The 60,948-nt window shown below is 41.1% G+C and overlaps 1 protein-coding gene and 1 non-coding gene across 2 annotated transcripts; one reads left to right on the forward strand and one right to left on the reverse strand.

Annotated features, from left to right (window-relative positions):
• Window positions 1-24,293: 24,293 nt before the first annotated feature.
• On the forward strand, window positions 24,294-50,885 carry Tmem144 (transmembrane protein 144). The gene is made up of 11 exons (XM_035451217.1): window positions 24,294-24,402; window positions 26,485-26,607; window positions 28,952-29,051; window positions 30,641-30,721; window positions 36,668-36,746; window positions 38,835-38,911; window positions 41,057-41,175; window positions 43,325-43,444; window positions 44,514-44,611; window positions 47,843-47,896; window positions 50,802-50,885. Exons 1-11 carry the CDS (start codon window positions 24,294-24,296, stop codon window positions 50,883-50,885), a joined length of 1,044 nt encoding a protein of 347 aa, XP_035307108.1.
• Window positions 27,839-27,944, reverse strand: LOC113833140. Its single transcript, XR_003480693.1, has one exon. It is a non-coding gene; the product is annotated as a U6 spliceosomal RNA (small nuclear RNA).
• Window positions 50,886-60,948: the final 10,063 nt, after the last annotated feature.

A 60,948-nucleotide genomic window follows, 5' to 3' on the forward strand; every position in this document is an offset into this window, starting at 1 on the left:
AATGGTACTGACCTGGAAGCTTCCTCGCAGTTGGCTAGCTTTCCCAGTAAGGAAAGATGCTATTCGGGCTGCTGAGGGAGAAAAATCACCAGCAATCTGACACAGGTGTGAACCCTGGGAGCTACAAGAATGACTGACCTGGCAAGATAACCCTACTGGAGTAATAGTGTCATAGATGTTACTGGAGTGACCAGATGTTTTCTCATTGGACTAAGGCCTGCTCCATTGGAGGGAATGAAGATCTCTACTGCAAAGCTTGACAAGAACCTATTGCTGGGGGCTGGGGGATGGGTGGGGTTAGATGCAAAGAGAGAGCTTACTACTATTATTTTCTAAATGGACATGGTATCAGACTACCTTATAAATACTTAGTTGTATGCCCTTAGGTTAGTGCAGCTCTTAACCTTATCAGAGAGTTGTTTTGTTTGTTTATTTGTTTCTTTGTTTGCAGTAGACATCAGTTAACACAAAGACAACTGGTCAAAGTACAAAGAACAAGTGACTATAGAGTGTTCAACCCTAAATGAAACATCTATATCATACCCTGCCCCCAACCCAAGGCCTAGAAGCATTGTAAAAGGAGGCAGAGATATTTTAAGAGGCAGAGGTAGGGATGGACTGCCATGACATAATGTCTTCTGGACATGACAGGGCAATTGCACTCATGAACTTACAAGAGCTGTGTCTATCTGCACTAATCTGTACATCATCAAGCCTCACAGATGAGAGAGGCATTTAGAAGGACCTACCCCTAACTGTAGATACACTGGCAGTCTTAGGTTGTCCATGCTCCAGTGTATAGCTCTATACCCATGCACATTCAGGCAGCACTAATTGGACTCAGTGTGTTTAAGGAGAAGAGGAGGAACAGGAGGAGGAGGAAGAAGACATGAAGTTGGAAGGGAGATGTGGAGAGGTGTTCCAGGAGGAGTTAGAGGTGGACTTGATCTAAATACTTTGTATACGTGTGTAAAATTCCTGAGGAGTGACTCTTTAAACCTGTTTGTAGTATGTATGTCTGGGTGTGTGTGGAAAACAGACTCTCCTTAAATCTCCTGTGGTGTATGTCTCAAGCATAAATATCAAAGAGAAACAAGATACCAAGGTGTCTTAAGAATAAGTACACTGTACTTAAGGTAGAGGTGAATGTGGAAATAGCTATGTTTGATGACATGACACTAGATAAGAGGTTCATAGGTGAGAACTGATGCTGATACCTGAGCGTCCAGAGGCAAGCTGGATGTCATCAGCAAACATTCAGAGTCCCACATCACCACTGAAAAGATTAACTTCATCCTAACATGCTGTATCCTGGAAGCTTGGGTCCTGGAACTCTAACTACAGACAAGTGAATGAAGAAAACCAGATGCACAGACACATGTCATAGGAGGCTGGACTCAGGTCTGCTACCTCTGATGAAGGGCACCTACTACGACAGCAACCAGGAATGTCAGCACCTTTATTAGGTAATGCAATGAGGAGACGTTGACTTGTCTCTGTTGGAGGTCTTTGTAGTCTAGCAGTCCAGGTTGTAAATATCAAGAAGAAGAAGCCATGATTGCTAGTCTGTGCATCAGTAAACACTCACACTCCAACACTGAGGAAAGCTTTGCCATTCCTCTTGATCCTGGCTCATACTGGAAAATGGGTGTTACCACCAAGCCTGAACACCTAGGTTCAATCCTTAGGACCCACATGGTAAATGCAAAGAGCAGACTCCTGAAAGTTGTCCACTGACTTCCACATATACACCAGTTGTCTTAGTTAGGCTTCATATTGCTGAGAAAAGACACCATGACCACAGCAACTCTTACAAAGGGAAACATTTAATTGGGGCTGACTTACAGTTCAGAGGTTTAGTCCGCTATCATCATGGTGGGAAGCATGGTAGCATGCAGGCAGACATAGTGCTGGAGAAGGAACTGAGAGTCCTACATCTGGATCCTCAGACAGCAGGAAGAGACTGAGACACACCTCCTCCAACAAGGCCACACCCACTAATAGTGCCACTCCCTACAGGCCTATGGGGGTCATTTTTAGTCAAACTACCACACCAATGCAAGTCTACATACAATATATGTAAATTAAAAACTAATTAAGGGCAGATATGAGCACAGGTTGATGAAAGCAGAACCAGGAGTGTAACAACAGATAGAGATGGGACAGTGAAGTTGGTAGCATTGATGTTTTGAAGTTGAAACTGACATCAGAAGATATCTGATTAGACACGGAAAGGAAAAAGAGGCAAAACTGAGAATAATCCTCACATTTGAGGGTGTGGGGAAGAAGTGAGAAATTGAGGAAGATCTTACATTTCCAACTAGAATGATTCAGTCCACAGTGCCACTTAGGGAGACAAGACTCTAAGAAGGCCATGATGGGAGGGAAAATGTGTGTTCATCGGAACTCTTGATTGGAAATGGGAGAAAACAACTGACTTAGGCAGAAAATGACTTACTGCTGCTCAGAATCCAAGAAAGAATTCAACCAACAACCAAAAATTTAAAAAAAAAAAAAATGCTGTAGTGCACTGTGGTAGGTACCGTGTGTCTGCTCAAATTGTTCTACACCCTCTGTGGTAATGGTACCTCCCTACTTTGCCTGTTTGGGCACAGCTGTGTATGACATTCAAAGCCAGAGAAGTAACGTATGATTTGGGTCTGGCCAGAAAAGCCCATGCTTTTGGCCAGAGTAGTTGGTTTAGAAGTGGCCATGTGATGGAAGCACACTTAACAGGGGCTGTTGTTGAATTTCTCCATTAAGGTTCACAGACTTCTCTCTAGAGCCTTTGTCCTTGGGGAAGAGGAAAGATGGAAGAAGCTTGCTGTCATCTTCCTAATTACCCAGACAAAGCCTAATCCCATGAAGGCTGATTGAAACTAATTCAAAAGTTGAGACAAGAAGAAAAGGGAGATGCTGAAGAGCTGGCTCAGTAGTTAAGAGTACTACTGACTGCTCTTCCAGAGAATCCAGGTTCTGTTCTCAGAAATCACATGGAGACTTAAAATTGTCTGTTCCAGAGGACACAGTGTCTTCTTCTGTTGGCTTCCATGGGCACCAGGCATGCACATAGTACACATACATATATATATACAGGCAAAATACTCATACACATATGGTAAAATAAATATATAAAAAATGAAAAGAAAGGGGAGATGGATTGAAAGAGGAGCTAGTTCTGAAGAGGGATAAAGTAAAGGCAGGGCTGAAGAAGGGAGCCATTTGTGATCATGTTAGGTACCCTGATTTCCTTCCTGGTCACATAGGAAAGTAATTCACTTCCCCCACAGAACAGCCATCAATGAGTCCCCAAAATTTCTGAGCTAATGTTTGCTGAAAGGTAGCCCAAGGACAAACCAGACACAGAGACTGGGCTGCCACTGGCTGGTCCTCTGTTTCATTTGTAATTCTTGACTCTGGCTTCAGTCCCTTAGGGCTTTCCCTCCCACGGTTGGAAATGAGGCTGCACATAGCTCCTTGGTTTCACTACCCATCTTTTTTTCAAAAAGGAATTGTCTTTATTCTGTTTGGTCTAACAAAGGACTGCAATTGACCCACTTTGCACAACATAATACATCAATCACTTAGTTTTAAATGTTGGTTCAGCTTGGGCCAAGTAGATATCCTCAAACCAGTCACATGGGGCCAGTGACATGGGCTCCTGCAAGTGACAATTACTCAGTAGTTACACATTAAGAATAGGAAGCAGAGTAGTGCTAAGAAATATCCTGTTTCTAGAAGATGGGTGAACTCAGCAAGACATGTCATCGAAAGAAAGATGATATTTGTGTTGTTGTTGTTTTTTTCGAGACAGGGTTTCTCTGTGGCTTTGGAGGCTGTCCTGGAACTAGCTCTTGTAGACCAGGCTGGTCTCGAACTCACAGAGATCCTCCTGCCTCTGCCTCCCGAGTGCTGGGACTAAAGGCGTGTGCCACCACCACTCGGCGAAAGATGATATTTTTAAAGATCCTGAATTTGAAATCCTGTGAAGGGTCAAGAGAAATTAAGTGAATGTGGCCCATTGAAATTGTTGCTCAAGTCCATAAAAGACAATGTATGCATTTGATTTTGATGAAACAGGTTGTCTTGACAACTTAGTTACAGTTACTATGGCTGTGATAAAACAACATGACCAAAAGCAACCTGGGGAGGAAAAGTTTAATTTAATTTACACTTCAATAACACTGTTCATCGTCAAAGGAGTTCAAGACAGGAACTGAAGCAGGCAGGAACCTGGTGGCAGGAGCTGATGCAGAGGCCATGATGGAGTGTTGCTTACTGGTTTGCTCCTTGTAGCTTGCTCAACCCACTTTCTCACAAAACCCAGGGCCACCAGCAATAGGCTGGGCCCTTCCCCTATCAAATACTGATTAAGAAAATGTCATACAGACTACATACAGCTACAGCCCAATCCTATGAAGATGTTTTCTTAATTGAGGTTCCTTCTCAGATGACATTACCTTATGTCAAGTTGACATAAAACTATCCAGAATAACCATGAACTTCAAATTCCCTCTATAATGGTACTCAAACATTACCTAGCTCTATTGTTTTGTACATGCCTCTAAATAGTTGTGTGCTATGGCAGAACAGACTGTGAATTAAGAAAAATGGTTGAACTTGCAAATGAAGATCTAGTTTCCTCCAAGGGATTCTCACTGGGGAAACAAACTAGTCAAGGGTAGGCTGCATGCCTACCCATAGAAGGCCAACAGAAAATTGAGTTTCATTGTCTCATAACGTGCCAAAGCTCTTCTTTTTTAAATTTTATCTAATTTTTTATTCTTTATTGTTATTTATTATATTTTCTTCTTCTCTTTTTATTCTAGAAGTCCTTTGCATATATATTATGACTTCCAGTTTAGTGTTTTTATGAAATTTCTTTGTGAGAATGAGTGGATCTGTTTCTTGTACCTTCTCTTGGGCTCTTTTCTTTCTGTTTTGTCCAATTCTGTTGCCTTAGTTTTTGCTTTATCTTTTATTTGTTCTATATTAATTATTATTATATTATTATTATTATTATTATTATTATTATTATTATTATTATCCCTTAGAAGTCTGTTTGTTTTCTAATGAGAGACAGAAAGGGGATGGATCTATATGGCTGGGGAGGGAGGGAGGTAGGAGCTGAGATGAATAGAGGGATGGGAAACCATAATCTGAATATATTATATGAGAAAAATTCTATAATCAATAGAAGGAAAATGGTTGAGAACATGTGTAGTGGTGCATGCCTTTAATCCCAGCACTTGGAGGCAGAAGCAGATGGATTTCTGTGAGTTTGAGGCCAGTCAGGGCTACTAGTGAGACCCTGTCTCAAAAAAAAAAAAAAAAGAGGAAAGGGAGGAAGAGAGGGAGGGAGGGGGGAGAGAGGGAAGGAGGGAGGGAGAGAGATTTCTGAGAGAGGATCTTAGAAGCAAACATTCCTGATCATTGTTCTCTGCATTGCATAAGAGACAAGTCATGAGCAGTTTGGAAATTCTATCAGATTGTATATAGGATGAGTGTGGGCAAATTTCAGAAAGCTATTAGAACTATGGGCTGGATTAGGGAAAAGCAATCTGGACACCCTATGATTAAGAGGTGAGGAATAAATGGCAAAAATACCCAGAGAGATGCTTTAAGGGGCTTTCAGACCATTGGAGGAAAATTCGAAGAATGTGCTATTCTTTGGCCAAGTGACTGAAAAGCTGCAGAGAGAGGGAGAAATCAATGGTAGCACACACTGCTGAAGGGTTGCAGAGAATTTATCATTAGCTCTGGAAACACAGCTGCCTCGGGTGGTTTGACAGGTTCCATGGAGTGACGGGTGCAAAAGGCAAGTCCTAAGACTTGGTAATTGAGCCTTGAATGCCAACAGATCAGAAAAAGCTTTCAATCCAAGTGTACAATTTTTCTTCTTGCCAACAGGTGTAGAGAAAGAACTCTAGACAAAGGGAATGCATTTTATTTTCACATTGGATTTGGCATCTGGGTGAATTTTTTAGTTTTCACTAACGAGCACAGCCAGTTATATATTTCAAGTATCTAGTCACTCTCTCTCTCTCTCTCTCTCTCTCTCTCTCTCTCTCTCTCTCTCTCTCTCTCCTATTTTACAGCCATTTGGCAAGTCTAAAACTGTTTCTTACTGGTGTCACCAGTTTACAAAGTAAAATAGCACCTAGATGAGAACCTAAAGAGAGAAATCAATGTGTTCAGCATGAAACAGGACATTTACTGGGGAAATAAAAGGGCTGTGGGGACAGAGCCAAAATGAGAAGACTTAGAATTTGGAAATTTAAATCCACAAGGCACAGCTGACCAGCAGTGGTGAGCAGGAGAACTTTTGAATGTGCACTTAACGACACAGGCACAGCTTCCAATCCTCACTGTGTGCTTTGTGTCAAGTTAAGGGACCAAATGAAGCACATAATCTCACAAAACACTTTCGAAAATGTGTTAAGAATCAATAGTACAGTCACCAGAATCAGAAAGGCTTTATCTTGAGAACTAAGACTAACACTATATGGACTGAATATGTTATACTTAAAATATGTGTGTGTGTGTGTGTGTGTGTGTATGCATATGCACACACATACACACATGCATGCAAAAACATTGAACAAAGGTCATGAATTTCAAAAAGGGAGTATTGAAAGGATTTGGGGAAAAAAAGGGAAGAAAGGAATGCTATAATTATACTATAATCTCAAAAACTTTATAAAGATAAAGCAAAAAATAATAATAAGGAAATAAGACACGTTAATCGTTAAGGTATTTAATATAATTAAGGCCTTATAAATGTTTATTATTGTGAAACTCTGGATCAAGTGATATCGTTATATATTTGTATATTTTTTAAAAAGAAATATGAGTATAATTAGAGTAAATTACTGCTTGAGCAGAAGCCCCTTGTCCATACAATCATTAACAGTATGGAACTAGCAAAGTGGTTCTAAGAACTGGACAAGACAACGCAGAGAAAAGCCTTGTCATCTTACCCGCTTGGGGAAGATAATCATTTTTGATCCCTGGTTAGTACAGGCAATGACGTCTTTGTTCCTAGGCTTTCACATTGATCCCTTTCCTCTTCCTCAGATGCCCTGTTGCATCATGTCAATGATGCTCCCTCTGACATCAGGACTAAGCATTCTTCTTCCCCCATCAGAGACAACTCTTACCTGTAAAGCCACTGACCCTGGGGGACACAGCTGATGCTATACGGGGGCAGATCAACAAGTGAAGTCACTGGGAGACTCTGAAGTTGCTTCTGCAATGTTATGTTCCATTTTAGATTGGAGTTTTCAAATTTTGAACATGAGCGGTTGGCAGTCTCTGCTCTCGAGATTGGTTTTTAACTAAACAGGCTATTCTCATCTGAGAAAATCATTGCATTCTTTGTTCACATTTAAGGCAGGTTTTATTCCTGACAAAAGAGCTGCGGGCTGAGGTTAAGTGTCGTTTGATCTTCATATAAAGCAGAAACAAGCTAGACCTCTGAGAAGTTTTAACTCTTTTCTGTTTTCTCGTGTTTTTCCCCAGGTTGGTTGTTTTTTTGTTGTTGATGATGGTGTCTTATTTTTTTCCTAGTAGGGCACTTGGTTTTGTTTGTAAGTTTTGAGTAGGGCTTGCCAGAGAGAAGACACAAAAGGTGGGGGCAATCTTTCTAAGAGTGTGAGCAAACTGCCTCAGGGAAACACTGTCCTGCTTCTAACAGAATCCCAAAGGCCTGCTCCTAGCAGGAGTTGCATCCATGAACATGTGGGAAGAGCACCCTCTTGTGGAAGATCCCTGTTACAGCAGCAGTCGATCTCCAGACAACTGCAAGGCCTGCAGTTGATACCCAGATCAAATTAGAACGTGCGCGCAAGTGTTCCAAGTCTTGTGGGTGGGTGCGTGGGTGGGTGGGTGGACATGTGCTCAGGGAATCACATAGTTGATGACAGAGTCATTCTAGGTCACCCTGTACTTTGTTTACTGAGGACCTCTTCCTGAGCTTGCCACTTCGGCTTGCCTGGGGATGCCTCCCAGGTACAGGCAACCACCACAGCAGACTCCTACATGAATTCTAAGGATCTGAACTCCGGTCCTCGCACTCGCACCTGAGTGTTTATTTAGCGAGCCATCACCACAGCCTGGTGTTTTTAATTGCTTCTTTTGAGCCCATGTAATTGTCCATATTGATCTTTTCCACATGCAGAAAAAGTAATCTAACTGCAAACCAAAGAATGATCTAGACATTTTCATGCCATCATATAACAAGCCCCTGAAGCCAGAAAATAACTTTATAATACATACCATATATATACTTTATTATAGTATACACACATACACACACACACACTTTTCTTTCACTTTACAAAAGCTCAGGCTATGCTTCTTAGAACAGTGGTCCAAAGGATGATGGTTTAATTTTCTCTCCTTTAAGATGTAACTAAGATTAATGACAATAAGCACTGAGTCACCTGCAAGACACAGAGTCGTTTAAAACACATGCCAAGCCCCATCAACTCCTTAGTGCTCCTGACTCTTGATCTACAACCGTGTTTCCTACTTCTCTGAGAAGCAGGAAAGGCCTGGAGAATGTGCATGAGCTCTCCCACTGTGTCTTCCTACCCACCCATCACTACACTGTGCATTGCTACCAGTGCATCTGCGGTCCCTGACAGCGCCATTTCCTTGACTTTTGCACTGGGTTACTTCCAAGTGTGTCGGTATAGGAACACTGTTCCCATCGGTCTCTTCCTTTTTTCTCATGGGTGTCAGCCTCCATAGTGTCCTCGGTGATGCTGTCCTCTAGGTGTCCATGCCATCCTGTGGTCTCTCCTCCCTAGCTCTGAATCTGAGATAGTGTGATGAACAAGGAAGCACTGAAGAGTGACAGTGTGTGCTGACTTCAGAGGCTAGGTCACAAAGGACAATGGACATGCTCAATCACCAGAACCTGTCAAGCTGTGCAAAGCCAGCACCATGTCAGCATACTCCAGCAGCCCATGTGAGGAGGGACTGGAGTCTCCAGCCAGCAATTAAAGCAGCCCATAGTAATGTGAGTAACCCACCATCTCCAATCCTAACCACATGCAGGGCACTGAGAGCCCAGCCTTCTGCCCGCACCCCAAGGTCTGCCTGCAATGCCCCCCCCCCCGCCAAGACCGTGGGAAAAAAACAAAGCTTTTATTTTTTTAAAGTGTACACTTGGGATGTCTGTAAAAGATGACACTCACATGTCCTGTGATTGGAATGCTCTAGGCACTCTGTTTTTCTCAGAATAGACAAAGTTTTCTCAGTGGTCCAGCGGGCCTCTCATACTGCCCAGCTCAGCCCTTCAGCCTTTCTAACTTTGCTCTCTACCACTCTTTCTCCTCCTGAATACCTCGGTTTTAGTGGTAGCCACACCCTGCCATTCCTAGGATGGCCTCTGGAACTCTTTACAGGCCACTCCTCTCCTATCTCTCCTTCCCCTTATGACTGGCTGTTTAACATACCATAGATGTCATTCCTTATCTGGTGCCTCTTATTTGGTTGTAAACTAAATTGGTACAGAGTTGTTGTTTTGTTTTTTAAGTCTATCCCCAATGTCCTGAACCATGCCTGGTTTACAGTAGGTACTTCATAGAAATTTCTCAAATGAATCCGTGGTTAGTTAGAAAACAAGAAGCCCCAGCTATGCACAGTGGCACAGCCTATGATTTTACTAGTTACTTACTAGTTAGAAAGCCAAGGCAAAAGGATTATGAGTCTGGGACCAGCAGGAGAAGGAGAAGAAGAAGAAGAAGAAGAAGAAGAAGAAGAAGAAGAAGAAGAAGAAGAAGAAGAAGAAGAAGAAGAAGAAGGGTTAGGAATGGGAATGAGCTCAATATGTTTGACTAGCATGCCCAAAGCTCTGCATTCTATCCCTAAAGCAGTACACACTCATCACACAGCTTCGAGTAACCCCAGCTCTGGAGGCTCCACTCATCAGGCCTCAGTGGGCACCTGTACTGATATACAATTGACCCTCCACAACCCCCCCCACACACACACATATAACTTAAATTCTAAAAAAGAAAAAAGTTTAGAAATGCATATAAATAAGTAGTATTAATGCTTTCTTAAAATAAAAGTAAGTGATTAAAAGTATACTTGGTTTAATTAATGTCATGAGGGCTATAGCTTTAATTCCTGGTGAATACTGTCTTGAAACATTAGTAAAGCTAATAGTTTTATTCCTTATTGAGATTACCTTTATTGTAAAACATTTGTGTGGAAAATCTGCCTCAGGGAGGGCAGAAACATTTATTTCAAACCAGCACCATCAATTTTCAATATCATATTCTTCCTGATTCCATATTTTTCTTGAAAATGTTAATTGTTTTGATTTTTCAATAAACTCTTCTTGAAAAGAATATATTGAAGATGATAGAATTAGTTGATTTTTGATTAGTGGCTTTAAATGACCCATTCTTGACATATCAATAAGGTGACAACGTCATATTAGCAAACCATCGATTCAAACTGAGGAACAATAGACCTCAGTGGGGGTGGTAGGGAGCATCTCATTCCCCCCAGGCCCTGGGTAGGTGGGTGGATACCTGAGCCACATGTGGAGACCTGGCACATCTCACTGTTGAATTTTCCTGTTTATGTTAATGACATAGAAAATTCAAGGGACAATCAGAAAATCCATACATGCTCAATACTCTGACCCATCAAGGAAGGTGAATGTATCTCTGCACACTCCCTTTACTTGGGTGCATTTGGACATGTGGCCTAAGACAGGTTTCTCAGTCCTTCCAAATACAAAGATGTCACCCGTCTCATGGCCTCCAGAACAACAAGAATCCAAATGCAGCTCAAATACAATGTGGGGAAATACTGTACATTTTTCAAGAAGACATGTTGCACTTGAGTGCAAAATCCAACACATGTGTGCCATCAGCAATCGTGACAAATGGAGAAGTGACACTCTGATCCCAGTGTAAAGGTTAAAAAAAAAAAAAAAGTGAAGCCTAACAGAGATCTACTGACTTCCCAGATAGCCAAGGAAAGCAAGTAGACACTGTTATGAGGTGATTTATGCTTGCCACTCTGAAGAACTGCAGACAACTTTGGTTTCAAAGACAGTAAGCTGTACTTCTAGAGCCCTGACAGCTACTTCAGCCTACAAATCATTCACTCAGATGGGCATTGGTGGTGCATGCCTTTAATCCCAGCAGAGGCAGGTGGATCTCTCTGAGTTCAAGGCCAGACTGGTCTGCAGAGGGAGTTCCAGGACAGACAGAAAAGCCCTGTCTCAAAAAACAAAAAGAAAGGAAGGAAAGAAGGAGAAAGAGAAGAGAGAGAGAGAGAGAGAGAGAGAGAGAGAGAGAGAGAGAGAGAGAGAGATAGGAGAGAGAGAGAAAGTTCCAGAGAACCCAGTGATTTGGTAAGAAGAGGAATGTGGACCATGGTCTCAGTTGCTTTAACAGTCAGGGGCTTTCTCTATCTTTTAAGTCTTTTAGGAAAACTTTGGCAGGATACTGTTGAAGCTGGCAGTGGGAAGGGAAGGGAAAAAAGAAAACAAGCTAAGTATTTAACTTATTTTAAAGCAGGAAAAAACAGGATTACATAATGCAATGAGATCAGCAGATTTGGCTCTCCCTCCACGCTATTCTTAATTTCTCATTATATATGGAAATCCTCTAAGCAGAAAGCAGAATCACTCAGTTTGAAATCATTTAGAAAATAGAGGACTAAGTAAATAGTTAAAATTAAAAAAAAAAAACTCCCACACTCCCATACTGTAAGAGGTCCTGACGCCTGATGGCACACAAGCATTCAGAGATTCAAGATGGAAAACCAAGCAGATAACACAGAGTTCCCATTCAGCCCTGTTCTCTCCTCTTAGCTGCCTTAGCATTGTGCCTTAGTGTATTAAATTTGTTGAAGTTATGCAGCATTGATACATTATTCTGAAAAATAAATAAAAGCATAAACTGGACCTTACAGTTAATCTTTACATTATGTGTTGTACAAGATGTAGTTAATTTAACTTGCCCAGACTAGTGAACTTGGGAAGGAAATGGATTGTGTTGCTCTTGGATGGAATGTCATATAACTTTTCAACTGGGTTCAGTTTAGCTGTGTCCCTCCTAGATTCTTACCTGTGCCTGTCTAATAGAAGAGTATAATGATAACTCTTTCCGCCAGCTACCTGAGTTCTGCTGACACATTAGGGCCCCCAAATAACACACAGAGTCTTATATTAATTACAATGCTGCTGGCCAATGACTAAGATTTCTTATATGCTAGCTCTGTCTTAAGTATCAACCATAACCATTAACCTATATATTTTATAAAAACCTATCTTACCAAGGATGCCAATGGCATGTGTCCTCTCTTGCCAGGATCACTACATTTACATTTCCCAGAATCCTTCTCGACTCCTAGTCCAGAAGGACTTCCCCTATTGGAAGAGTAGTGAAGACCTAATTAATCTTCCTCATTACGATTTACTCACGTTTGCCTCACATACTTGGACACTGTTGAAAGGCACATAGGCAGGCTCCTCATGTTTTATTATAAAACTGACTTCTTCATCATTATACTATACTCCACTTTATCTCTGGCAATCTCCCTGTCTGCTCTACTTGGAAGATAAAATGGATACTCCAGCTTCCCCTGGATCTTTGTCTATCTTTCTAAACCTATATGCTTATTAATAACATTAAGGTGAGGTTCTCATCAACAACGTATACTTGGGTCCTGAATTTTAGTCTTTATCCCTCTTTATCTTTTCATTGATCCCTCTTTTTCCTGTCTTCTCTAGTTTTAATTCCACATCTGTAAGATTCTATTTCTCACTTTTCTTCCTATATCAATATACATCTTTCAGAAAACTTCTTAGGGATTGCTCTAATTTGTTTTTGTTTAATCTTACAGTAGACATTTTCAACTAACCGTAGTCTACTATTAAATAGTACCGTGACTACATAATCTAATGGAACCAGCAGAATATTACCTGCTGTAGCACAGTGCCCTGTGTGGTGACAGTGTGGTGACACACACCTGCAATCCCAGCACTTAGGAGACTGCCACATGGTGATCAAGATTTTGACACCAACCTGAGCTCTATGGTGAGAACTTAGGGCTGGGATGCAGCTCAATGGTAGAGCATTTGCCTGACACAAGTAAGGCCATGGGTTCAATCCAGAATTATAAAAATAAAATAAAAACAAACAGCATATTTTGCTTCCCAGGCAAATCAGAGGCTGTCTTGTAGACAGTTTCCAATACTCCCTCCTGTCCCTTAGAGTCTGTCATTCATAAACAATCATTTTTTGAAAACGAAAGATTTAGTTTCACTTTTATACCCTTCTGGAAGTTTTTCCTTCATGGAAATCTGAGTTTCTGATCTATATCATATTTCTTCTCACTGAAGAATTTTAATATTTCTTCCAACACTGGTCTACTGAAAGTTTTAAGTGTTTTGTTTGTCTTAGGAAAGTCTTCATTTCTTTTTTTTCTTTCTTTCTTTTTTTTTTTTTTTTTGAGACAGGGTTTCTCTGTGGCTTTTGGAGGCTGTCCTGGAACTAGCTCTTGTAGACCAGGCTGGTCTCGAACTCACAGAGATCCTCCTGCCTCTGCCTCTGCCTCCCGAGTGCTGGGATTAAAGGCGTACGCCACCAGCCCCCAGCTGGAAAGTCTTCATTTCTTAACTGAAAAAAAAAAATTCTCCAATCTTCACCATAAAAACCCAGTGAGATATATAAAGTAAAACTCACTGACCTACGGTTGCTCCCCCAGCACCACTCCACTCAACTCACCAGAGTTGCAGCTATAGCCACTGTATTCTTGCTCCAATTTTCTGGTGACTCATCCAGCACCCCAGCCTGACACTGGCTCCGGGACTCTTGCTCCTCTGGAAAGGTGTAACCACTGAGCTCCTCAGTTGTCAGGCAAGCAGTTCAGCTGTGATCTCAATTCTCTTCTCTAAAGAAGAGCGTTGGTTTTCAGTTTGCTGCGTATTTTTATTGTCATAATTGAAGAGAAGACTTCCCAGCCCTTCGAGTGGTACAGCAAACACAAAAACTACCAATCATAGTATTTTATGCAGTTTGTAACTTTGACCACATAAAAAGATGAAGAAAAATAGGTGCTTAAGATTAAATGACTTTTCTAATTTTATTTGCAAGGAAATGATGAATTGGAGATCATAATGTAAAATGATATAATCCAGACTCAGAAAGACAAATACCCTGTGTTTTCTCTGATGTGCAGAATATAGATTTAAACAGGAATGTACTTGTACATGAACTTAAAAGGGTGAGCATGTGGGAGGAGGATGACATTTAAGATGATGGAAGAAAAGAGAACAAGAGGAGGTGGGGGGGGACAAAGAACGTATCAAGTGTCTTCTCATATGCAGGGTCTACATTTAAGTGTGTGTGCCTATAAGAGACAGACAGACAGACAGACAGACAGACAGACAGACAGAGCAGGGAGAGAGTGAGAGTGAGTGAGTGAGTGAGTGAGTGAGTGAGTGAGTGAGTGAGAGGGGACAGAGAGAGACACAGAGCAAGAAAAAGAAAGCAAGACTATTATTCCTTACTGGTAAGGAAGTTTGTGTAAATGGAAATTCTACGATGTCTCACCAATGTGCCACATATTAACAAGGAATTTGTGGGTCACCCTTTTGGGTTTTCCAGTTTCTTAATAAAATAATTTACTAATTTGACTCAGAAGAACACTCTTAAAGAAAGAGTTTAAATTAAAAAGTCTAGCACAAGCAAGCTGAAAAGTTGACAGCTACCCAGAGGAGGGAGATAGAAAAGAGGAAACCTAGCTATTTGAAGGCAGCTATATTGTGGATGATGAAGGGTGGCTTCTGAGAAACAGAGGAAAAAGCCCAAAGCGCAAGGAAAACTTTATGTATTCTCAGTCCAAAATCCTAAAGCAAGAGACAGAAAAAAGAAAAAGGAAAAGTTATACTTTTCTGGGAGACCAGACTCAAAAAGGCAGACAGATAACTGAACTTCATGGAGACCCCCTCTATAAAAACCACACCAGAGCCCGTTGGTGCTGGCGCACATCTTTAATTCCAGCACTCAGGAGGCAGAGGCAGGTGGATCTCTGAGTTCGAGGCCAGCCTGGTCTACAAAGTAAGTTTCAGGACAGCCAGGACAATTACACAGAGAAACCCTATCTCGGAAAACAAACAACAACAAAAAACCCACCAGGTGTGAGAAAGGCATATTATCTCAATAAGGCACTAATTATTCTTCCCATCTCTTTGACATCCCTTAAAATAAATCAGCCTTTCTCAGGTGTTGTCTCTGAGCCTGGTGATTGACCAGCCCAACTGGATTAACCTCATGTTTTGGATATCTTGGAATGCTAAATCTCCAACCAGGCCATTGAATTATATTCCCTTGGAGACTCTGCAGAGCACCAACAAAGACTTCCCCATAGTCAGAATTTCTTTGGACTACCAGCTCCTGGATAATGACACAGAAACTTTTTATTGAACATGAAAGCTTGGCCTTAGCTTAAGCTTGTTCCTGACTAGCTCTTAAAACTTAAGTTAACCAGTTTATATTAATCTACATTCTGCCACGTGGCTCGTTACTTCTCCTCAGGATTGTACATCTGACTTCCTCCAAGTCTCATTGGTGAGTCTCTCTAGCAAGATCCCCCCACCCCAGTTCCTCTCTCTCCCTCGAAGTCCTGCCTATCCTCTCCTGCCTATCTATTGGCCTTTCCACTCTTTATTAAACTAATCAGAATGAGCTTTAGGTAGGCAAGGAAGGACATCTTCACACAGTGTGATCAAATATCCAGGAACAACCCCACTCTGGAAAGGTTACCCTAAAATCATTTAGGACATGGGCTGGAGTTGAGGAATAAATATAGAAACCATTTTTCCTATTAAAATCAAGATATCCAATTCTAAATCTTCACCAGAAAGGAACAATGCCTGTACTGGAGTTTCAGTTCAACCCTCAGAAATAGCTTCCAGGCTGGGTGCTGGTTTACAAGGAGATAATTCCTTTCCAACCTATGCATCACAACCCTTTTGTAGGTGGAATGACCCTTTCACAGGAGTTGCCTAAGAACATCAGAAAACACAGACATTTACATAGTAATTCATAACATTAGCAACATTACAGTTATGAAGTAGCAAAGAAAATAGTTTAATGGTTGCTGTCACCACAACATGAGGAACTGTATTAAAGGGTCACTGCGTTAAGAGCATTAAGAAACACTGGGTTAGACATTCCTAGCCAGATAACCAAGGACTTTCCTGGAACTGTGATGGGAGAGCCCTTCTGTGTATATGTTTGTCTTATTGGTTGACAAATAAATCACTGTTGGCCAACAGGGAAGCAAGTTAGGCAGGACTAGGAGAGGAGGATGATTCTGGGAAATGTAGAAAAGGGAGAGAGTTGCCATGTGACCCCAGGAAGAGAGGACGTATAAGGCCGGCATCCTCGGAAAGATAAGTCCTTATAAAAATATACAGATTTGGTAGTTTTGGTTGATAGTTAAGACTGAGTTAGCAAATAAGAAATCCTAGCCATTGGCCAGCAGCATTGTAACTAATACAAGACTTTGTGTGTTATTTGGGGGCCCTAAAGTGGAGGCAGAACCCAGGCAGTTGGCGGAATGAGTTATCGTTACAGAACGGCTTATAAACTGCCTAGCCAGTCCCTATCTCCTGTTCTCATCAGATGGACACTAAAGAGAAGTGGCAGGGTGAGTATAATTAGGATACAATCACATAAATGAATGAAAATGTAACTAAATCCATTATTTTGTCTGCTAGCTACAAAATAAAAAGAAACTAAAAGTGACTTTCCCAGAGAAATACTGCTAACAGACAAAGCTAAAGTTAGAATGTAGATCTTTTAAAATTCTTACATCATAGATCTTTATGTTTGGTCATTAGTGCAAAAGATATACTTTGAGAGAAAAGTCATAGCAGAGCCCTGCATGTTCGGGCTTTCTCTTTGATGTGATGTACAAAGCACTGGATGAGAATGTCCATAGCAAGAGCTTTTAGGCCCAAAACAGACCCGAACACACTTACATTTTAGGGAATTCTCAGCAGGGGGAGCCCCATATCAGTATAAAACAATAGTGAAAGACATGTCCACAGAGTCTCTTGGTCATACAATCAGAAAGGCAGACAGATAACAGAGCCTTGTGGAGGCCCACTCTATAAAAACCACACCAGAGGTGTGAGCAAGGCATATTATCTCAATGAAGGGATGATTATTCCTCCCAACTCTTTAACACTCTAGATTCTATTTATGTTTTATATCTTTGGAAGCAAGTCTGGCTCTGTATACTGTAGGCTTAACTTGGAAACATTGTAAGATCTGCTCCAGACCACTGCAAAAAAAGCAAAGGTAGAGGCAAAGTGGATCTTGGGAGTGTTTCGATGACCCAGTGCATATAAAGTTATGTTCTTCCTACCTTGAATCTTAAGTGTTCAATAGATTATGTATAAAACTTGTGCACACCCATTTTAAAGTACCCAATTATTTAAAAATATGGATCAGTCAGGCATGGTGGTACATGCCTTTAATCCCAGAACTCTGAGGTAGAAGTAGGAAGATCTCTGTGAGTTCCAGGCCAGTTTGATTTACACAAAGAGTTTTAGGATAGCCAGGGGTACATTGAGGCCCTATGCTCAAAAAAAAAAAAAAAATGTAGATCACACCTAAGCCCTCAGGGAATTGTGGTCTTGTGGGTGCTTCTAACTTGTCAGCGTGCTGGCTGCACCAATTGACTGTTCCTACTATAAAAATGTACAATGTTTGACAGAATGTTAGCCATAGAAGGACCTCATTCAAAATTGGAATCAGTCCTCTCAAGACTACTGTTTCAGCTAACATTTTTTGCTGCCATCTCAAAAATGTTACAGCATCTTCACCAGGTGTTGAAACCATCTCAAGACACCACTATAATACACAACTAATTTTTTATCCAGTCAAGTTTTGTCATGAGATTATAACATCCTGGCAGCATCTTCAGGCCCCAACTCTATTATACTTCTCTTACAGCTTCTGTCCCATGCATTTCCCTCTTCCACTAAAGTCTCAAGACAGTAACTGTTCTCCCACAAAGGCTGGAAGCAATTTCTTTTAAATTCCTGTTCTTGTTGATATTTTGACATTTCCCCACAAATCACAATTGCCCTTAATATCAACCAGAACAGTGAAGCCTTTCTAAATGTTTTTCAACTTATATTGCATAAAAAATACTACCTAGCAGCAACTACAGCACTATGAAATCTATTCCCTAAATAATGAGACCTGAAACTCAAAATTATCCCTTGACCTGTGGGCCACAGTACAGATAATGCATTAGCAGGCATCTTGTTCATTTCCAAGAGTGCCTGTGTGTTTAAGTGTGAAAGTTTTTTTCTTCCCTATCACTACTAAGAGCTTAGAATATTCAGTAAGTCACACAGCAAACCAATTGCCAACATCCAGACTTTTTTGCTCCATTCTTAGGGCACAGGCCAGGTATATTTAGCTCCCTTCCTAATAAGCAGGTATTGGCTTCACTAAAATCACCAGCAGCATTAGCCCTTACAAGAAAGCCAGCCTCTTCTTTGACGCCAGGTATTGACTATAACAAGTGTCTTGCTCTCCACTGAAAACCTGTTGTGCGGCAGAGTGACCCTCATTTATCTTTGCAAGTCCTTCTAGGTAACTTACTGAAGCCTTGGCATCAGCACCTGCTGCTTTGTGTTGTATGTTGTTATGGAGACCGTGTTGTAATTTTATGCACCAACCTTGGCTACCATAAAATGTTTCTCTTAATCTTCTTTTCAAGGTCTTCCCTCAATTGATCAGAGTTAGAGCTTCTCTCTGTAGTAGGCTTCTCCATAAAGGAATGTTGTGGCCACCTAAATTGTTTGTCTAAATAGCTGAATTTTCTCCATTTTAGTAGTAAGGCTCTTTCAAATGTATCATTGGTTCGTTGACCTGAGTAGTATTTCCTGTATTTATTTTTTTTGTTACCATGTATTGATTGTATCTACTAAAGAGGTTCCACCTATATCTACACATGCACACGATAAGCACAGATCAAATCTATCATCCCCCATACCCTTCCCAGGCCCTGAAATCACTGTTGTACTAGAGAGACAATACTTCTCCGTCTCCTTGTGAGCGAGAACATTCAGTGCTTGTCTAGCTTATTTCACTTAATGGAACATCCTCCAGCTCCATTCATTGTGCTGCAAATAGCAGGACTTCATTCTTCTTTATGAATGAATCTGTAGGTATATACAACCTCATTCTTGATATCAGTTTGGAGTGCTACAATGAACTTGAGCACACAGACCTGTCTTCAATGTGCTCATTTCATTTTCTTTGGATCTGTACCCTGAAGAAGTGGGGTTGCAGGATCTGATTCAATTTATTGTTATTATTTCCTTGTTCCTTGATGCCCACGGTGTATCCCAGGGACTTGAGCATGCTAGGTAAGCACTGTACTAATGAGTAAGACCAGGGTCCTGTTTTTAAGTTGTTTTTTCTGAACCTCCATACTGTTGTATTCCCAACAGCTAAGAAGAGTTTCTTTTGCCACATCAACTTGGTAAATTCTGCACAGCAAAGAACAACGGGGTGCAGACAATCTAGAGAATGAGATATGACATTTGCTAACTTTTTATCTGAAAGTTCATGTCCAGACCATATAAAGATGTCAAAGGGCTGGAAACATAGCTCAGTGATAAGCAATTGCTTAGTGTGTGAAGAAGTCATGGGTTCCATCTCTAACACTAGGAGGAGAAAGCTTTGTCTTCCTTGATGGGAGTTCATGATACCCAAAACAATTACAAAAGTGACATAAAAGATTGCTGGTCAACATGGCAGGTATGATAATAATAATGAAAACTACTGAACTAGTATGTGGGTTACCAAGATGTGACATACGTGTAGTGAGTGTATACTCTTGGGCAACAATGACGCTGATAGACTTGCTTAATGTAAGGTTGCTAAAACCCCTTAAATTAATGTGAAAACTTAAAGAAATAATAGTAAAGTACATAAAACTGAACTCAATAAGCAGATCTTTGCCCAAAGTGTTTATGCACATAAATAGGGAGTTGTTTCTCAACTGCTAAATTAATCATTTGGCTTAAGAAGATGCTTAGCTTCTGTCAGTCATTAAGTGATGCCCTGTATCCCAGTGTGGTTATCTGATAAATGCCACCTTGGAAGCAAGGCTTCCTTTCCAGAAACCTTATCTTTAACGTCTCCACTTTTCTCTTTCCTGTGAACCTCACATGACAGTTAATAAATGGTGTCAGCTCAGTGCCATCCCAAGAGGCCTGCCTTAAACTCAGACTAGGGCGGAACCTAGCACTTCCTTATCTTCAAGGTCTTGTCTGTGTTCTCTGCTGCACCAGTACCTGGTCTAGAGGGACAGCCCCCTGTCTAGGAGAAGACACACACACACACACACACACACACACACACACACACACACACACACACACACACACACACACACACACACACGGTTTAGATGCCTTTGTCTAGGACCATGATCCCAGCTACAAGAGAGGTTGTCAGGATGATCACAAGTTTAAAGCCCACTTGCCTATGGAGTGAGTGTAAGCCAGTCTAAGCAACCTTGTGAGAGGCTATCTCAAAAATTAAAAAGGAAAAAAGAGGGAGGAAGGTACAACTTAGTAGAGCATTTGCCTAGCAAGGAAGAACAAATCGGGGTGGCTTGGTCATTTCTTATAAAAGTATGAAATGCCTCTGTTTCTGTCTTTTCCACAAACCGCACAAATAAAGATATGTTGTTTCAGAGTAGGTGACTTGCTACTCCCAGACTGATCTCTTGTTTAAGGGCACAGAACCTGTCTGGTTAACTTGCTGATTGACAGAGGGCCTGACAACTCCTTGGTCACCTGACTGAGCTCCAGCCCTCCACTGGGAGGGTGTCCTGAGCGTCCGCCTGGGAGGGGACTCTGGTCTCCCTTCCAGTCGCCGGCAGGAAGTCCGCACTCATCCTAGAAGAGCCAGGAGGCTCCGCAGCCAGCGCAGTAAGTATCCATCAAGTCACCTGGGTCTGGGGACTGTCCTGTAACTCGCTCTTTGAGAAAACTCTCCGAGCAAGTACGTGCCAGCACTGGTGACGTCAGCTCAGAGACAGCCGAAGCTGCTCTCAGATTGGAGGAAATTAAAGGAAACTAAAAATGAAATCTTTGAACTAGAGCAGGCAGTATTGATTTGAGCACGTCCACACTATCTTAAAGGGAAGGGAAGGGCTGTTCAAAACTTTAAATTAGTAGAAGAAAAAAAAACAAAAAAAACCGGCAGACATACCAGCAATGAAGCAAAAGAATTAACGTGACTAAGTAAAATATCAGTGGTCACTTAACCAGTAAACCTTAAAAGATACCTAAGACTTTTCAACGAATGAATGTTGAAAGCTTTTACCCCCGAAAATGCTCAACTGTTGAGATGGCTGCTGCCTGGGTGACATCCTGCCTAAGGTAAACGCCTAAGGCAGGTCATGTGCTACGGGACCCATGTGATGTTTATGGCTCTATTGTCCAGCTAAAAACTGGGGGGGAAAATTAGATGAACGTGGGGAATAAATCACAATTTTAAAGCCTGTGTTGTGGAATGAGTTTAAAGTCCATCAAGGAAAAAAAAAAAAAAAAAAAAAAAAAAGCCTGTGCGGCTACCTCAAATCGAAAAAGGTGACCAGAGCGCTAGCCTAGTATGCTGTGGGTTTAACTTTTTTTTGGGGGGGGGGGGGGGGGGGAGGGGCGGGGGAGGGGGCGGGGGAGAGACAGAGAGAGAGACAGAAATCATGATCTCAACTATCAAAGTGCCTAGCATGCTATGAGTCTAACTTAAGAAATGAGTGAGTGAATGAATGAACGAATGAACGAACGAATAAATGAAAACCAGGGCCTCTAGCATAATCCTGACTGGCCTGAAGCTAGCTATGTAAACCACTCAGGCCTTGAACTCGGAGATCTGCCTGTTCTGCCTCCTGAGTGCAGGGGTGTAGTCTCCTACCAACCTGAGCTGAAATTAAGATTTTTAAAGGAGTGGTTTGTGCTGAAAGGGACTGGGGATAAATGCTTGGTAAAGTAACTTGGTGCTTCTTTTTACCACAGAAATGTCACTGATTTTTAAAGAGGTAGAGCCTTCATCATGGTTGCCTGGGATTGTCAGTACACACAGAATTAGATCACATGGTTTTTGAAATGGTCGAGAGCTGTGTGCAGGTACCCAACACCATTTATCTAAGGCAATAACTGAAGTTGACTCAGCAGGCAGATGGAGTCATGTGTTCTGATTAACACTATTAACTACTCTTTCAATCCAAGTTGATACCTGGGGCTGCCCATTAATATCCCTTAGTGGAGCCCTTCTTTTCTGTAAAATAATCTGGCTGGTTTAATACTTAGGCGCTGTCCTCTTTCTCATGTACTTGCTTTGTTTGTTTTAATTAAAATGGGGGAAAAAATGATTTCTTTGCTCCTAAACCTGTATTTCCAGTCCCTTGGCATCTTTCCAAATAGCTCCTGCCTTGTGTTTAACAGCCCTGATATCTAGGTGGGATTTTCTTAAGGAGTCAAGCAGTCCCAGCTGACCGACCATAAACAGAGTGGACTTTCCTCTGCTTCCCAAGTGCTGGGACTATGGGTATGTGCCACATGTCTTTCCTGAGACCACATCCCTCTTGCCTCTTAACCCTTAAGCAATAGCACTTTCTGGCATAAACTCTCTCTGAGCCTACAGGCACTATAATAGTAGTAAATAGTGTTACTGTCTTATTTTTTAAATAGGCCTCAGTGTCTTCTCTAGCTGCATCTCAATATCGGAAATGTTTTTCTATCCACCATATGTTTTTCTTTTTAAGAATGAAGATACGTGTGTGTGTGTGTGTGTGTGTGTGTGTGTGTGTGTGTGCATCAAATAGGCATTTTCCTTTCTAAAGCTTATTGTGTTTCAAAGTAGTTTCTGTTTCCTGTTAAATCTTTCATAACAATGTCAAGACATTCTATATTCCCTAAAAGACCACATAAAGAACAATGCATGAACTTTGAATATTTTTCCCTTAAAATTGCAAGGAAGGGTGGCTTCAGGAGTGCCTTCCTCAACACATACCCACAGGGTATTGTCACTCTATTAAATTTAGAGGGAAAAAAACCTTATATTATTCTGAATTGTTTCAGAGAGGTTATTACAAAGGGTCAATATGGAAAATATAAATCCGAAATAGCATTGTGCAAACACAGTGATGAAGCACCTGGTGTGGTTTCTTGAGCAGCTTCCACAGCTAACAAAGTAACTCCTGTTCAGCAGGCTTTTCCAAATATTGTCTCTGAAAAATATCCGACTTTTGGTTATTGGTTGGTTTGATCCTTTTCTTCTTGTGTGTGTGTATGTGTGTGCATGTGATGTATGTGTATATATGTAGGGTGTGTGTGTGTGTGATGTATGTGTGTGGGTATGCATGCCCATGAATGCATGGGTGGAGGTCAGAGGAAGATATAAGTGTCTCCCTTTAATGCTTTCTACTTTATTGTTACTGTTTGATTGAGAAAATTTTAAAAAACTTTATGGAATATCAAATGCTCCACATTTGTCGTCCTTGTGCAGGGGCCGGGCTAATTTTCCCTGTATCTTTTTTAAAACTTATTTTTATTTTATGTGAATTGGTGTTTTTCCTGAGCATATGTTTGTGTGAGGGTGTCAGGTTCCCTGGAACTGGAGTTACAGGCAGTTATGAGCGACCACATTGGTGCTAGGAATTGAACCTGGGTCCTCTGGATGGACAGCCAGTACTCTCAACCACTGTGCCATCTCTCCAGCCCTCTCTCTGTATCCTTTTTAACTTTAGTTTAAAAAGCAATATTTTTAAAAAGATTTGACACAGCAACTGGTTAAAATAAAGTCCAAGCCAGAAATGTGTCCATCATGCTAGTCCACTTTACAGGAAAACACTTGTTGTAATGTAGAAAATTTGGATCCAAATCTTGTAAAAAGTTAGATTTTCAAATTCTAAGGGGAAAAAAACTTGGTTTATCTTACTATAAGTTAGTGATAAAAAATTATTGGTAGAACAAATGAAAAACACAAATTTTGAGTATTGTGTATAAATGATAGTTTTTTGCTAACGACCTGACTGTCCGAAAAAAGGGAGCCTTAGCCTGCTTTTGATCAAAAGACCTCATGTTCTGATCACGACTGGTTCACAGGCTTCACAGCTTCTCATCTTCATTCTATTTCTTTTGTTTCAGAAACTCCTGAAAAAACATAGGCCAAAAGTGAGACAGTTCATTGTCCACCACCCTTGCAACCATGAGCAGTAACGGAACAGACTTCACCACCGGCTACATCTCCTCTGCTATAGCAGTTCTCTTGTTTGGCTCCAACTTTATACCACTGAAAAAATATGACACGGGTGATGGTAATTGGCTTTTTTTGTTGTTTTTAAATAACCTAAACTTGCTTTTAAGTGTCTTGGCTACTTGCTTGTTTTTGCTTTATCTTTTAAAAATACCAGCTGAAAAAAAATGTTTTATTGATTATAGTATCTAGTTAATAGAACTCACATAAATCATCTCTTGAAGTGTCCATTGTGGAATGAGTCAGGACAGGGAGGCCAGATTGTGCTTTGTGAAAAAAGCAGGGTGGATACCACTGGAAAAGCTTCTTGGCTGTGGCTGCTGTGTTTATAAAATGGGTACGATATGGTCAGTTCCACTATCAGCATTCTTTCGAAAACCAATTTTCAGCACAGTTGATACATGAGAGGCCAATCTGAACATAACACACACCTGTTCAGTAGTGAACAAGTTCTCTGACAAACCATGATGCAAACACAGAAAGCTCCTCCCTGTTAAAGAAAGATGTGTGGCAGTACAAAAACCTACACATTCCTCCACACAAAGCTGTACACCAGGCTTCCTCAGTTTACATGTGCATACAAAGACACACATCCTTTGCCACAAAACTGTGGCAAAAGACCACAGGCTTTCTCAGTTCTCCACACATGATGCCCAAGTGTATGTATGTGTTGTGTCTCAAGCCCCTTCCCACCCCCCAACGCCCCCAAACACACATCTGATGTCAGACCCTGATGGCAGCAGCCCTACTGTGATCCACAGGCTTCATTCTTTGCTCCCTTCACACAAACCTCCAGTCCTTTTTAAATTAAAGGGCTGTGTTTAGTGTATTGTTATTGTACTTAACCAATTAGGTAGTTAAAACTGATAACTGTGTTTATTAATTACTGTTTTTAAATACATTGCTGGTGTAGTTTTTCGGTGTCATTCCCCAAACCAGATTTGGTTCTGTTGTGAGACTTTCAGTGCATGGTTTTGCACAGCACTGTAATTTTTAGAAATGCATACGTCATGGTGTAGCAAGACAGTGCAAGCAGATCATTAGAGAAGGAAAGCAAGAGTTGCTTTTGCCAATCTGACCTCCCTTTACTCAGTGAACACCTGCTGGGAGGTAACATCCCTGTTATTTTTGTTTGCTGTTTGCTTGTTTGTTTGGGGTTCTGGAGACAGGGTTTCTCTGTGTAGTGTTGGCTGTCCAGGAACTCTCTTTGTTTAGCCTGTCCTCAAACTCAAGATATGCCTGCCCCTTGCCTCCTGAGTGCTGGCAATAAAGATATGTACCCCCACACCCAGCCCAGTTATTTTTAAATCTCACTAGTTCCTTAGTCTTCATACATTTAGACAACAGGATTACAAATCTCCTTGCCTGGACTTTGACAGGCACGGAAACTAGTACAAAAATAACCAGAAGGGGCAATTGAACTAGCTTTGGGGTTTGCAATCCTGGACAAGTGTCATGTGTGTGTGTGTGTGTGTGTGTGTGTGTGTGTGTGTGTGTGTGTGTGTGTTTCTGAAAACTGAACCCATGGCCTTTTTCTACACGTATTAGATTTGTTCTGGTCTGAGCCACCCCCAGCCCATCAAGTCTTCCCAGCATTTTGGTTCCAGTTTCTCACTTGTAGCATGAAGTTCTTTTTCCTCTTTAGGTGAGTGGCCAGCAGCATCTTATATCGTAAGAAGCAGAAGAGACCTGACCTGGAAGGTTAAATCTCGGGCTTGTAAAAATCAGTCTCATCACAGTAATTGAACTCCAACTGCATGAGCCACAAATGGCCACTTCTCTCCCAAGAATTAAGTTACTGTTTAGAAGTTTCCACCTTCTCAAAATTCTTTGACAGAAATGTCTTGATTTGTCTACAGGTGACAGAATAGGATGTTAAATAGGAACACACTGTGGGCCTTGGTGTCAAGCATCTAAAGATTATGGTCCGGTTAGAAATGCATCTCCCAGCTTTTGGAATAAGTTCAAATTTGCTTTCTCAGTGTCGAGATTGGGTCAGTTATGACATTGAGTAGTTGTAAGAATAAATGTGCCACATGCCTACTGTGGGGACATTTCATGACTTATGTCTGTTCTTCTAAGAATATCTTGCAGATATTCTCAAAACATTCTACCAAGTAATGCCAGGCTGTCTTATTTCCAGGGATGTTCCTTCAGTGGGTGCTCTGTGCTGCCATTTGGTTGGTTGCCTTGGTGATCAACTTGATACTACACTGCCCTAAATTCTGGCCTTTTGCGATGCTCGGTGGCTGCATTTGGGCAACAGGTAATGTGTGTATTCACCTAATAGAGTGGTCGCACGGTCATATTCACAACCAAGAGAAAAAGAACAGCGGTCACAGTCATTAGATGCAGATAGCAGACATGAGCTGTGAATTGGTTTCCTTTCAGATACTCCTGGAAATGTCCTGATTTTTTCCCCTTTAAATGTTGTAAGTTCCTGGTAGAAAACTAGCAAAGATAGTTGATCCTTTTAAAGTATAACCTAGATGCCATTTTATAAATTTGACCTTTCCCCAGCATGTTTATTAGAACACGTTAATTAAAGAATAATCCTTTGTTAACATGATTTTTAGACTTTACCCTTAAAAGCTGGCAAATAGAGGCATATAATCACTTTTAGTAACATTTGACAAAGAAAACAGACAATCAAAAGTCCTTTTGTTGCTTTACCAATTCCTTAAAGTCTATAGCAGAATTTGTATTTCCAGTTAGCCAATCAGAAATAGTTCTTTTCTCAATATGAATTCACCCTAGAAAGTTCTTCTTTTTTTATTTTAACAAAGAAAATTACTAAAAATCTTAAAGATATAAATTTATTAGAAGCAAATAAAATTGAAAATGTTAGAATCCTATTCCTTACCCACTTGAGTCTTCAAGGGACTTAGGGTTTTTTATTGCTGTAAAGAGACACCATGACCCCAGCAACTTTTATAAAGAAAACATTTAATGGAATGGTGCATTTACAGTTTCAGAGGCTTGGTTCATTATCATCATGGTGGGCAGCTTGGCAGCATGCAGGCAGATGTAGCTGAAAGCCCATCTTTGGAGGTATCCTGAACATAGGGAACCTCAAATCCCACTCCCATAATGACACACTTCCTTGAACAAGGCCATACCCACTCCAACAAGCCACACCTCCTAGTGGTGCCACTCCCTATATGATTACAGGGGTCAATTACATTTAAACTACCGTAGGGAATAAATGATTTAATAAGATGTATTAATCTGAGATCTAAGTAAGTATAACTTTACATTTCCACTAGAATTTACATTACCATACCTCACATGTGCCTCTGTGATTGTTGACCCTGTGAAATTGGGAGAGAGAACAGCGTTCACTCATTCCCTGGTGGTTTTTGGAGGCAGAGTGGAACTATTCAGCCCAGGCTAGCCTAGAACTCTGAGTCCTCTGGCCTCCACTCCGGATGGAATTGCAGATGAGACACATCTCACTTTTGTCAACCTGCAGATTTTTTTGTGTGACAAAGCTGGGGCAAAATATGGAATGTTTCATGAATTTGTATGTGTCCTTGTGCAAGGTGCATGTTAATCTTATCTGAATCACTCCAGTTTTAGTATATACACTACCAATGTGAGCATTTTTTTAATTTTTGAAATTCAATTTTAATTAAATAATTTTAAAATATATTTATTTATATTTCTGAGCTGGGGTATCATTATGTAGTGTTGGCTGACCTGGAGCTATCTATGTAGATCAGGCTGGCCTCTAACTCTCGGAGGTCCTGGGATTAAAGGCATGTGCCACCACCTGGTCCATTGTGCAGATCTTTACAGACACAAGAACATTTGTCTCTAAAGCAGGTTCCATTGTGCTCAAGGTGAAGAAGTAGGGAGCCAAACTTGAGAAATATCACCATGTTACAGACTGTAACAACCAGCTGGTCTGGGCACAGAAGAAAGAGAGGAGGGAGGTGTAAGAACTTTATTGTAAGTGGATAGAAAGGAGACACCAACACCTTGACCAGAAGAACTTTTCAAAGGGAAAATAAGTGGAGCAGTACCATGTGAGTCTAAAGGCTCTAACATCCCCACAGTGGAGGACACCTACTTGCAGAATTTCTTCAGCAGTTCATAGTACAACTCTGAAACTCAAGTTGCTCTAGACTGGAGCTGTGTCCCAAAGTACACGGGCCTCTAGTCAACAGGGGAAATCAAGAGACAAAGGTGACTCACAAATCTAAAGAAGAAACCTGTAGGTAACTGCAGGACTGAGTTAGGTTGCAGAGAAGGTAGTCTGATTTATAAAGAGCATCAAGGAGATGGGCATGGTAGAGCAGCCACAGTCCCAGCTACTGGGGCCTGCGGGATAAGATCTCTTGAGCAAGAGTGGGAGCTAACCTGTACAACATGGCAAGACCTTGTCTCTAACAACCATGCTAGTGACAACATTCAACACCATAATGAATTTGGCCCTGAGTGACCCTCAAGGGCTAAGGCATGGCAAAGCACATTCTGAAGTTGAGTTGGGGCAGAAGTTGAAGTTAGAAAAGAAAAAAAAAAAAAAAAAAACACTAATTTAACTTAGAAATGCATCCGTCGTACCGGAAGTAACCTTTTTTTTTTTTTCCTGTGTATTGTATCTACAGGGAACATTGCTGTCGTCCCAATTATCAAAACCATCGGTTTAGGACTTGGGATCCTCATCTGGGGATCATTTAATACCTTAACTGGCTGGGCAAGCTCAAGGTAACACAATTGAAATGATCTTAGTTTAAGATTCCTGCACCCTGAATTCAATGTAAACTGGGGTTTAGCCATATTGGGAGAAATAACATGGTCCTTAGTCTCAGATTGTGGCTGGGACACATAGCCATGTCTAATTATTGTGTCTGAAGCTTTTTGTAAGTGACTAAGATATATCAAAGGAAATCAAAACAAGAAGTGAAGACCTGTATGTGGGACACAAGTAGGGAGAAAGTCAGCCGATGTCTCCTTTCCCTCTCTTCTGCATGATGGTTTGATAGACATGTTAATGTGCATCATTCTTACCTCATTTTTTAGTTATATGAGGTAGGCACTAGAGGAGAGCTGACACCCAAAGAAGCTGAAATGCTGAAGGTCAGGTTCTAGCCAGGTACCAATTCTAAAGGAGATGCTCTTCCTGAGAACAGAGCATCAATCTGTGGCTCCATCTCCCCAGCGTTTGGTAAAGATTTACTGAGATGTATCCATATACAAACATTTAAGTATCATTGTCTGTGACTGCTTTTACAGTATAGTGGCTGAAAGAACGGAGATCACCACACCATAACACTCGGGCTAGCTAGAAAGTTGTGCTGTCCAAAAGGTTTGTCACACGCCTCAGGTGGCCTTTGTATGGAAACTTAAGCTAATTAAAATGACAGATTTGAACGTTCTGTGTCCCAGTGGTACTTGTTACATTTGCAGTGGCTCTCCCATTTCACACAGGACATGGATGGACAAGAACACAATACTCTCATGGAAGGTCCATGAACAATGTGTGATGCCCATGGTTAGTATCACATGTACTTCTCACATGTGGGCATGAGAACAGAGAACATTGTTCTTGCCTCACTTTTTCTGCTTGCCTCACTCCCTTACCCTTGGATAGCTGCTTATGATGAATGATAATGATTATAACAAAGTCAAACCATGATGAATAAAAAGAATGTAAGCTGATGTCGAAGAATAGGAATTTTTAACCGAGAAGCCATTTTAAATACCTCAAATATTGTAGAAGGGCTTGACATGTAGCTTAGTGTTAGAGCGAGCATTGTCTAGTCATGCAGGGCCTTGGGTTTGACTCCCACCATTAAGATAGATGTGTGTTCACATGCACACACACAAATACACACACATTCATGCACACATGCAATCACACACGTTTTCCCATGGTAGTAGATTGGTTTGCTTTGGTTTTAGGTTATTTGGGTTTTGCTGTTGTTTCTGTTTTGTTTTGTTTTTTGAATAGGATCTCACTATGTAGCCCTGGATGCTCTGGAAATCAATATGTAGACCAGGATGGTCTCAAACTCCCAGAAATCCACCTGCTTCTGCCTCCTAAATGCTGTAGCCCAGACTTGCCCTCAGTTCTTTCTTACCTCTGGGAATTACAGGAATGAATGCCTCAACACAATTTTTCCACTTTAATGTGGAAATTGGAGGCACAGGGTAGAAAAGTAAGTAACTTATCCAAAGCTGAACAGTGCATGCAAGAGCCAAGACTTCAATAGTCAGCTCTCAGCCTAGTCTCTTAAGCATTGCTCTAAAAACACTTTAACAGTATCTAATTTGATATTCTTCTCAATTTCCAGGTTTGGCTGGTTTGGGATGGATGTGGAAGAAGTGTCAAACCCCATGCTGAATTACTTTGGAGCTGGGCTGTCAGTAGTAAGGTCTGCAGCCACCACGTTTGGCCATTCACAGTGCTCTCTAAAGATTGGTTTTATATTTATTTTATTTATGTGTATGAATGTTCTACCTGCATGTATGTGCATCATGTATGTGTCTGGTGCCTAAAGAAAGCAGAAAAAAAGTGTCAGATTCCCTGAAACTGCAGTCACAGATGGTTGTGAACTGACATATGGGCACTGATCGAACCCGTATCCTCTGCAGCCAGTGCTCCTAACCACTGAACCAACAACCCTCTAGTCCTGTTCTCTAAAGCTTTTGATATCCTTGCATTTTTTAAAACCTACATTTTGTAAATTTTATGTAAGTTTCCTGATTCTTAATTTTCAAAGACAGGCCTTATTTCCAGAAGAAGAAATAACAAATGAGGGGGGATAAGAAACTCCAGAAACTGGGAAACATCACCTAAGCGCTCTGAAGTTCAATTTCAAAGTCTATGCTAGATAGAGAATCATAGTACATTTCTTGGAGAGCAGGATGTATTAAGTTATTTTGCTTACAGAAGCATGCTATCCAAGTCAGTGTTCTTCTGGTTCTCTCTACACCCCTGGTATGGTTGCTGGTTCTACTTAGTACAGTACTCCTCACCCAGGGGGGATGCTGTGCCCTCGGAGGATGGCTGAAACACGGGGAGTATCAAACATTACAGCTTCATGCTTTTTCCATTTTAACTAAGCACCTTTATAGTCTCAGAGTGACAAAAAAAAACTAGCAGAAATATCTTTTCCTTACAACTTAGTGTTAGCTTTGTTACTGTAGATCTTAGCACCTTTAGTGTAGTTATTTTTTTTTCTTTTCTTTTAAAGCTGAGAACATTCACCTTTTCACTGAAAAGGAACACTTAAATGGGTCCTCTTTGGCATATTGGATCTGCCAGGTTGCTTTACCCCTCTTGTGATTTGTGTTCAGGTTATCTGAATCCAGTCCTGCAAATCACTATAGTGGATTTGGCCAAGGGGACTGCAAGTGACTAAGTGCTGGGTAGTTCTTTGGTGTGGCTAACTTGGAAAAGGGGTGCTAATTCATGGCCCTGGCCTCAGACCAAGGAGACAGCATCCTGCTATACAGGGCAATGCACAGGTTAAAATAGGAGTGTGTATGCCTTGAGTTTAGCTGGCCAGATCATGGCTGACCACAGGTAAGCAGAGCTTTGCAGACCACTGATTCCAGCTTCCATTGCCCTGTTCTCCCATTCATTCTTTTTAACCCAGTTACCACTTTCTCCCCTCACACATTCTCTTTTGAATACCTAGCTTTCCATGTCTCTCCCTCTACTTATTCATACTATATCAATGGGGATGAAAATGACTTTGAATGTCTACACAGTGGCGTGTTGCCAGTAAAACTCAAACAAGAATTAGGTCACCTTAAATTCAGTCACCTATTCTCTCTGGATTCCATTTATATCCACTGTCAGTGCAGCACATAACAAATAACATTGCCTACAAAGATTTTAGTACTTTTTTAGTCTTCGGGGAAAGAACAGTATATTTCTCTCCCTCCAGTTACGGTGCTTTTCCCCAGCCACATTCCGGAACAATCTCTTTGTCATTGAAATGTTGCCTTAGAGAGTAGTCCCTAGGCAATTGGGGGCGAATAGCAAAGCTTATTCTAAAACTGTAAATTCTTGACACATTTGGTTAGAGGCAGTTTTATGTGACTTATACAGTTCACATGGAATTCTAGCTTTCAGTAGTTCTAAGACAATTTCTGCACAATGTAAAATTCTAATTTAGCATGTCTAGTTTTAACTTAATGATAATAATTTAAGGTTGGTCTATCCAGTGCATTAAGTACTCTCCAAATTTCATCTTTAGAAAAACAAAATTTTCTCTAAAATTACAAATCGGTTACTCATATTCTGCCACTTCTACCCATATGACCTTGGACAGATCTTTTCTCCAAGTCCTTTCTGTCTTCATCTGGAAAGAGGGGGTAATGCTAGTAGCAATCTTGTAAGATAATTTGAGAAATAAATGCTTGAAGAGCTTTTGTATGTCTAGACACATGGTTTAAGCTCCACATGTGAAGTGGTTTCCATTGTTATTCACTATCTGTTCTGTAGTAGAGATCATCAACTTAAGAGAAAAGGTTATAATAAATCACCCCTATGGTTTGGGGGCTCTAGGGAAGCTGCAGAGGGTGACCAGAGAATGTGGAGGAACAAAGCCATCTACCATGGGGAACAAAAGAGAAAGCAGAGCGACCCAACAAGCCCCATTAAAGGCATGCCCCTAACCACCCAACTTCTGATTGAGCCCCTTCTCTTAAAGGCTGACTGCTTCCCAGTAGCAGGTAGACCAGTCACCAAAAATCTTTAGCACAGCCTTTTGGAGACACTTAGAACCCAAACAACTGTACTATTATATTCACATATAGTTGCCCCTTGGGACATTTGTTGGTGGCTCAGTTAATGTTAAATTAGTGGTGCACTGCAGAAATTTCATATCTGTTAAAAGATGGATCTGGGCCAGGCGTTGGTGGTACATGCCTTTAATCCCAGTACTCCGGAGGCAGAGGCAGGCGGATCTGTGTGATTTCGAGGCCAGCTTGGTCTCCAAGGCAAGTGCCAGAATAGGCTCCAAAGTTACACAGAGAAACCCTGTCTCGAAAAAACAAAAAACAAAACAAACAAACAAAACAACAACAACAACAAAGAGATGGATCTGCAGCCGGGAAATGCAGAGATATCTTCCTGTGAGGCAGTCAGGCCCCATCTGTATTGCTCTCTAGATGGAACTTCGGGAATCTTTTTATTCGATTAGTTTAATTTAATAGCTTTTGATTCATTTTGTAGGGCATTGATTACATGAATTTAGAGATCTTGGTAGTGTGAAGAAATGAAATATAGTTCCATTGGTTATAGATGTGGCTGTGGTTGTGTGTGTGGTTGTGTGTGTGTGTGTGTGTGTGTGCGTGTGTGTATGCATGCATGCATGTGTGTCTGTCTGTGTTTATGTGTGCCTGTGTATATCTGTGTGTATGCTTGTGTGTGGGAGGGGGTGAATTAGGGTGCACAGGTGTCATGGCACATGAATGGAGGTCAAAGGACAACCTCAGGTGCTGGTCCTTGAATTCCATCTTTTTTGAGATAGACCTCATCGATGCTGTGTACACCAGGCTAACTGGCCTGCAAGGTTCCAGGAACTCTGATGTCCCCGCCTCCCATCTTTCTGTGGGAGCATGGGAATACATATTCTCTCATTGCATGTGTTTGTGCTCATGTAAGGTCTGAGGATTCAAACTCAGGTACTCATTCTTACACAGCACACACTTTACCCACAGAACTAGCTCCCCAGACCAGATGATGCTTTTCTTTTTATATTTAAAATGGTCATTTCAGTCCTCTACAGTCCAGTCTTTAAAGTATTGGTGAGACAATGGCTAGTTTTACATTCTCACTGTATAACATACCAGTCAGTTTGCTTATACAACTGAAAATGCTCTAGGGCTTTTAAATAGCAGAGGATTTGCTTGCTTGCTTGTTGCTTGCTGCTTGCTTGTTGCTTGCTTGTTTGCCTGCCTGTGTAAGGCCTCACCAGGTAGTCCAGGACGGCTTTGAACTTGCTATCCTCTTTCCTCAGCTTTCTGACAGATTTCTTTTCCCAATATATATATATATATATATATATATATATATATATATGGATTATCCAAGATTATCCAAGAATCTCCCCTTCTCCCTCTTTCCTCTCTCTCTCTCTCTCTCTCTCTTTCTCTCTCTTATCATTTCTCTCTAGGGTGTTGTACACTCCCCCACCCAACGTTAGTCACTAGTCTGCATCACAAGGAAGTCCAGGCCTTTGTTTCTAGCTTTGCCTTTCATAGTACTGCAGTCCTTTTGTCTAACTATGCACTAGGCTGAAAAGCCTTACAAAAATGCCACAGGTACCTCCTGTTCCATCTATGTGAAATGACAAGTTGAAGGCAGTGATTCTAATTAAAAACTGTAGCCACCTTTTATTTCCTCCTTTACATTACAAAATGTGTGCTGCATTTAATCTTATAAAATCCATTCTTTCTATCATTTTGTCTTTGAGACAGGGTCTAGATATATAGCTCATATTACGCTAGAACTCTTAGCACAGGCTGACGTTGAACTTCACTGTTGATTTCCCAAGTGCTAGGATCACAGGCATGCATCACCTGCCTTCCAGAAGAGTCCTGAGTGTGCTTTTTACAGTCCTGAATTCTTCACCATTCATGTGTCCATATGGAATTTTAACAATACCATTCCCAGTTTCCCTGTGCTTTATCCTTCCCTTTGCCTATAGTGCTTACAGTACAGTGCAAACTATTGTTCACAGATAGAAAGGTCAGGTCTCAAAGAGGTTAAGCCATTTATTGCAGTGTTACTTTTTAAGGGAAAAAAAGGACACACCTGTAACTTCCAAGCATCTAACATCATTTTATATTACCAGAAAATCAGATGAGTTTATACAAGGGCAGAAGATTTTCATTTCTAAAGAAAAATGTAGTTGCAACATCTAATATTAGCCTTACAGATTAAAAGCAGACACTTGCATCTGCACATATGTATACATTTAACTTACTTATGCATAGGCATGTAATTAGACTCAATACAGCCATTCTTATGCTGTCACATACTCTAAGATGACACAGAATGTGATTCCTGTCTTCTGTTGAAGTAAAAAACCGGTAGAAAAAGAAACTGTCTGGAATTGGGTACGTGGTCTGGCCCATGCGGTGACAAGCCCTCAGACTGTTAAATCTAGGGGGTAATTCAGTAAGGATCACTCTGGGAGTTGTTTGCCTTTGGCTCTTTTTCATCTGGCCAAGAAGAGGAGATATGGGTTGTGTGTGCACCTGAAAATATTTTAAAAGGAAAATCCAGGATGTGAAACATGGGGGAGGGAAGATAACAGCTTCAATCAGAGAGTTTTCCAGGTAATAACACACCAATTGGTTATCCAATGCCAAATGTCATCCCTAAAAATTATACAGACTGAGCAGGTTGAATATATACATTCTGATACCATAATCAACATACATTGCTCATTGTTCTGAACCCAGATACCCTGTATAAGCCTAAAATACACTCTGGGAGCTTCCTATTTTAATTTTTAACATGAAAATGCATTTAAGGGCATTTTTAAATGAATATCAAAAGTATTTCAAAGTTATCCATTTTCTTAATATCTTAATGTATTGCATAGTTCAACCAAAAGTAAGTAAGGCATTTGTTATGGAGATGCTGGTCATGGGTAGGCAGTGCCTTAAGAGTGGAAAACTATCACCAGACTTAGGGATATGTGTTTTTATCTCTTAAAATTACACCCTGGAGTTCTTTCCACATCATAACTTTGAAGCCATCCTGAATATAGCTATGTAGTATTCCATCATTTGGCTTTCAATATGACATCATCTGAGTGTTGTTGCTCCTGTCAGTAGAGCTACAGTCAGTAGCAGTGAAGGGAAAGTAAAATAGATGGTATCACCTTTTCAGTTTCTCCTCCAGAAAGAGTACACTTCACCACAAATATCATTGTCATGTAGAAGTGCCCATTCCTTGCAGTTGTACAACTGTGGATATCGTTAATTTTTTACATCAGGGTTGTGTTCATTTTTATTTTCACATAGTGTTATGTCAAAGTCAAGCGAGAGTCATAAAAAAGATGAGACCATTGACTAAAACAGGGAAATCAGGACAAAGATCCAACTTAGGGGAAGTCTCTTGGGTTTGTTCTTTACCCTGATAAATAAAGGCCATCAAAGAAAATGGGACTCTGAAGAGATAACAAGGCCCTCAACAGGGTGTGTGTGGAAGTAATTCTATTATCAGGACTCAATTTAAATTTTTTTTTCTCTTAAAAATAAGGCAGCTTGATTAGAGCAAGCTTGCGTGTGTGCGCGTGTGTGCGTGTGTGCGTGCACGCTGTTAAATCTCACTGGAATGTATTTTCCTTCAGTGTCTTCACATTTTTGTTCATCAAAAGTGAAACTAATACTCCATGCAATGTCGACAACACACCACTGATGACAGAACCTGTGAGTATTGTGTGGGACAATTGGATTTGAAACATAAGACTGGGATGTATCTCCGTTACGGTTGCCATTGCTATAAAGTGACGGTGAGACCACGGCATCTCTCATAAGAGAAAACATTTAACTGGGGCTGCCTTACAGTTCAGAGACTTAGTCTGTTATCATCATGATGAGAAGCTTGGCAGCACACAGGCAGACATGGTGCTAGAAAGGGAGCCAGAAGTTCTACATGTGGATCAGCAGGCAGCAGGAAGAAAGATGCGGGAGAGGACAAGAGAGAGGGGGGCAGGGGGAGGGGAGAGAGGGGAGAGAGACTGGGGCTAGCTTGAGCTTCTGAAACCTCAAAGCCCAGTCCCAATGACACACTTCCCCCAACAAGGCCACAATGACTAAAAATGCCACTCCCTATGAGCCTCTGGGGGCCATTTTCATTCAAACTGCCACAGGATATAAAGACAAAACAAAACTCTGACATACATGTAAGAATTTGGTATTTTCCATCCCTCATGGCTATAAATATAGTTCAGCATATTTATCAGAAGTGGGTCAGGTTTCCATGGCAACACCTCTTCCTAAGCACGAGGCTGACTTTTTTGACAATAGATCCCTACATACGAATGCAGCTTTTCATGGATGATACATTCGGGGTTTGTACAGCCCTGTGGAGAGATGAAAGAGTAACTTGGAAAAAGGAGGCAGGAGGCTGAGGAGTAGACAGAAGGAATGGGCAGAGGGAGCTAATGACAGTCAGTGAGATCATGTGCCAGTAGGAAATGGACTTGATTTTCTTTCCATTTATGGTTTTATTTTTATCATGTTTTCCTTAATGACAATAACAGAAAATACACAAGGAGACACTGTTTTGACCATGAAAAATATGAGTTGATATGAAATAGCCAACCAGTGTTAAACAGGGCCAACCTTAGGAGACATGACATGGCCCAGATGTCCGGGGATCCATTGTAAAGTTTTCATGAGGGGCAGTCCATGTTGCCAGGAACCCAGTGCCAGCCCTTCAGTTTCAGCCATCCTCTCCATCTGCTCGAGGCCCTGGCTGCTTGCCACCCTCAGAGGCCACACCCATACCCACAGCTTTGCCTCCCTGGCAGATTCACCTCTGTGCCTTTACTCTTCCTCCCTTCCCTTTGTCTTCTTTCCCTACCCAAACCTCTATCAAACATGATGGCTGATACCATCATTAAACCGACCTGAAAAGAAAGAAATGGGATGTTAATTCCTGGGCATTTTTAAGCACTGTTTGCTTCTAGAAAAGATGAGTTGGCCCCCAAAGAATGCTCTTGTGTTCCTCACCTGAACCAGGGATCTAGATGCCTCCCAGCTAACCACCCTTTGAACAAAGGAACAAAGTATAAAAACGAAACAAACACAACTTGAAAAGAGACATACGGTAGGCCTATTAGATCTTCTAGGCAAGGTCAAGGGGTACAAACAACCAAGATTAAAGATAGTCGAGCATCAGGATGGATAAGAATGCAGGCACAAGCCTGAGTTCCACAGCACCAACTGAGGAAAACCTTACTCAGCAGGGACCATGAATTCAAATCTAGCTCCTATCTACTGCCATACACGTCAGCTGGAGGGCACAGAAGATTACAGTCAGTAATAGAAATGGAAAATTTTCTTCAAATCTGCTCACAGGTTTTTCTCAACTTAAGTATTAGTCTAAACTTGAAACATGCCTAGAAGTACATTAGTTCAGTAAAACAAAAAATTAAAATAATGTTGTTGAGTGAAGAAGAGACATAAAATGCTTATTGATATTATGCATTCTACTGTAGAAAGTCTGAGCTCTTATTGGTTCTAATTTCTTTACAGTTCATTAAAATACACTAATGATCATGAGAGCTTAAGTTTATCAAATGGCTACACATTAATCTTTGAAAAATTTTAAGTGGAAAACTGGAGGGGCAGAGTCAGAAGAGCAGCTCTGAACTCCCAGAACTCATAGGTGACTTGTGTGTATGTGCTAAAACATTTTTGAGAGGGGAGAAAAATCTGGACATCCTTTGGTGTCACTGAAACTGTCTGATGAAGGTCCTTGTATGCAGGTCTTTCTTATGATTTCTACAGGTGATCAACACAACTGAAGACTTCCGTGCCGAGTCCACCTGGATGGACAGACTTTCTACCAAGTACTCTCGCATTGTGTAAGGCGAGACAGCTTCTCTTTCTATCCCTATGTTTCACGTTTGGTTAATACAAGGATCCAAAGAAATATGTATAGGCTTAGGGGAGTTTTTATTTATTTACCTATTTTGTTTTTTATTTGCTCATCTGATCCCAGTAAGAAAATGATGACAAAAATTTCCACCTCCTGGGGAGCAGGGGTTGCTCTTTCCACCCCTCTTGAGTTTTTGGTGTAGAAGTTGGTCATTGAGCTTAGATGCCTCAAGGAATATCAACCACTGTAGTATATCTGACCAGTTAGCCAGTGACAAAAGCAATCTTATTCTATAGGACTTAAGTACTGAAAATAAAGAAGTTGCATAATGACCACGTTGTATCACAAGCTAATTAAGCAGTGCACTGCATTTCCTTACATCAGTCCAGGACTGCCACCGTCCTTTTATGTGTGACAGTTTTATGATCCCAGGTGTCCGTTATGCAATATAACAGAAATTCTGTGCTCATGTAAGGCCTACCCCCATGTCTCCATCATAGCATTTCCAGGGTTGCCTTAACAGCAACCTGTCTCACTTTAGGGTGTGGGGTTTTAGTGATTTGGTTTTTTTCATTTTTTTTTTCTTGTAGGGCCAAGTTATGTAAAACATGTTACAGTATTCAGCATTCAGTTTTCCTTTTACAAATCACGGCTGTTTGAAGTTTGTGGAGCCAAGACCAGGAAGTGGTTACTTGCTTTGTTTTGTGCATGCTAGCCAAACACTATCAGCTGTACAATCCCAACCTAAAGGCATCAAAAACGTTGTCTTCACAGTGGGAAAGAAGCCATGTAGTGAATGTTGGACTAAATTAAATGAACTGAAGATGAAGAATGAACAAAAGCTAATCAAACTATTAAAGAAAAAATTACTATTTTGTAGTCAAAATGAAATTGTTTCCTAAAAATGTTTTTTTTTTATTTTTCTTGATTTTTTCCTCACAAAGCATGTCTCCCACTGGGGGAATATTTGAGAAGGGAAAGAGTTTTAGTGCTGGGATTATAGTTCAAAGGATGTACCATTAAGTGCTCACCTAGGATGTGAGAGACAGGGATCCAGCCCAAGTGCCACCTAGAAAGAAATTCTAATTATTCTTTCCCTAGTTATGTGTTTGGCCCACGCAGAGCCATGGAATCTTGTCATCATTCAAGTTGGGGATCGGCAGTGTATGTGGAATGTATTGCCAACATGTACAGAGAGTTCTGGACTCTCGTGTCCTTTAAATGTACTTAAATAAAAACACTAAAAGTGACAAGGAATTTGTGTTTAGACTTAGGGGTGTTTTTATTTATTTACTTACTTTGTTTTTTATTTCTGAAACAGCATCTTGCTATGTATTCCATACTTGCTTCAAACATGCAATCTTTCTCTCTCTTTCTGAGACTACAGAGCTGTGTCACCATGCCTTGAAGGCAGAGGTCTTGCCTAAAACTGTTTCCCTCTTTTAAGTCATTAGTGTATAAAGACAGAAGGACTGTCCTAAAATAGCCGTCTTCTTCCTTACTCCCACAGGAGTAGTTGCTTGCTTTGTTTTGTGCATGCTAGCCAAACACTATCATTCAGCTGTACAATCCCAACCTGGAAATGCCCATGTCCATTTCATGCACCCAGTGCTCAAGGCCAAGGAGTTAGCATTGTTTGAAATGAAACATTTTTTCTTCTCACAACAGAATCTTTTTTAGGTAAAATATTCAGATTCTTGGGCCCAATTGGCACTTCAACCGAAACAAAAATTCATCTGTCCTTAGTCTGCCATGGTTCCATGACAGATCCTGGAGCATATTTTTGAGGGAAACTTGAGGAACATAATGTCCACCCACAAATACCTCATACATTAGTTTATTTGAATGGCAAATGACCCAAGGGTAGCAATCCTCTCAGCTCGTGTATAATGACTATTTTTAGTATTGATTTCTTACTCCCTCAGCCTGTCATGTCCTTCCACCATAACAGCAGACTAAGTCTACACTTCTGTTTTCATGACTCTGTTAGTCACAGGGCTCAAGACAGAGGGGCAGCTCCTACCAAACTGCTTAAAATCTATATATTGAAGAAAGCCTTACTTGTGGTTCTATTTGTATTTTGAAAACATTGCCTCTGGCCAAGATTCACGATTTCTTTTTGTTTCTTAAGGGGCTGCAGCCTTGCAGTGATATCTGGAATCCTCTATGGATCTACATTTGTGCCAATCATTTACATTAAGGACCACAGCAAGAGAAATGAGAGCATATACGCAGGCGCTAGTCAGTATGGTGAGTGAAGGTTTCCTACTTCATGAGCACATTCACTGATACTCCATTAATCACAGAAAAAGAGCTATGATCAAGTCAGTACTGCTGTGTGCATTTGTCTTTTCATTTGTAAGTGGTGAATTAGAAGGCACCAGGAATAAAGGTGACAATGGCCTTTGGAATATTAGGATCTGTAACATACAAATGAAATCAGCTACAGTCAGGGTTCATTTCCAGTGCTGGGATCTCAGCACGGGGTTCCCAGCTTTCCACTAAGATTCCAAGATTATGAAGAGTTGTTTATGTCCAGCATCATGACCTGTGGGAAGCATCATGACCTGCTTTTAAAAAGCTAAAGTGTAGTACACCGTTCTTAAACCAAGTAAATGTCAAATACAACCCTATTCAGTCAGAGGATATTATTTTTCAAGCACCACGTGGTCCACTGAAAGGGTCAATATAATGTCTGTAGTTCTAAAATCAGTATCTCAGGAACCACATTCTATGCAACAACCCTGGGAAAGCTGAGTGGGAGATAAATGAGGATCTACTCGAGGGGAGGGGTCTTGTGACTCCATGGAAGAACGACATACACAAGGAAGCAAGGCAAATAAAATAAAGTTCTGGGTTAGGTGATGTGGAAAAGCAATGTGGTTTTTAACCAGATAAGGGAGAAATTTGAAACACAGAACTCCTAAGAAGCAAATGAAGCAGGGAAGTCACAAGCTCAAGGCCAGTGTAGTCCTCACAGGGAGAACTTGCGTTATTGCTGAGGATTGAGCTTGACTACTGATCTTGAGGCTGTCATAGCCTGTGTCCTACTTTCCGTACTTAGGTCCATGTGTGGTACCCTCTACTGACCTCTTTTATTTCAAAGTTTTGCATAAATTATTTTTTTAGATTTCTGTTTGTTTTTCTTTTTTAAAGATACTAACTAAAGTAAAACTTAATCACAGGAAAGAGAAAAAAAAAAAAAAGACAGAAAGAATCAACAGAGCCAAAATGAGTTTGACATCATTGTAGAATACTTGTATACTTGCTTGTAATAAGCATGAATTTGGCTCTCAGAATTCTCTTAGCCACAGGGGAAATCATTTCAGCCCCGGAAGTCAGTGAAGACAGATTAAAAACAATTGAGTGTTCGGGAATAAAGCCCCTCCTGGCCCTGGGACATAATGAACAATGTCCTCAACTGTCTGTCTATATAAATAGACAATGAGTTTTTAGGGATTGTTACTACAACTCTGGCTGTATAGATGTAGTCTCACAGGAGCACTCTTTATTCCAGTTTGTTAAAAAGAAAAAATCATCCTCAGTGGGCATTAGTGTATTTTGTTTAATGGCACACATGTATCTTGTGCTCCGTTGTAAGAACTTTTACAGATACTAACTGAATAGCCCCACCTCCTTCCATGGATAGATGGATGGATCTCATTTCTAGGATCTACAATATGATTTTAAGTTTAGAAGGAGACACATGCAGTTCAGGTTTTCATCCAAAAACCACCACCCATCCTTGACAAAACTATAGATGATAGAAGCATTGACTCCGAAGATAGACATCCTAGCCAAGCTCCCGCAGAGCACCCATCTGCTCAGGCTGTCAGGGATATTAGGGTTTCCCCAAGATGGGCCACCATCATGTGTCATTACAAATCTCTACCGTGGAGCTAGTTTGTTGTAAACGGTTAGACAAAGCTGCCCTTGGAATAACTTCCAAAGCTTTATGACCTCTCGTACAGCTGCCATCGGCAACAGACCATGTCGTTTGGTCACATACGAATGCCCGTTTTTATTCAGTCTCCCCCTTCAGTTTACATCAAGATTTGCTACAGTAGTAGAGATAGGGCTGAATACATATTTCTTCTTTAAAGGAAACTTCATATTGTATAGTCAAATAATAATCACCATTTCTTACTGTGATTTCCAGGGCTACTATGAAAACTAGCCTAGTAAATTTCACTGTAGTTAATTTATTTAATATTTATAGATTTTAAATCTGTTTACTATAATTCTATATAAACAACACATGGAGAATGAGGATGATTAAATACAATTAATGCTCCTTTACACTTAAGGTTCGTTTCTGTGAGTATGTTTTATGTTACAGATATTAAGGCCTATTGAGGTGGCTGGAATGATGTTTGCATTTTGTCATCTGTGTTTTCAGATTTAGACTATGTTTTTGCACACTCCAGTGGCATCTTTCTTACAAGTACTGTCTACTTTATGGTCTATTGTGTAGCCATGAAAAATAGGCCGAGGCTGTATCCAGAGGCAGTCTTACCAGGTAAGAAAATAATATTAGCTATACAAAATCTTACTACTCTGTGAAAGTACCAGCCTCCACTAAATGAACCTGAATAACCATTAGAAGGGGAGGGGAACAAAGAGGGGAGAGGGGAAGGAGAGGGGAAGGAGGGAGGGGGAGGGGCAATGTGTTCTCTTAATGGCTTTGGTCCAGTTCACCATAAAATAATAAGTATTGAAAAACACCATGAAATTGTTCACAAAATGTTGATCATCAACACAGGACCTAAAACTGTCAGTGAGTTTTGATGTTTCCTATGTTAAAAGCTATTCTATTAGGGTCACCAGTCTTTACTATATTTTTTTTCTACCATTTCAAGATTTATATAACAACTCAGAGCCCCCTGCCTCTATTTACCAAAAAAAAAAAAAAAGTATCAACAGATAAAGTATGGAATCACTTAGAAAATATAGTTTATTCAAAAAGTTAAATGGGGTGGGGAAGATGCCTGGAGAGCTAACAGAAAGTGTGTTTGGGGTAATAATCCTTCAGTCATTGACTGCTAAGACAATAATAGTGAGATAATAATAGAGATAACTCTTCTCACTGAAGAGTTCAGCATAATTCAGTTTGGAACATATATCCACAACTAAATACTTTTACATAAAATAAAGCATAAGTGACTTGACTGTTTTGAATGTCGGATTGATAGGCAACAGTAGAGTATTTATTAAACACCTGGCTATAGCATTGTGAATTATGTAGCTGGGTTTTTCACTTAAAGGCCAGGACTCTCTTCCCCCGGCTCTTGAAGACAGGTCAGGTCCTAGTCCAGTACTTGCTAGGACCCTTTCGCTTGCCCTGTCCCTACCTCAGCTACTCCTTCATTCAATAAAGGGGGTGACTGGTCCTCATCTCACAGCTGAGGAGCAGAGGAATCACTGGGTTTCCAAAGTGACCACGAAGCCTAGCTCAAAAACCCATGGGGTCCAACATCATTTATAAGACTGCTTTTATCTGTGCGTTTTCGCATTCCATGGTGCGGAAGGGATGAGGCTCAACCGAGTACTGCACCCTTCCTTCCCATGCACACTCCCTTGTGTTCCAGGCTTCCTGTCAGGGGTGCTGTGGGCCATCGCCACCTGCTGCTGGTTCATAGCCAACCACTCGCTGAGCGCCGTGATCAGCTTCCCAATCATCACAGCTGTAAGTGGCTGATCTCCTGGGTTGTTTTGACAGTAACCCTAGACAAGCTGTCCCTCTCCACTCTCCTTGGTCTTGATTGCTCTGGAGTGATGTTTATAGCCTCTTTTTAGCAGGTTTGCAAATGCCTACCTAATCTTCCTACGTCCCTGCAATTTTTCCTTTGGTCATTTTATCGAATGTCATCTGGGATACATTACAATTTTCTATTCATGCCTCTTTCAGTCTCCTGTGTGTAATGGAATGTAAATATAATGTGAAACTAAAGTTACTTTGGTGACGCGACGTGGTGTCCCTGGGTTAAGAAAGACCCCAGAAATGATGATGCCCCAATCATGGGAACTGCTGTCCACTTCAGTGGCTCTTTAGGGCTTACTTATGTGAAGCATAGGTAACAGCTTATTTTGACATGACATAAGTACTGCCACAACCATCCCCATTTTGAAGATGAGGATATTGAAGCACTAGCAATAACACTGGCTGAATCACAGAACTGGAGAAAACCAGAAACTTCAGAGAATATGCCCCCCATTCCTGTGGGTTGCCAGCTTATAATTTTGCACACTCTCCCATCCATGGGAGTATATAAACATAGGTGTTTTCCTTAAAGATATTATTGGTATTCTTGATTATGTGTATTCATGTGTTCTCTGTGTGGGGGGGGGAGGGGGAGGCTGTGTACCTGAGCGCAGATCCCCTGGAGCTGGAGTTACAGACAGCTGGTTAACCATGCGCCGTGAGTGCTGGGAACAGAACTTGGATCTTCTGCAAGATCAATAGGTCTCTTAGCCATTGAGCCACACCTCTTTTATGCTCTTCTGACCACATGTTCTCCTTATCTCTCAGTAATCAAGACAAACACTTTTTTTCTAAATCATTTTAGTAGCATACATGTGCAAAATTAAAAACCTTAAAAACTGAATAGTCTAAAACAGATTTCATAAAGGCTTAATACAAGCTGTGGGTTTGAAATTATACTTTGGTGTTTATTTTTGAGACAGTGTCTTTGTAACCCATGCTGGCCTCAACTGTGAAATCCTCCTGCTTCAGCCTCCAGAATGTTAGAAAACACGATCATGTGTCACAAAGCCTGGCTCATACAGTGCACTTTTGATGGCTCTAAATTGGTCAGATAACATCCAAACACAACTAAATTCAAATAATCTGAATTATTTTTCCTCATTTAAAGTGAAACTGTTTGTTGGCACAAAAAGAAAAGGCCTAACTGTACAAGTCTCAAATCCTTTTATTAGATCCAAAGTCCTTGTAAAAGGCAAATGGAGAGGAAGAAGGAAGACCCCATTTCCTGCTCAGGATCCCCCCCCCCTCGTTCCCTTTCTTCCCCAGCAATTCTAAAAACCAAATCAACTCATCCACAGGCTTGGTTTCCTTACCATCATTATAATTACCTATATTTTATTGAGTGCCTTTGTACACAGTTATCATGCTCAGCACTTTAAGTTTGGCTTCTCAACACAGCACCAAACCCACCTTCTCTTTCAAAGGCTGGTTTAGCTGTGATGTGATTTATTTTACAGAAGGAATACCCATAGTTCAAGTTGGACAAGCAGATACACTTGCTGGTCAGTGCTCTTTGGCTCACCTTTGCCTGGGGTGTACATTCCTTTAGCACAGTATTGCCTCCTAAAACGGTATTCATCCTCACAGCAATGCTCAGAATATGGCTAAAGGAACAATTAGAAAATCACCAGGTGGGAAGCTAGGGAGGCCGGTAGCACCTTGTGGTCCTATCTTCTCGATTTTCTGGAGGGAAATGCATCTTCACAATGAAGAGGATAAAGATTCCTGAATAACTAGTGTGACATTGGCATTGGTCTGTCATTACCCCCGGTCGGTTTCCTCCCGCCCCTTCAAGGCGTGGGCTCCTCATTTGATTTGGATTCTGAGGATCAGCACTTTACATCACTGATGTAAGGCCGTTCCTTTGACCTATTTCTCCAGCCCCTTTGATGCTGACCTCACAGAGGCCAACAAAGGCCAACAAATGGAGAGCAAAGCATTTTTATTGCTTCCCCCACATGCTAGAAGCAGTGGGTGCAAACTTGGTGGGGCCTGGCCTGTAGACAGTGGGAGTAGTCCTGGGAGAGAGAACACTGTGGAATTGTTTATTGAAGCTCTTCCAGAGTCCCTGCAGGGCTCAAAGAGGAGTCATTAAAATTCTGATCTCGTATGTCTTTTTCACCAAGATCACAGCTAAGCCAACTCCACAGTTTTCCTTGCTGGTGAAAAAACATTAACACCGTATCGCAGCAGCTTCACATTTTCAAATTATAGGAATGTGGCTTTTCTCTTGTTGCTTCTCATCTCCTATTGAGTATATTTTTTCATTCTTGTCCTTGCCTCCAGTAACCCCCCTTGCTTGCTTACATGGTTTTATTTTCCTATAACTACCTTTAGGGTTTGTTTGTGTTTAGTGTTAGACAAAGTCGGTTGGTCTGCATGGGGACCTAATACTGCCATCTTTACATTGTCTAATGAGGCAAAGATGATGCCCTTGCTGCTGTTAGATCAGACCATGTGCTTAATGGTGAGAAAATTTAAGGTGTATGTTTATACTTTATTTTATCAATTCCTTTATATGCATTTAATAAAGTCAGGAGAAAAACAAGCTATTGGCTTATTTAAAAAGAGGAAGGTTATTTGTTTCTTTTCTGTCTTTGTTTCTTTTTTGTTTGTTTGGGGTTTTGTTTTTCTCTCTGTTGGGGGAATTTGTTTTTTGTTTTGGTTTGGTTTGGTTTTGGTTTTCTGTTTGTTTTGTTTTTGGTTTAAACCCAGAATTTCCCGAATATGAGGAAAGCACCATACCACTGGGGTATAGGCCCTCCCCTTTTCAAATTTTACTCTATTTTTTAAGACAGTTTTTCTAGATTAGCCAGGCTGGCTTTGAACTCAGTCTTTAGCCCTGGCAGGCCTTCAATTTTCAATCCTGCTGTAGTTTCCTGAGTATCCAGGAATACAGACTTGCACCACTAGACCAGGCTAAAATAGTTTATCATAAACATATCACACTAAAGAAAAGACAGAAAATGTTACAATATCATCAAAACAATAGCAACCATGACCATGAAGACAGAAACAACAAAAATAAATCTTATTTACTGGTGTTACCTTGATTTTCCCCTGAACATATTTTACATTGCCTGTAGCTTACTGTGTTTTTCTAGGGGTGGTTATATAAAAATATATAATAAAATTAAAGTTCTTTTATTTAAGGGTCCTGGACTTATCGCTGCGCTGTGGGGTATCTTCATTTTCAAGGAAATACAGGTAAGGAAATAGTTGCCATCCCCAACTATCCCTCTCCTCTAGGAAACTGAGAGCTTTGCATAGATTCTTAGATTAATGGGGAAATGGACCCACTGAAGGCATCATTCTTCTGCTGAGAGACACCATGGGGCTTAGCAAAGAGCTCCAATAGTTGGGCACACAGCACTTAAAATTAAAGGGTCCATTTTTTAACTTAATTGCATCAACTTACAGCATCCTTTCTCATTCACCAAGTAAATCTAGAGAGCCTTTGAATGTATTCATTCTCTAGACACCCAGTTAGTGAGTGCCTATTCTGAACTAGTCCTAGTAGCTAGGTTAAGGTTGAAGACTTCTGAAAACTAAGCTGAAGATTTTAGAAAACCTGAAGTGGGACTCACACACATGGGAGTGTGTGTGTGTGTGTGTGTGTGTGTGTGTGTGTGTGTGTGTGTGTGCGCGTGTACAGAAGCTGACCCCATCAGGCAGCTCTGGGGTGCTGCACTTCACTAGTAGAGAATTAGATGCAATCTTTAGTGCTGAGACTCCCAGAAAGTCAGACAACCTACCTCATCTAGACCAAACTTAGAAAGCTCTGATAAAAGGCAAATCAATATACTCTAGCCTCATTGTTCATTAAATTGCAAAAAGAGTATGTATAATTTTGGTGTTTGAATTACTTGTTAAGGTTCATTACTCCTTTTTAGAAACAGTTTTCAATTTACTTTATTTATTATTTATGTGTGTATGTCAGTATGTGGGTATGTGTGTGTGAGTGCAGGTGCTTGCAGAGGCCAGAAGAGGGTGCTGGAGCCCCTGGAGCTAGAGTTCAAGCAGTTGTAAGCTGCCCCATTGTGGTGCTGGGAACTGAACTCCAGTCCTGGAAAAGCAGCAAGACCTCTTCACCACTGAGCCATCTCTCTATCCCTAAGTGTGCTTAGTCTGTTTGGAAGCAAGGCTATCTCAGCAGTGTCCACAGAATCCAGACAAAAATAAAAGTCCAGGTGTGGCGGTGTACACTTCTAATCCCAGCACTGGAGAGGCAATGAAAGGAGGGTCCCTGAGACTCTCTGGCTACCCAGACCAGCCTAGGTGACTATGTCCACTAAGGTGGACTCTGTGTCTAAAATCCACGAGGCATTATTCTGGTTTTACTTTAGAGTGTTCAGAACTTGCCTTCCAGTGTACTGAGCCTCTCTGTACAGAGAGGTGTACACCCAGTAGCCATCATTCAGAAGGAACAGCCAAGACTGAGAGGATGCTAGGAACCATTCTATGTGACAAATGGCTTGAAGAAGCCAAGATAATGATCAGGAAAGGATGCTCAAGGAAGAGATTGTTTCTCAGTGTTTCAGGGTTTAATCTCAGGAGGATACATTGAAATCGATCTATGTGTACCCCTAAAGATAGATCTTATGGAAGTCAAGTATTTCTGCTTACCACAAGATGACTGAGCTGCATTGGGACGAGCCTGTCCATCTTGAAAATTAACACCCGCCCCAAGTTCATCTTCTTTACTCCTCTCTCCTGTTTCTTTTTTTTTTTATTAGTTCAAATTAGGAACAAGCTTGCTTCACATGTCAATCCCTTCTCCCTCTCCCTCCCCTCCCCCCAGGCCCTCACCAGTCCCTCACCCCACCCCCCTCCGCTCCCCAGGGAGGGAAAGGCCCTCCATGGGGGCTCCACAAAGTCCACCACATCATCCTGGGCAGGGCCTAGGCCCTCCCCCACGTGTCCAGGCCAAGAGTGTATCCCTTCATGTGGGATGGGCTCTCAAAGTCCCTTCTTACACCAGGGATAAATACTGATCCACTACCAGGGGCCCCATAAAATGCCTAGGACTCCTCATTGACATCCATGTTCAGGGGTCTGGATCATTCCCGTGCTGGCCTCCCAGTCTGAGGTCCATGCGTTCCCCTTGTACATGCCAGCTGTTTCTGTGGGTTTCTGCAGCCTGGTCCCAACCCCTTCATTCCTCCCTCTCTGCAACAGGGTTCCAGAATTCAGTTCAGTGTATAGTTGTGGGTGTCTGCTGCTGCTTCCATCAGCCACTGGATGAGGGCTCCTGGTGCTCCCAATTAGCTCAGGAGATCCTGCCCCTTCCCATTCTCTCCTGTTTCTTTGCATCCATCTTCACCATCCCATCTGTGTTCCATCATCTTTCTCAAGGACCAGGGTTATCTCCTGGTATCCTTACATTCATTCTGGCCCTTCCAATATGTTTCCCATTCTCCAAAAGAATGAAGCCTTTCCAAGTTTGCAAATCTAACATTTTTCAGCACCAATAGCTTCCTGTTCCTTTAATATCTTCTCATTGCTGGGAAAAGTAGGACCCCAAAGGTTAGTAAGGCCCACAGGCTCCTGAACTGTCCACAGGTCATTCACCTCATCCTCACACCTTCATGTCCTCACCTGTCCTTGCTCCAGGCATACTGAAACTGCCTGGAAACAGCCTTTGCACATAAATTCTTCCCTCTGGGAATCTCAGCTTGCTGCTTCCCACTTTCTTGGACCACAACAACTCAGAGGCCCAGCTCTACTCGTCAAACCAGCTCCATTTGGAGTTCAGGAACACATGCACAAACCACCTGGTGATTGCTTGTTAAAAGCCCTCAACTGTAGCATTCTTTGCCTTTCTCTCAGGGCAGGCACTGAGGGCTCTGACACCTGTTACTCTGTGGATGAATCAGTAGGACTCTTTCAGGGCTTCCTGGGAGAAATAGGAAAGGAGAGAGGGGGTAGAGGGAGAGAGAGAGGGCAAGGACAGGGAGAGGGAGAGAAGAGGAGAGGGAGAAACAAAGAAAGTTCAGAGTCAAGCCAGCATACCAGTAGCCAAGAACAGATGACTTAGTAAAGGTCTATGACAATCTTTTTAAAATATACACATTGTGAATTTAAATTTAAGTCTTCTTTTATTATTACCCAGGGTCTCCGAAACTACTTACTGATGTTTCTTGCCTTCTGTATCATCTTGACTGGGGTCCTGTGCACGGCTTTTTCCAAAATCTAGCTATTCACAGCAAGACCAGCAGATGGCAGTAGTGGCTAGGAGAACGCCTCTCCCACACAGGCAAATACTGTGGACTGCTAAACTGTCTGAATAGCAATGGATCTCTGCCACTCTGGGAATGATGGGTAAATGACTGTTTACACCACAAACATGAGAATGAAGAGAGACAGTGAAAATCCCTTCCAATGATCTGTTAATGAAGGCAGGACTTTGCTGGGTAACTCACAGACATGCTGCATTCTTGGATCACCATCCTGTCTGTGGGTGCTGGTTCCATCAGCGTCTACTTGGTGTTATAATCCAGAACATAGAATGAAGTTTGTACAGAGGAAATTATCACCCAAATGTATAACTTATTAATGAGCAGGAGAAGAAATAAATACTTTGTTGACTGAAGGAAGGAACTCAGACTCACCTTGCGGAATTCAAAGACATGGAGTCCCTGCTAGAGAAAGTAAATGTCACGGTTGCTAACTGAATGTTTAAAAGGTCAGTTCATTACTTTCAGCCAAAAATTACTTTTACTTTAACATCAGCTCTTAACATTGCCAGCCCTTCTTAGCTCAAAATAATTTAGTAATTATTCCCGATAAAATCCATCCCCAGAGAGCAAGTCACCACCCCTTACAATGTGTGTGTGATATAATGTATACATTCATTCACAAGTACACATGTGTAGTCATGGTTCCAAATTTGGAGAACATTCTAGAGTTGCCAAAAATAAAGGTTTTAGCTTCTCAGTTTAAAGGGAGCACATTTGTTGGGCTTCACAGCTATAGTTTTGTTCCTAAAATACCATTACTTAAATTCATTTTAATCAGAAGTGTTTTGTTTTGACCCTATTTTAGTGCATTTCCAGGAGACAAAAGAACACAGCAAATGCATTGATTTGATTCTTTAAGAAAACAACCAGCCCTTGTGCAAGCCGCACTTCATTTCCATGGTGTCTGCACCCTTAATATAAAAATCGTGTTTGGCAAGGTGCCTCTTTCCCATTCCCTCCTGATACTGAATTACTTGGCTGTGCTGAGAAACAGTAGCAGCCCACACCTGCCTGGGCTTAAACTTCACCGATGCTCTGATGAGCGATGTGGTCCTAGACCCCTTGGCATGACATGCTTCCTGTGATGAGGAGTTAATGATAGTATGTGTCTTGAAGTCTGTTGTCCAGGGTAATTAAATCTGTAAGTATGTCACAAATGTCTTGTTGCCTGACAAACACTCTATACTTGTTTGCTATAGTTATCACATGTTCATCAAGGGGAAACAGAGTTTATAGACAGGAAAAGGGGGGTACTTATCAAAACTACTGTCCTTACTGATCTCATCTCAATTTGTCCCAGCCTAACCATTGAATTGCTAACACAGACAATATTTGATAATGACTTTTACCCATTTTAGTTTTTACTTGAAATGTCATTAAATTAGGTTGCTATGACAACTTCTGAATAAATGTATATGACAGAAAACCTATTTTTCTTCTTTAGATATATTTTAGAATTGTATGGTGAGCAGCCTTTAATTGTTTTTTGTGAGTTTGCCAATGCATATGCAGAATTTAAACAGGAAGGAAGGAAATTGCAAGTAAAAAACTGGTAAAAGAAAAAAAGTGTGTGGGGGGGTCTTATTCCACCACCAAGCAATGACTGCAATGTTAGTAAAAGTATTCTTGGGGAAAACCGCTTTTCTAAAACAGTTACCAAACAATTTACTGTACGTGGTTATGTTATAGGGGCAGATATGAGTCCTGGGGCACTTGGCTGGCATTTGCCAGGTTATCTGTCTTTTGGAGCAGGGACATGTGGTTGTTAGGAAGGGAAACAAACACTCCCTTTGGAGTGGTCGGGTGACCCAAGTCAAAAGTGCAAATAGTGCTAGCCAGAGCTGCAGGGCCCTTTCTAACTGTGGACATAGCTCCAGTTTCTTGCAGGCTTCTCGAATTGTGTGCAGCCTAGTGGGGAAGGGCTTCCAATCCTTTCTGCCCCTGGTATGTTCATCCTGGTGTAGATTTGCTGTTGGTTGGTTTGCTTTTGTCTCTGCTATCTGACAATTAACCAAAAGGAGCAATCTTGCCATTTCCATGTTGTTTGCTCACCCTTAGAGGTGAGGTTTTGATTTCCCTTCCTTTCTGCTGTTTGGGGCTTTCCTAGTATTGCTTTCTACTGCAACTTGATAAAAATGACAACCATGTTTGTACCAAAGAGCTCCTGCCATCTTGTGTCCAGAGAGGAAACTGCAAGAAGTAAAAGGAGCCACCCAAAAATGATTATCTTCAGATTGGGGACCTGCAGAACAGAAAATAAGGAATTGGAGTTAGCATATATAGCATTACCTTTGAGCTACCGATGGGTCTCCATGCCTCTTTAACTCCACTTAGTATGAATTTATGATTTTAGCACATCTTTTAGTGCTAAAAGTCATTGAACTGAAAAAAGTACGTTGTACAACTGTATGTCTAGCATTATACCCTCAAAGAAAATTGCTACTGATCAAAGTGACCTATGTGTATATTTACATAAAACAATAAAAACTGCTGCGTCAGTCTCACAGAGGTTGTGTTTAGGGCAGAGAAGGAGACCATCATGCCATGCTGGGGCAGGCTGGAAAGATGCTTGTGATATGCAGTCACGTGAACCTACTTAGTATTTGGTTGTTATTTATGACCCTTTTTTATTCTATGACACATTTTTTATTTTCCTTTTTTGCTTTTGTAAATTTTACCTTGATATGTAAACAATTTAAAAGAACTGGAGCTAGAGGACACAGGACTTCTCTTGGGTATAGACAATGGAGTTGAGTCTTTGGATTGGAAATAAGCAAATGTGAACAAAGAAAAAAATAGCCCCGACGTATGGGTGGAGTCAGTCCGTCATATGCAAGGTTACTTTCTACACCTGGTCCCGTAGCCCTTTAGTTCCAAATAAACACACTGAGGCTTATATTAATTATAAACTATTTGGCCCATAGTTCAAGCTTCTTATTGGCTAGCTCTGTCTTAATTATTAACCCATTTCTGTTAATCTGTGTATCTCTGCATGGTCTTGGCTTACCTGTGAGGCCTGAGTGTCTCGCTTTCTTGGCAGCTACATGGGGTCTCCCTCAAGACCCACTCTTTGCATTCCTCCTCCCAGAATTCTCCTAGTCTGGTAACCCCACCTACACTTCCTGCCTGGCTACATCCTGCCTGTCCATTGGCCGAAACAGCTTTACTAATCAACCAATGAGAGAAACATGTATTCACAGACTACAGAAAGACATCTCCCATCAGCACTAGAAAAATCTCTTTTTTAACAACACGCCCCACTCAGAATAGGTGAACATTTTCCTGTGTGATTTCTAAGTTCCCGTGGACCTTCCCGCTCCGCCTGAGTTCACATTTCACCCAGACCCTGCCTGCCATGCTTTCAAGTATCTCAAATGTGCAAATGCATTTGAGATCCACCTTTTACATCAGCACTGTGCTGCAGATAAGAATCTCCGGCACCACAGGCTTCCGGTCTTCAAACCCTTCGTAGCCTTCCCTGGGGACATGGGCATCCTGATTTCACTAGACATTCCTTGTAATTTCCCCTCACTAAATAGTCAATAAGTCATTAAGAGATCAAGAAAGTTTACAATATCAGGTGTAATAGTTTGCTCAAAATAGTTACACCCAATTAATACAGTATCTGAGATCTATTAGAATGGCAAACTTTGAATCCTCTTTAGTCATCACAGAGCAAAAGTGGTCCAGAAAGATGACTGAAGAGGGCAAATAAAGGTGCTTGCTGAAAAGCCCGCCAAGCCTGAGTCTGATTCTGCAGACTAACAGGGTAGAGGGAAAGAATAAACTCCCACAAACGAATACCCTTCAACCATGAGAAGTGTTCAGATGAGAAATGGACATAAGTTCATGTCCATAAATAAGAGAAAAAATAAGCAAATTATGATATGCTTATGAACTATGATGGGATACTTATTAAAAGCAAGGGATAAGCCACCAACACATGCAATGAAGTATTTGATCTTGAAAACAATTAGGCAGAAAGAGGGGGAAAATTCCCCAATGCTTATCAGGCTGGACATCATTCCCTTGTGTAAACTACAAGGAGTCACCAGGGAGCTACAGAGTTGGCTCAGCTCTGGCTGCTCCTCCAGAGGTCCTGAGTTCAATTCCCAGCACCGACAAGGCAGCTCACAACTGTCTGTAATTGTAGTCTCACCCAACTGAGTGCTCTCTTCTTGTGTGCAGACATACATGCAGACAAAGCATCCACATTCATAAAATACATAAATAAATCAAACTTTAAAAAATAAGAATCCCAGGGCCTTGATACAAGTTCAAAGTAAAGTCAGGCTAAGCTAAGATTTTCTACTCAACTATTATTTACCACTCACTAAACGTTGGGTGTGTCACTCTCTTGATAAAATGGGCATCTGCTGACAAGATGTCCTAACCCTGAAAAAGGACAGCTTGGGTTGCAGCCTGATGCCTTGCCACTTGCAGTCACTGTAAAAGATGGAGAAGTTTATAAAACTGAAGTGTCTGTAAGATGAGTCATCCAGCTTTAATGGCTGTGAGAAATTCAATCAAATGATTAAAGGCAGTTACTCTCACTATATAAGGTACCTGGTTGCCTTTAATCTTTAATGATTATTAATCTTGTATTCATCTGGACAATGCAGTTTCACACACTTCGCCACCAGAGGGCAGTGTATGTCTGGTTGATAATTTGGGATCCTCTCACAAACCGAATGCCCCCACGGCCCCACCACCACCACCACCACCACCACCACCGTCTCCTTCACCTACCTTCCTTCATGTATTTCACCTCTAAACTACTGTGCCAAGAGCATGCAGATGTTTAAGTCACTATTGTATCATATATGTCCTCATCGTGCCTCGAACTCTCTCATATCTTTCTCGGTGATTGCTTTCATAATTCTTTTCTTGGTATTTGGACTTCATCATTTAGTTTCCTAAAATGGGAAGACATCACAGATCAATTTGTTTTAGAAGTATTTAAGTGCAAAGTGTGCCCTTGTCCTAGAGCATCCAGGACACAAGAATGTCCACAGTGAATGCCACCAACACCAGGGACACAACTAAACCACACTGTTCTCTGACCTCGTGACAAAGCATCCTTACTGACTCATCAGGCTGCGTGGCCTCAGTTTTCTCTAAGATGCACTAGTAATTCTTTAGCCTAATTAGACGCTTCAGGTCACAGAGACCTGGAACGATTTGCCCTGTTATTTTTGAAGGCCTTTTTCCAATAAGAGGCTGAAATGCTTTCCCAGTGGACTCATTAAGTCAGGCACTTGCTGTAACTACATGTCCAGTGGATGTGGAATCTTACAGACTACTCTGGCTGGCAGACTGGGCTAAGAAGGTATGCTGGCCATCCCTTTTTCCTGGGTATGGAATTATACTGGCCAAAGGTGATATTTGGGCATGAGACTGTTGATTTCAGTTCTGAAACACCTAGTGGAAAATCACAACACAAATTCTACTGAAAACAGGAAGTTGGATATGTCTGACATCTCAAATCATAAGCCAAGATGCTTTGCAGAATTGCCTCATTTACAGGCTTAGAATCCTGCCCCACATTTAGGTCACTTTACTCCATAGAGCTTCTGAAACTTAAACTGATAGTCCATATCTACCGTCTTCCAATACATTTGTTCTTGTCAACATGAGAATGAAACATTTCCTAACCACGAGGCAAGGAACATAAAACCAATCTCACTGTATTCTGCTAGGTCTGTGTGCATCTTGGGGGAGGTGGGAATCAAAGAGAAGTATCGGTTTGTACACTTGCCTACCAGAAGGACTTTCTGCAGGCCGCACATGCCACACTGGTTCTTCTAAATGTATCTCTTTTCCATGGCTGTTGCAAATATTGTAGGTGTCCAGTCACCTAGGACTATAATACTGAATGAGATGAATTTTTCTGCCTGAAAAAGATGTTTCAAGACTCCAGATCCAAGAGTGAAAATGTAATTTTTCTCAGATTGTGTGCAGTCCTCCCTGGCTCTATTGTTTAGCTCCCTTGCTCTGCTCATCCAAGCCAACTGTCTAGAACGAGCTTTGAGAAGCCCATCAGGGATAAAGTGCCCCATTCCTGGGCAATCCCCTTGTCTACAAGAGCACATCAGCAAAATTGCTCTACATATGAGTTGGGGCTCAAAACCATCTTGAAGAAAACCCTTCAGAGGATGAGAGCCTGCCACATTTTAAATGATTCTTATGCCATCCATCAGTCCCATGTGGAATGGACATCAATTTTATTAAATTAGGTTTGCTTGTTATTTCAACAAGCAAGCTTGTCTTCAAAACAATAGAAAAGACACTGTCTGAAAGTTAAGTACCTCTTCTCATTCTCTCCCCGTCTCTCAATTTCTATTGTCTCCTACAGTCTTAGAGATTGCTTGCAGTATTTCACTACTCAAATGAAAGGGCATCATTGCCATCTCTGTGTGTTTATCTTACATACTTGACATGAATGTTTACAACACTTTCCTAGACGTCTTGAAATAGGTACACATTTAACATTTTGATGTTAAATTTGATGCCATCAACACGCTCTACAAAAAGTTGTAATTAAACGTCAAACTAACCTTGACTCACACTCCAGCCAAAATGATTTTTACGTGACTTCCCAGTGTGACAAGTGTAACTGGCCCATGTGTGGTGCATGTGCACCTTTGTACCTGTGAGCAAATGTCAACCATACTTTCCCCGGGTTCAGCCCCTCTGCTTCCTTTTCTGAAACTTTCTTCCTATTTATATATCTCAATAATTGATTCTAAGGAGTTTTGGAATTTATACCTACAATTTGTTAAGAACAATCCGTTAGTCTACAGTGTAATCTGTGTTCATTGGTAAATATTTATTCATTTTGTTTGATGATTTTCATGCATCACATCCCATATGATCCTGCTTTATTCCATTGTTGGTGATACTGAGTTTGATAATTGGATTAAGGCCCTTTCCATCAGATTTACAGTCCTTTTTATTGTTTTAACTATGATACAACTCTCCAACAACTTTCACCTAATGACTTTAGCCCTTAGTGGGGACTTTGCTTAAATAAATGATTACATCAACAATTGCAAAGGGGACTTATATGATTATGTCACTAATTATATATCATTATCCTTTATTATTCTACAAAATAACTTTTCCCTATGCCCCCCATTTTCTATGGAAGTAAATTTCTGCAGTAAATTTCGGGAGTAAATTTCTGCAGCGTGGCCAGCAGGAGCTCCCCAGTGTTTCCAGCAGTCTTTATGCCTTGCTTTGTGAGACAACACACCTTGCACTTTCTCTCGCCCAAACTTGTAATCAATCCCTAGTTTCAAAAGATTAGTTCCTTTCACTTAGAACTGATTCCTAAGACTGAGAATTGTCCAATTGTCTTGTTTTCTAGAAACGTCGTTTTACTTGTCCATCTTTAGGTGCCATTTATTTGCTGTGTTTTGTCTTTATTGATGCTTTCTGACATTTAAATGGATGTCACATAATGTACATCCATGAGTTCCATGTGCTTCATTGGATTCTTTTTCTGAGGTCTGAATTTTCTCAAATACTGTTATGGGAGAGTCTGAGGTCAGAAATTCAGTTTTAGTTCTGGTAGTATCTTCCAGAATCATTTTCCAGTGTGTCTATATGTTCCAGGCCCAGTGAGTTGTCTCTTTTTATCTTCAGGGAGAACAGACCTCCTTCTTCTGCTGCCAAGGGAAAGACAAAACTCAAGGAGAAAGCATGACTCTCTTTACTCCTCGTTGGTTGTTACTCTGCTCTGACTCGGCTCATATGCCCACACTTTTCTGCTCCTCTACAGCAAACAGCAGGCCACTGTGTTACCAGGTGTCCCTGCTGCTGCCCACCTAATTCTCATCTTTCCCCTAAGACTGTCAGTTAAAGCTGTGCAGCAAACAGCATGAGACCCTCATTGAGGAAGAAAAACTGTGAAATCAGAAAAGTGAGTGCTGTGGAACAATTCTTTTGGATACTACTAATATGTATTAATAGAATTGGCTAATAAAAGCTGATTGGCCAATAGCCAGCAAAAAGTATAAGTGGGGTCTATACCCCCTGAGGTTATAGGAAGAAAGAAGGTGGAGTCAGAGAATTGAGAGGAGATGTGGAGAGTATACCATGCTAATAAAGGTACTGTCACATGGCAGAGTGTAAATAAGAAATATGGGTTAATTTTAAATATAGGAGTTAGTTGGTAATAAGCCTGAGCTATTGGTCACAATTTACAATTCATATAAGCCTCTGTGTGGTCATTTGGAAGCAGCTCCCAGGGTGGGAAAACTCCTCCTACAAGTGAATCTCCTGTTGAAAGAGGAACTTGCTTCACCTTTAAACATTGTGTTTTCTTAAAATGAATAGCTTTGGGATTTTCGATAAGTTACTATGTGGAGCTTTCCCTGGGGTCATCCTCTGATCCAATTCCCTCATCTTATCTTGAACTTAAACACACACACCCCCACACCCACAGAGAAAGCACCCAAGAACTAACAGTCTGTCTGTTAAAACCCATCAAGCTTTAGAATGAAGTGTTTTATGGGAACTTGAATTATTATACAAAATTGGGGACTGTCCCACCTTTCCAAAGGCTCTTAAGTATCTTTCAGGAATCTTTCTGGAATAAGCACTCAGTGAGAATGGAGTAGAGAAGATGTCATCCGTGGACTGAAGCCAGGACAGCTTCTGAAAGGGTCCAGTTTGCATTCTCATTTTATACTCTAAAACCACAAGGTACCATGGGCAAGCAAGCAAGATTTTATAGAAGTGTAAGTGGCAGTCAACTTGTTGCTAAGGGCAACAACCCATTGTTTCAGCTATGCCTCCAGGTTATTCTGTTCCAGGTAGCAAGTGAAGTCATGCTGAGCAAATAGGCAACACAAGCAGTGTTTAAGTAAATCACTAAATAAGTCAATATTTAATCATTGGACTTTTCTACTTTATTCTATTTCGGGCATTTGCAGAGGCAAGAACATTGAAATGCGGGCCAACCGGTAACTTCTTGGCTTCACTGTGGCACACCTCACCTGTTAGCAATGTCTCTTTTGATTTCAAGGGATATAAACCAACTTGACATAAACAGATATTATACAGTGCATGCATTTGTTGTCTCACAGTTGTAAGAAAAACACTTGAAAGCAGCAACCTTGAAAAAGATGGTTTTCCTTTGGCTCATAGTTCCAAGGTACAGTCAGTCCATTATGGCCAGCAAGTTGGAAGTTTTGGTGGCAGAAGCTGTAGGGAGCTGGTCACATAACAGGAATTACTGTTGTGGTAGAAGCATGACTTGGGGTATACTTGCTTCTGTAACAAAGTTCTCTAGGATATATCTTTATCTTATGAAAACACCAATCAGATTATTCATGTTTATTTTATTTTTTAACTATAGAATCTTGCACACGTCATTGCACACATTATATATTCAATAAAGAGCTACTGAATGATTCTCTTTGCTTTCCTTTTGTTTTGATATTGTAAACCAGGATGCAGTGAAACCACTGAACTGGACTGCTCCATGAGTAGAAGGAAAAATTAATTGGAGATCAAATAGGCTGTCTCTGGGGCATGGGAGGGTGCAGAGAGAAGAGCAAAATGGCAGAAAAGAAAGTAGATTTTATGGGACAGTCAACAGGGTAGGGATGCTGTTTGGATTGACCAGGAACCAGATGTCCTTGCCCAAATGGCTGACCTTTGGGGCAGATTAAAGGAGATGACTGGTGATTCAAGGGAGGTTCCTAGTAACTAGGAACCCACCTTTAGACTTCTATTTACCCAATAACAACACAGTTTATCCAGCCACCGTCTTTCTGTTTAGGACATTGTCATTAGCACTGGCATTTTCCGGACTTCTTTAGACCTAACATTCCAGCCTTTTGTTGACGATTGGGGTGAATGCATGTCCACTGGCTACTTCCTGTTGGTTGGGGGCTTGAGAAGAGGGAAATCTGGAATGGTGATCCAAAGCAGAGGCTCAAGTAAGCAGGTGATGGCAGGAGACCTTAGGAAATTCCATCGGAAGCATCTGGTTTACTGACCATGGTCAGG

The sequence above is a fragment of the Cricetulus griseus genome (genome assembly GCF_003668045.3).
Source record: "Cricetulus griseus strain 17A/GY chromosome 1 unlocalized genomic scaffold, alternate assembly CriGri-PICRH-1.0 chr1_0, whole genome shotgun sequence".
Classification (NCBI taxonomy): Eukaryota; Metazoa; Chordata; class Mammalia; order Rodentia; family Cricetidae; genus Cricetulus; species Cricetulus griseus.

Bases quoted from the DNA above. Each gene is read 5' to 3' on its own strand.
- Tmem144 (XM_035451217.1), top strand. From the start codon at position 24,294: ATGAGCAGTAACGGAACAGACTTCACCACCGGCTACATCTCCTCTGCT. The intron at 26,608-28,951 runs GTAATGTGTGTA...TTGTATCTACAG, and splicing joins TGGCTGCATTTGGGCAACAG to GGAACATTGCTGTCGTCCCA. The intron at 44,612-47,842 runs GTAAGTGGCTGA...CTTTTATTTAAG, and splicing joins GCTTCCCAATCATCACAGCT to GGTCCTGGACTTATCGCTGC.